Genomic DNA, 72089 nt, shown 5'->3' on the forward strand with positions numbered 1-72089 from the left:
TAAGTGAAAACTCTGAACTCTGGATTTTCCTTTTCAGAATGGGAGGTTTGTCAAACCCAAGAAAGCAGGGTAATTCAAGCCTGTTTCTGAAAGAGAGGTAATTTATACTCAGAGTCAGTTACCAAGGTAACTTACTTTGTGAACCTAACCTGGTTAGGAGCAGGTTTTCTTCTTTAAACCCAGAGTTTCTTTCGGTCTCCTCCCCCTTTTTAAAGCGTAAGCGATGTTTATACCTCATTCATTCATTCACGCTTCAAAATGTATTTTGGAATCCATGCATTTTACTTAAAACATGAAAAATAATCGTTTCCATTTGCATTAAGAAGACTAAATAACTTATATCATTTGTCTCATGTAGAAAATACATCTTGATTTAAGAATCTTAAGATTTTGATTAGAAACAAGACAGTAATACTAACAAAAACCTTTTTTTTTATTTTATTTATTTATTTATTTTTTTTTTTGCAGTGCAGGTGCTTTCACTTATTGCACATATTTTCATCATGCAGATACTGTCAAAGTGACAAATTTATGATTATATTTTATTATATATAGGATCTTTTTTATTTTTTGCCGTATCCCCATACGTATTTATTTAAGCAGTACCATTTTTAATTGGTCGTTTTCTGCATAACATCAGGGACGCAGAGCACATTAGTAGAAAATGTGCCTCACTCTCACACTCTGAGTATTTTTATGTAGTTTCCTGAGCACAAACCCATCAAAAATAGCCACCACCACAGCTGTTAAATGTATTTGGCCATCTTTATTTTCTACAAATACAAAAGCAACATTCTTTTTCTTATTCTTTTTCATGTTGGATTTTAATATCCTTCCAATACTTGGTATTGTTGCCATATCCTCGTCATCTGTTCTTCGTTATTTTGCAAACCTTCTTGCTGTTGGCTGAGTAGAAGTCAAATATTAATTTCATTACTCTAGTCAAGAAATGCAACAGTTTGGATTAGGGAACATTTAATTATGTGAAAAGTGCATTAGACTACCTGGAAAAAGCTGCTGCACATTGAAATAGACACTGAGTGATATTTATTTAATATGTCAAATGTTTGTAAAATCTTGTAGCCTACACCCATGAACCTTTTATGCTTAAAGTTTTACCTGATTGAATTGTTTTAATACTTCATGTTTAGATTTTTTTCTCTTTTGCCTGTGGGATACCATGAAAATTAATAGTAGTTCAATAACTTACTGTTCTGACCTTTGATATTATAACAGTGCTTAGGAATTAAAATTAAGCATTTAGCATACTTTTCATAGCTGTGGTGCTAAACTCAGAGTCAGCATACTCAGAGTGGATTGAACACAATTCAGCTGTTCTGAAACCGAAAACTCAGAGTTTCCAATCTCAGTGTAAGTTAACTCAGAGTTCAAGTTTAAACTCAGAGTTGGTCGAATCTCCTTAATGAAATGTCCCCCAGCTATTTTCAGCTGTACAAAACAGCTCGTTTTGCTGCTTGATATTGCAGATTGGTGTGTCTTACCATATTATTTTAATGTATTATCTTTATTATGAGCACACTGGTTTGTAATGCAAACAGTTTTACCGTTTACTGCACGCTGTTATTCTTCTCTTTATTCCCTACAGCGGATAATGAACCAGAAGTCTCACCCATAGTCTTACATCCACATTGAAGAAAAAGGTGGATAGGCAGGTGAGATTTTTTCTTTCAGGGTTAGAGCTGAACACTGCAGGACTGCAGCTCTCTAGGATCAAATTTGTCTCCCCTGTGTTAACGGCACAGCCATGAATCATGATTTGTCACATCCTATTGCTAGTCTTGCGAGGTGCTATCAGAAACAGACACTTACTCTAAAAAGCATTTTATTGTATATGCAAATTGAATAGTCAGTATTTTTGGTCTGTTTTGCCAGATGATGTGTGTATATTTGCTAAATTTTAATTAATAGGTACATATGCATGTACAATACATGACCCAAGGCTACAATTTTCATTTCATGGGAGTGTTTAGTGCAAACCTATAAATTGATGTTTTTTTTAAATGACCACAGAAAACCTTAATGATTGTCTTTATTATAAACTAAATAAAGCACTTGCAATAGTAAATGATATATCTGATCGTGTGATGTTTTACACCAGTACGCAAAGGAGTAGACTTTTCAGTCAAAAAAGAAATAAATAAAAAAAAAACAATATGAAAGAAAAAGCATTATAGTGTGAAGTCCTATGAGGGATCTGCAATGGTGGCATCTTGAGGAGATACAGGCTGGAGAAAAAGACAATTTTAATAACTTGCATGTTGTCCGAGTAGTATTTATTAAGTGTGTACAGGCAAACATTTAAATATCAATTAGATATTCTTGACCTGGAAAAAGTCCAAAAATCAACATATAGTACTGATAAATGAAAGCTGTAACGAACAAACTGCTCACCGCAGTAATTTTGGCCTCTCTTCTATCTGATAAACTAAAAGGCATATCAGCACTCGCATGCTGGATGAGGAGAGAATCCAACCTGTGGGAGAGCAGAAGCTTTTTCAAATTCATGCACAAGAACTTGCCTTGGTCACATTGATTATTGCTTAACATGGAATAGACAGAATGAATAAAATACAATTAAAGTACATACAGTACAGTACATACAACATACGTTGACAAACTTTGTCTGAAGTTTAGATTAAGAAAATCTTGTCTGAAAGTTCTAATTAAAGTCCTGAACTTTAACAATTATAGGGGCCTTATGTCATCTGAATATTTGAATGATTTGATGAAAGAGTTGTACATTTAAAGCTTTATTAAAATTAAGTCAATCAATCAATCAATAAGCTCTAGGGCAGGGGTCACCAAACTTGTTCCTGGAGGGCCAGTGTCCTGCAGAGTTTACCTCCAACTTTGCTCAACACACCTGCCTGGAAGTTTCAAGTATACCTAGTAAGACCTTGATTAGCTGGTTCAGGTGTGTTTCATTAGGGTTGGAGCTAAACTCTGTAGGGACACCGGCCCTCCAGGACCAAATCTGGTGACCCCTGCTCTAGGGTAAATTACGATGCAAAAATTTGGCCTAGTGTTGTGGACTATGGTAGGAAGAAATAAACAAAACACTTCTCCCAATATACAGACAAAAACGGCTTGTGTGCTTCAAGCAAACATAAGACAGGCTTAGATTACCTCTTCTGCTGTCTATCACAGAATGCCCGAACTGTGTCAGACTCCGACTGCCAGAAATTCTGAAACATGACCAAGTGCGTATGACAGAGAACAGCACTGACTTCTTGTGTTAAATATACTTTGTTCAGGTGAATATAGAAATATTTCAGTTTGCCTTTGAAGGCAATCTATTTAATATGACCATATGCTCATTTTATTGAGAAGCTGAGACAGACCACAGTCTCTTTCTCGATGTTTTTGAGAGACAGACAGTCCTGCTCCAAACATGCCAACTGCTGCACCACTGTGTTCTGGAACTGCTCCAAATGCACCAACCTACATACAGAACAGCATGGATTGTTTTCTGAATCTCAGCTATAATCATGTTGATTAAAAGTGAGCAGTGTTAGTGTTTAGTCATCTTAAATGGTGATATGTTTAGACTAGATTTACATGGTTTATGGATGAAAACAGGACCAAACCAAAGAAGCTGCCGAATGCCAATGCTGTGTTTTGTGCACTGTACCTTTGGTTGTGTACAGTTCCCAAGAGTGAAGTCACATTTCTCTGACAGTCTGTTAAAGATTGCAGGGATCTGGCTTCAATCTTCTTATACCTACTCTGGATCACAAAGAAGAGAATTCCATACTGACAAATCCGATAGTTCACCCAAAATGTCCCTAATGCATGTCCCTCTGTTTTTCTTCTTTTATTAAAAAAAGAGATCATTTTAAACAATGTTTGAGCCACATACAATGGCAGCATTTTTCTACTGGCCAAATAGTGCAGACCATGAAACCAGTTTAGGTGGCTAATCTATTTTAGTTTGTGCCAACTACGGGTTTTCGATACCATTAAAGTGGCTCAACTTTTAGCAGTTTTCATTGCCATAGTATCTTACATTCCATGGCTAACCTGGGGACTTTACCATGAAGCTGGATTAACTGGCTAGCCAGGTAAGGTACAGTTTAGTTTGCACCAATCCTGGGTTTGTGTTACTATGAAAGTGGCTTGGATAAGGATCAGATGTGAGTGTGACATCTGACACACACACACACACACACACACACACACACACAAAAAAAAAAAAAAAAAAAAAAAAAAAAAAAAAGAGTCACTCACCGGTATCTGAAAATGTTATGCTGCCTACAATATCATCCAGCTTGACTGTTTTGGTGGTGGGTCAGTGTTGGTCTGGGGAAGAATATCCATGGAATATCATACAAACTTCCATGCGCTAGCCAGCGGAAACTATACTGCTCTATTACGTTTGTAAAACTGCCAATTCTGGTGTTCTCTGCCAAATGCTGCACAGTGCCAGGCTGTGAGCACAGGTCCCACTACAGAATGTCAGCCCTCATGCTACCCTCATGGAGGGCTGTTTCTGACAGTTTGGTCAGAAGCATGCACACTAATAAGCTGCTGGACGTCTAACCGGAGGGCATATCGTTTTCGGATAGCCATCCAATCAGAAAAACGCATAAAGTGACCAGGTATAAACAGGCCCTGTGTTTCTTTACACCATTGTTAAACAATGTGTGCAGTGCAACAGGGCAGAAAAAAATAACTGCCATGATTGGTGTCCTGGTCTGCAATGAGGTTTAGGTAGTACATTGCCCAGAGCATCACAGTCCCTTGACCAGCTTATCATCCTCTCACAGTGTATTGTGGTGCCTATATATCCCCAAATAAGCTTGATTTTAAAGGATACACTGCTCCAAGATACAGTTCTGTTGCTTGTGTCCCCATTCTAGGGGCTTTCAGCTGTGGACAGGGGTCATCATGGACACTCTGAACAATCTGTACGTACATAGGCCCATCATTAAAACGGTCACCACATAGACCTTCTACCATCGATGAACCTTGAACTCCCTAGACACCGTCACCAAGCTGAGGTTTGTCCCTCCTCAGACCATCATTTGGTTTGATGATTCAACACTGTCTGACCACAACAATCTGGCCCTTGTCAAAGTCACTCAGATCATTATTTTCACCTTCAGCTTTTCCATTTCAAGCAGCTTAGATTTTGTGCCTCTCGAGTCTTACTCCAGACTCTGGAACCATGATTTCAACATAAATTGCACAATTTTACTTTTATCTGAAAAAAGGTCTTTGAACCACTGAGCAACAGTCCAGTTAATTTTCTCCTTAGCCCAGGTAAGATGTGTCTGATGTTGTTTCTGTTTCAGAGTGGTAGCCCTTTTCCTGGAGATGTCTGAGCGTGGTGACTCTTGATGCGCTGACTCCAGCCCACTCCTTGTGAAGTTCTCCCAAGTGTTTGAATTGGCTTTGCTTGACAGTATTCTCAAGCTTGAGTAATATACAGTGGGTACGGAAAGTATTCAGACCCCCTTAAATTTTTCACTCTTTGTTATATTGCAGGCATTTGCTAAAATCATTTAAGTTCATTTTTTTCCCTCATTAATGTATACACAGCACCCCATATTGACAGAAAAACACAGAATTGTTGACATTTTTGCAGATTTATTAAAAAAGAAAAACTGAAATATCACATGGTCCTAAGTATTCAGACCCTTTGCTCAGTATTTAGTAGAAGCACCCTTTTGATCTAATACAGCCATGAGTCTTTTTGGGAAAGATGCAACAAGTTTTTCACACCTGGATTTGGGGATCCTCTCCCATTCCTCCTTGCAGATCCTCTCCAGTTCTGTCAGGTTGGATGGTAAACGTTGGTGGACAGCCATTTTTAGGTCTCTCCAGAGATGCTCAATTGGCTTTAAGTCAGGGCTCTGGCTGGGCCATTCAAGAACAGTCACAGAGTTGTTGTGAAGCCACTCCATTATTTTAGCTGTGTGCTTAGGGTCACTGTCTTGTTGGAAGGTTAACCTTCGGCCCAGTCTGAGGTCCTGAGCACTCTGGAGAAGGTTTTCGTCCAGGATATCCCTGTACTTGGCCGCATTCATCTTTCCCTCGATTGCAACCAGTCGTCCTGTCCCTGCAGCTGAAAAACACCCCCACAGCATGATGCTGCCACCACCATGCTTCACTGTTGGGACTGTATTGGACAGGTGATGAGCAGTGCCTGGTTTTCTCCACACATACCGCTTAGAATTAAGGCCAAAAAGTTCTATCTTGGTCTCATCAGACCAGAGAATCTTATTTCTCACCATCTTGGAGTCCTTCAGGTGTTTTTTAGCAAACTCCATGTGGGCTTTCATGTGTCTTGCACTGAGGAGAGGCTTCCGTCGTGCCACTCTGCCATAAAGCCCCGACTGGTGGAGGGCTGCAGTGATGCTCAGCCACAGTGATCTTTGGGTTCTTCTTTACCTCTCTCACCAAGGCTCTTCTCCCCCGATAGCTCAGTTTGGCCGGGCGGCCAGCTCTAGGAATGGTTCTGGTCGTCCCAAACGTCTTCCATTTAAGGATTATGGAGGTCACTGTGCTCTTAGGAACCTTAAGTGCAGCAGAATTTTTTTTGTAACCTTGGCCAGATCTGTGCCTTGCCACAATTCTGTCTCTGAGCTCTTCAGGCAGTTCCTTTGACCTCATGATTCTCATTTGCTCTGACATGCACTGTGAGCTGTAAGGTCTTATATAGACAGGTGTGTGTGTTTCCTAATCAAGTCCAATCAGTATAATCAAACACAGCTGGACTCAAATGAAGGTGTAGAACCATCTCAAGGATGATCAGAAGAAATGGACAGCACCCGAGTTAAATATATGAGTGTCACAGCAAAGGGTCTGAATACTTAGGACCATGTGATATTTCAGTTTTGCTTTTTTAATAAATCTGCAAAAATGTCAAGAGTTCTGTGTTTTTCTGTCAATATGGGGTGCTGTGTGTACATTAATGAGGGAAAAAAATGAACTTAAATGATTTTAGCAAATGGCTGCAATATAACAAAGAGTGAAAAATTTAAGGGGGTCTGAATACTTTCCGTACCCACTGTATATACACAGGTGCTGGTCATATAATTAGAATATCTTCAAAAAGTTGATTTATTTCACTAATTCCATTCAAGAAGTGAAACTTGTATAATGTATACATTCATTCCACACAGACTGATATATTTTAAGTGTTTATTTCTTTTAATTTTGATGATTATAACTGACAACTAATGAAAACCCCAAATTCAGTATCTCAGAAAATTAGAATATTACTTAAGACCAATACAAAGATAGGATTTTTAGAAATCTTGGCCAACTGAAAAGTATGAACATGAAAAGTATGAGCATGTACAGCACTCAATACTTAGTTGGGGCTCATTTTGCCTGAATTACTGCAGCAATGCGGCGTGGCATGGAGTCGATCAGTCTGTGGCACTGCTCAGGTGTTATGAGAGCCCAGGTTGCTCTGATAGTGGCCTTCAGCTCTTCTGCATTGTTGGGTCTGGCATATCGCATCTTCCTCTTCACAATACCCCATAGATTTTCTATGGGGTTAAGATCAGGCGAGTTTGCTGGCCAATTAAGAACAGGGATACCATGGTCCTTAAACCAGATACTGGTAGCTTTGGCACTGTGTGCAGGTGACAAGTCCTGTTGGAAAATGAAATCTGCATCTCCATAAAGTTGGTCAGCAGCAGGAAGCATGAAGTGCTCTAAAACGTCCTGGTATACAGCTGCGTTGACTTTGGACCTCAGAAAACACAGTGGACCAACACCAGCAGATGACATGGCACCCCAAACCATCACTGACTGTGGAAACTTTACACTGGACCTCAAGCAACATGGATTCTGTGCCTCTCCTCTCTTCCTCCAGACTCTGGGACCCTGATTTCCAAAGGAAATGCAAAATTTACTTTCATCAGAGAACATAACTTTGGACCACTCAGCAGCAGTCCAGTCCTTTTTGTCTTTAGCCCAGGCGAGACGCTTCTGACACTGTCTGTTGTTCAAGAGTGGCTTGACACAAGGAATGCGACAGCTGAAACCCATGTATTGCATACGTCTGTGTGTAGTGGTTCTTGAAGCACTGACTCCAGCTGCAGTCCACTCTTTGTGAATCTCCCCCACATTTTTGAATGGGTTTTGTTTCACAATTCTCTCCAGGGTGCGGTTATCCCTATTGCTTGTACACTTTTTTTCTACCACATCTTTTCCTTCCCGTCGCCTCTCTATTAATGTGCTTGGACACAGAGCTCTGTGAACAGCCAGCCTCTTTTGCAATGACCTTTTGTGTCTTGCCCTCCTTGTGCAAGGTGTCAATGGTCGTCTTTTGGACAACTGTCAAATCAGCAGTCTTCCCCATGATTGTGTAGCCTACAGAACTAGACTGAGAGACCATTTAAAGGCCTTTGCAGGTGTTTTGAGTTAATTAGCTGATTAGAGTGTGGCACCAGGTGTCTTCAATACTGAACCTTTTCACAATATTCTAATTTTCTGAGATACTGAATTTGGGGTTTTCATTAGTTGTCAGTTATAATCATCAAAATTAATTGTGTGGAATGAATGTATACATTATACAAGTTTCACTTCTTGAATGGAATTAGTGAAATAAATCAACTTTTTGAAGATATTCTAATTATATGACCAGCACCTGTATGTATGTGTATACATATACACATAAACTCAATAGATAAAGCTTTTTAAAATGTCTTTGAGTCTTTGTATGGCTATATAAATTTTTTAAAAATCCAAATAGTCTTCAAAGAACATTATTGGAAAGGATTCAAACAATTTTTCATACTTGTGCTATAGTAGTTTATGGTCCATTGATCATGCACTTGTGGAACAGTCCCTAAAATACTTATGGTTTACAGATGGTAAGCAATTAAGGTCACAGTTATAACAACTTTTAAAACATTTAAGAGACATTTCTACTGACTCTGAAAACACAAGAAAATGGATGCCCAATGTCCCTGATCACCTTGTGAATATGCCATAGTCCTACTGCAGGTAGGTATTAGGACTACAGATGTGGTCAGAGGGACAAAATACAATGTCTATAATGTAAATTGCCTAAGACAGTGCTACAAGGAGACAGGAAGAACAGTTGACTGTCTTGCAGTAACAAACCATGTGAACTCATGTGTCCCTCCAAACATGTTCAAAAACTTGCAAATGTCTTGGTGGAAGAGTGCAATTCACTAGAGAAGTGAATAAACAATGCAGTTTCTTCTAATATTCGGGAACAATTTTCACTGAAGCTTTTTAGCACATTACTGATATGGATTACTCTTGTGTTTTGTTCGTTTTTGTGTTTTTGGTAGTTTGACAGCATACATTTACTTTTACTGAATGAAAAACAACTGCTTAGACAAAAAATAAATAAATAAATAATAATAAAACAAAAATAAAATAAAAAAAATGGAATGACACTGCATTGACTTATTTCCCTTTTCTTTTGTTTGTTTGTGTTTGAAGAATAATTTGCCCTATCATGAAACAGTTACACTTTTGATGATCTTAATTTAAAAAAAATAAAACTAAATAAAAAAGGCAGCAGTTAGCTTTTGTACTCACGGTGAAGTGTGCTCTCAACTGAGTCTTAAAGGAGTTAAACATAGCTCTGACACCTGCACCCAACTCTTCCTCAGACTCTTCATCTGCCAGTGCTTCAGTTACTCGCTCTGACACACAGACACACATTTTTTGAATATAATGTTTACAAAAAAGGATGTCCCCCAAGATTTTGACAGTTTCAGCAAGCTTCTGGCTATGATGTTTTTCCCAAAATATTGTTTAAGTAGATAGGTATGCAGCAGAGAGAGAGAGGCAGAGAGCTTCCGTATTTTACACATCTAAAGTGCTTTGGCAATACTGTAACACAAATGTCATGCCAATAAAGCAGCTTGAACTTTAGAGGCAGAGAGAGAGAGAGGGAGAGAGTGAGGCAGAGAGAGAGAGAGAGAGAGAGAGAGAGAGTGAGAGAGAGAGAGAGAGATTCTCATTTGGCATTCATGTCACTCTCTTTGTTGGCAGCAGCACACAATGGCTGCTTTTTGTCCTTCTCTCAAGCAGAAAAAACACAGAGCACAGACTCAAAAAAGTGGAGCTTAGCTAAGCATGACTATCACTATTGATCTGAACAAACCCTGAACTATTAATTATCCTAATCCTGCACTATATCGTAGAATTCCTGTACCTTAAATTGTAGATTATGCACTAACAAGGTCATGGATTTGATTCCCAGGGACTGCATGAATTAACTGAATAAAATGAAATTATAAACGTTTAATATAGTGTAAGTTGCTTTGGATAACCATCTGCCAAATGCGTAACTGTAAATCTGTGATGAACTTGAATCTCGTGTGGCTTTCTGAGCTACTGCTCTTCAGCTCCAAATACTTACATATAAAAAAAACAAAACGATTTTATTTTTATTTAGTTAAACTACAAATGGAAAAAAAGAGAAATAACTAAGAATTTGACCAGACTCAGTGCTCTCATTTGCATTGGAAAGCTCAAGCTGTTGAAGACTGAACACATTTACCTGCAGCATCCTCTAGTGGGCTAGACATGAAAAGTCTTCTGGGTTGAAATGTTGGGTGTCTGGGCAGTTGCGTGTCCCCTTTCAGGTCCACATGCAGCTCTGTGTGGCACATACATGTCCTCAATTAACCACTGATATTGTTACTTATTTTTGTAAATTTTTAAAGGCTTTGATGTAAACACTGTATGCCAAAAAGATTGGGTTGTGGGAGGCGTCTCACCTGATGATTCACCTGCTTCACTTTTCTGGGGAGTTGATGTTTCTTTATCCAAACTGTAGTCCTAAGTCAATATGTATTTATTTTTTATTATAAATATGCATTGTAAGCACACCATATTGAAATCAACTTGTACCTCTTCAACAAAATGATCAAGATCCTCTTGTGGTAAACTTGTTTCAGAAACAGTCTTGTTTTGAAAACCTTGAGACACACACACACACACACACACACACACACATGGTCAGGAGCTTTAAATCAGCATAAGCTATCCTCTGAGATTGGCCTTATGTAACCATACTGACCTGAATCAGCAGTGGACTCTTTAAATAAGGATGATTCCATGTTCAGTGATCTCCCTAGTTTGATTTGAGACTGCCAGTCTTCACTTGCCACTCTTTCTCTTCCTTTAAGTCTTTGTTTGGGTGTTGAATACTAAAAAAAAAAAAAAAAAAAAAAAAAAAAAAAAAAGAACCACATTTTTATACCCTGCATACATTTTTCCCCACTGAAAATCTACTGAAAAGTGACATAGTACCTTAGATAACTCCTCCTCATTACTGCTGGGTGATGAAAGAGGAAGAACTATGAAAGAGTTGAAACAATGGAAAAGAGAAAATAAGGTTGCAGCATATTTGAAAGATTTATGAAGTAATGTAGCCCCGCAAAATGAGTAACTGATAGCCTACCTCTGAGTTTGTCCTTGACTCTGGGCTTTCTCCTGCTGTAGACAGCATGTGGAGTGTCCTTGCGGAGACACCATTCATCTGAATGAGTCACCTTGATTTTCTTCTGCAGTTACCACATTTTACATAATTTACATTATGCATTTAACAGATGCTTTTGTGCAAATCTACTTTAAAATAGAGGTTAGTCAAAAGCCAACAATTTTCAGTGTACAATGCCAGGTTTATCAGAAAGCTAGATTAGGCAAACTAGAGCATTCTGTTCAAAAAAAAAAAAAAAAAAAAGAATTATTATATATATATATATATATATATATATATATATATATATATATATATATATATATATATATATATATATATATATATATATATACACATATAAGCAATAACCTATTGCAGCAGCAATTCAGCAGCAGCAGTGTAGCAGATCTATTCCGCCAAGACCAAATACGTTAACATTATCATTTACATTACCATGCTAAAATCTTCAGAGAGCTATAGCTACTGCCAAAGCATATGGTGATATGGTGCTGTGAGTATTTAAGACATACTGCTGCTGCACAAATAGCATATAAAATAACCACCCAACAAAGCTGGAAGAAGATAACAAAACAGCTAAATATGCATGCTGCTGTAGCAGGAAAGCATACTGCTGCTATACAATAAAGTGCTTGTAATTATCCCTATAAAGGCAAAATAGAGAGAACAAAGCCCCCCAGAATAAGCAGATCTATTGCCAAGACATATGTACTGCTGCTGCTCCAAAGATCCATGAGACCATGCTATCTATGTGAGCCTAAGCCGGCTTTGCCGAATGGCTTAACACTAATGGACTATTGCTATATGCACCTGATCGTTTGATCAGATAGCTTAAACTAGTGACCCGAGTTGTATGTGTTTCCAGATAAATTAACTAGTGGCTTAGCAATGTGAACCTGGGTGCTGTACCCAAATAACTATGTGTGTCCGAGTCAATATCTCTAACTTACCTAGGTAAAAAACGCCCACTATGTGTGTGACATTAATAAACAGGAATCACACTGTAGGCTGATAGATGAAGTAACCCCCAGCAACCACCTGGCACAGGCTCAGGTGGCTTGAGCAAAGAGTTGTATTTTTTAATTTATTTTTTTGAATGGAAATACTTACCTTTAATCTATTAATAAGATAACAAAAGTATTACACCCTGTAGTGGTAGTGTCATGTGCCCAGAAATAATTGGTTAAAAAGCAGCTGCTCACTATTTTGATGGTTTAAAATAATAGTATGCATATTAAGACAACATTTTGCACTGAACTATCAAATCATTAGCTACATGTGTGGCTCACTCAGATAGTCTTCAGTAAGACACTACAGTGACTTTATTTTAATGCAGTGTCTGCTTTGCATGCGACTATGCTGTAATATTATTGCTAACATGACAGTCTCATTTAACTGTACATACTGCTGCTATTTATATTAATTGTGACCAAATAAAATTTGAAACCTAGAAATGCTATTAATGCTATTAATTTTACTCTAATTGAGTGTCTACACCAAACGTGAGCTGTTAATGCTATTCACAATGTTGTAGTATGATTTACTGTGCGAACTGCTGCATTTATATTTTATTAGAATTTGCTAAGCATAATCTGCTGCTGCACGAAATCTGCTGTAAACCTTGTTGAAAAAGCAAAATTAATAAAATGCATTCTGCAATTTAAAGAGTTAAATGTACCATCCGTGCGTTATCACTAAAGCGCTTTCTTCTGCACTGCTACAGTATATTAGTGATAATTTGACTTGCTATGCATGTTGCTGTTAATATTATAATTTCTAACTTTGCATATGAATTTGCTATGCATGGCATGCTATAAATTTGCCAACATTGCGATCTGAAAATCTATGCATACTGCTACTAACAGCTACACAAAAGTACTTAGAATTGCTATAGCGCCATTATTAAACAAATTAAACAAATGCAAACAAATACTTATTTTGGTTTGGAGAGTTCACAATTTGCTGTAAACCTGTTAAATAAGCAAAAGTAGTAAAATGTTTATTCACCTTAAGAGTAGAGCAAATTTCCTAAAAGCAAATTTCTATTTGGCGTTGTTTCAAATGCCGCGCCGTCACTGTTGCTCCTGCAGGGCTCCCCCGCATGCCGCGGATGGTCAAGGCGAGTGCGTTTCATGCTTGGGCGCCGCCCACGCTGAAGCTGCTCACTGAGACTGAATGTCCTCATTGAGAGGATATGCGTCTCCTCTCAGCGCTCGCGGATAGCGTTCTTTTCTGAATGCGACTCCGCCCCTCGTGCCCTCCCACTTTCTTCCTCTCAGGAGCCTGTGAGGAAAAAGCAGCGGGGCAGAGGAGCTCGGCGCCCGGTGCCGAGTGAGCTCACGCCCGCTGCCGAATGAGCTCACGCCCACTGATACCCCGTGTGCCTCATTCTCGCTGCCTAGAGGGGATTCCCTGTACTTTTTTCTCACTCAGACCAGTGTCCCTCTGCTGCTGCAAGTGATCTGGTCTCTTTCGGTGGGAGTGAGTGCGATGTCATGGATGACAGCATGTCTTTGGCGGGTTCTGACGCGGAGGAGCTGTCGGGCTTGTCTCACGACCCCGCCCCCACGCTGTCTGCAGAGTGTAGTGCAACCAGCCCAGGCATGGATGCCGAATTATTCCGCATCCTGTCTAAAGCTGTGGAAGAGCTGGACTTGGAGTGGTTCCCGCCTGAGGAGCCCACTCGCGGCCGCCTGGATGAATGGTTCCTGCCGGGGCGCCGTCAGGCCCCTCGCCATTTTTCCCTGAGATCCATGACGAGATCACCAAGTCATGGCGCGCCCCCTATTCGGCCCGCCTGCGTACCTCCTGTTCCTCCGCCCTCTCCTCTGTTGATGGCGCTGAAGAAAAGGGGTATGAGAAGCTTCCTCCACTGGATGAGTCAGTCCGTGCATCTCTGCCCGCCCACGGCCATCGGATGGAAGGCGAAGGCCACCCACCCGTCTAAGCCGTGTAGGACGACTTCAGCCCTCGCTGGACGAGCCTATTCGTCAGCTGGACAGGCGGTTTCGGCGCTTCATTCTATGGTCTACCAGGCCAAACTCCTCAAAGGCATGGATGAGTCTGGCCCAGACCTTGCAGCGTTCAAGAACCTGCGCAGCGCGACCGACCTGGTGTTACGTGCAACCAAGATGACGGCTCAAGCGATTGGCAGGTACATGGCCTAGTGGTGCTCGAACACTACTTATGGCTGACCCTTACAGCGATCAAGGATGCGGATAAAGTCCCCTTCCTTGATTCTCCGGTTTCCCCTATTAGCCTTTTCGGTCCTGCAGTCGAGGGTTTTGCAGAGCGCTTCACTGCGGAACAGAAGTCATCCCAAGCAATACGACACTTCCTGCCAAAGCGCTTCAGCTTATCTGCTGCTTCCAGTCACCCCAAACCAGCGTGGACTCAGCAGCCCACGAAGCCTGCACCCTCAGCTGCTCAGTCAGCTTCCAAGCCTGAGCCCCGCCATCGATCCCGCTCGGCCAGACGCTACCCATTTCCTAAGCGCCAGGGACTCCGGCCCAAGGTAGTACTGGACCAGGCGCTGCAGGCGTCTTCCTGATCTGCGGGGAAGGAAGAGGAAGAGGCCAAGTATCGCTGGAGCTGGACCAGCCCCCAAGCTACCTCGTTTTTGCCTCCTAGCACCCCGTTCGGTTTCGGGTGCCTATGGCAATGTGTTTGTGATAAACACAGTTGTGAACCCTGGGTCCGTTCAAACAGTGCCCACACAACCATTCGCTGTTATAGCGGAAAAAATAAAACACAAACATTCTCAATAGAGCACATTTCCTCTTCCACCTATTACAAACAGCGAGCCCACGCAGAGTGGTCAGCTGTTCGAAACAATCCATCCCCTTGTCTTACGGGCCGAGGCTTGGCAAGCCATCCCTGGAGTGTCAAGCTGGGTGATGGGGATAATAAGACGAGGTTATACACTTCAATTCACTCGAAGACCCCACCCCCAGCGCCTCTTGGATTGGGCTCAGCTCAATTTGCGTTCACTGAGAGCGACACATGTGCCGGACAGGTTGAACCAGGGAGCAGACATCCTGTCTCGAAGCAATGTCCCCTCAGAAGAGTCGATGCTTCACCCCCAGATGGTTCAGAGAATTTGGGAGATCTTTGGCAAGGCAGAGGTCGACCTCTTCGCCTCAGAAGACAACTCTCATTGCCCAACCTATTTCTCGAAAAACAAGAATGCCTTTATGCTTTTACCCCCGTTGCCCTGATCCCACAGGTCATCAGGCGAGTCAGGGATCAGAAACACAAGGTGCTTTTAGTGGCCCCCTTCTGGAGGAACAAACACTGGTTTGCAGATCTATCTCAGCTGCTCTCAGCAGCACTGTGGCCCATCCCCCTGAGACAGGACCTCCTCTCTCAGGCAAACAGAACAATATGGCACCCTCAGCCTGAGTTGTGGGCTCTACACCTGTGGCCTCTTGATGGGAGCCTGCAAACCTCCCCGAGAGCGTCCTGAATACGATCTCCCAGGCTAGAGCTCTGTCCACAAGATGTCTCTATAGAATTAAATGGTCCGTCTTCTCCGCCTGGTGTGTAGCCCGCGGTGCAGACCCAATTTCCTGTGACATATCTCTGATATTGTCCTTCCTGCAAGAGTTGCTGGAGATGGGCCGCTCTCCCTCCATGCTCAAGGTCTATGTAGCGGCTATAGCGGCCTATCATGCTCCTATAGCCGGCCAGTCGGTAGGCAAGAACAACCTGGTTGTTCGTTTTTTTGAAGAGGTCTATGACACCCCATCATCGTCTCCTCCTGGGATCTGCCTATAGTACTGAGGGCCCCGAGGAGCCCTCCCTTTGAGCAGCTGCAATCCATTGACCTCCGCCCTCTGACATTGAAGACCGCTCTGCTACTAGCACTAGCGTCTGTAAAACGTATGGGTGACTTACAGGCGCTGTCAGTGAACCCCGCCTGTCTGGAATTCGGGCCCAATGACTCCAAAGTCGTCCTAAAGCCAAGGCAGGGCTATGTTCCTAAAGTACTCTCAACTCCGTTCAGAGCCCAGGTGATCACTCTCTTGGCACTTCCTCCTAACCAAGACCAGGACTTTAATCTTCTCTGCCCTGTCAGAACTTTGAAGACATATATTGAGCGCTCCGCTTCATTTAGACAATCGGAGCAACTGTTTGTATGTTTTGGTGACCGTACCAAAGGGCTTTTGGCCACGAAGCAGAGGCTATCCAAATGGATAGTCGAGGCTATTGCATTGGCATACTCATCCTTGGGCCTGCAATGCCCCATGGGAGTAAGGGCCGCCCGGGTCCTCTCTGCTTAAATTGGACTTATTCTAGCCCAGTGCTCCATACCTGTATGCTCTTGGACCTCAGTCTGAATTCCGAGGCTGTACGATTCCCTTGGGACGATCGCCTAGGTGACCAACCTCAATGAGTTTGGCCCTGTTATATCTGCAGGATATGCATTATTATGGCCGCTTAGTCCCTCTGGTGCTAGGGCTAGGAAGGTTTAGTCCCTCTAGCATAGGCACGGCGGGATTGTACTGGTTCCCCATACCGTCTTAAGCAGACGCAGTACGAGTGAAGTAATAACAGGGAACGTACTCGGTTATTAACGTAACCTCAGTTCCCTGAGATACGGGAATGAGCACTGCGTTGCCGGCCGTGCAATGTACCCGCACGACTCAGTCGTCACTTCAGTTTAAGTAACCTGAAGATCCTATGGCGAAATGCCTGCTTATATAGCCAGATACTCCACCCTCTTTTTGGCAAATTCTGGCGGGCTTCATTGCTGTAGGCTTGTGTGGCTCCGCCGCCGAGCCATTGGTTCGTCTTTTTCCTCTGCACGAACCAACAACCGTGCAGTTACACTGCGTTATTGAAAAAGGCTTCAGTCTCGGAGAAAAAGGAGTTTTTCCCCATAGCATCTTAAGCAGACGCAGCACTTGTTCCCGTATCTCAGGAAACCGAGGTTATGTTAGTAACCGAGTACGTTTGCTTACCATCCATGGGTTATCTTATCAGTAAATTTCAAACAACTGTGGTACTCCCTACTAGTGTTGTCACGATACTGGAATTTCTAACTTCGATACGATACCTTGAAAAATATCGATATTTGATACCATTTTCGATACCACGAAAACTGCCACAATATTAAGGGGGTACTTTTTTTTTTTCATTTAAAGATAAATAACAAATCTAGAACATGACAATGAGGTATATTTTACATGAACAATGTTTGAGGTACTACACTGCTACAGCCCTGTTCAGCTTCTTAGCTTCATTTGAGTTTGCTTCATACTTTCTTTGCTGTTCAAATACAGCTGGTAGTGTAGGTTGTGAGCGTGTTGTTTTTGTTGCAGGTCGAGTCTTATCTTCTTTCTGGTGCCAAACTTTAATAAACTTTTGTTTTGTTTTGTTTTTAGACCACACTTTTAAAATGAACTGAACTATCTAACTAATCTTAGAACTTAAGCTAACGGTAATAGATATTTGTCAACATTAGTTAACATGAATAAACAATGAAAAATACTTCCAAAACATTTATTAATCTTAGTTAAAAGTTAATTTAAACGAACATTTACTAATACATGAACTAATTAAAATCCAAAGTTCTATCTGTTAATATTTTTTTTTCATTGGACCAGAGCTAACATGATCGTTGTCTTTTTATTACCTACCGTTATCAAAGATCAAAATATACTGTAACTAATGCATTGCTCATCGTTCATAAATGCTGGTTAATACATTAAAATTATCTGATGAACAGATTTTAATGCCGGACTCGCAGATAATCACCGATCCACGCATCCAAACGTGCGTGCATCACACGCGAAAACAATGCTCAGTTGCTCACTGGATCGACATCAAGACAAATTGCAGAATTTAAGTAATAATTTTTGAATAAATTAAATAAGCACGAGTTGATTTACATTAAATGTAGTAACAGAGCTACAGCAAGCGATTTTAGTGTTATAAATCCGTTTGTCCTTTGAAACTTCCGCGTCTTCATTGAGAGTGCGGGTCATGGTTGCTTAGCAACGGCAGACGCCACAGAAGCGCAAGCTACAGAGCGCTTTGGAAAGAAGGAGAAATTGGTGCGCCAGCGTTTTCCACGCGTTTTTAGGCGCGATATGTGAACGGCCCTTTTAACCAGAGCCAATGAGACGAGACAAACACTGCGGTCAGGTGTGGTGTTTGTCAACGCGCCTTTGGAGAGAAATGAAAGTGACAGCTGGGCTAGTATCGGTATATAGATACTTCGGGAAATTAGTATTGGCACCGTTCAGATATTTCAGTATCGATATTTATCGAAATATCGATATTTTCGACAACACTACTCCCTACTGCCGCAACTAAACGAGCATCATAATTGATTTACTATGCAGACTCCTGCTAATATTATTTCTTACATCGCATCTGAATTTGCTATACATGCTGCCGCTATTAAAATTCACAATGTGATCTGAATAGCTAAGCATACTGTTGCTACAACTGCACAAAAGTAGTAGAATTGCTATAAGCCTCTTATAAAACAAGCAACAACAATCAAATAAAGCCTATTTTGCTTTGAAGAGTTTGCAAAAGTACTGTATCCCTGTTAAATAGCAAATGTGATAAAATGCCTATTTCACTTTAAAGAGCTACTTACCCCATGTAATTTCACTCAAATTCATGCCACTGAATGTACTACATCCAGTCACTGCTATATTGCGAAGATGATAACCTAACTTTCTAAGTATACCGCTGCTAATGTTGTTTACCATTGCATCTGAAATTGCTCTGCATGTTGCTGCTGCTATTAAAATTTGCTAACATGAGACTGAACAGCTATGCATACTGCTACTACAGCTGCACAAGTACTAAGAACTGCTATAAGCTAACAATGAAATAATGCCCATTTCGCTTGGTGAGTTTGCAGAAACTGCTGTAACTGCCATTGAATAGCAAAGTAATAAAGTGTGTATTTTGATTAAACAGTCCACTTACTATCCATGAGTAATTTAATGCGACTAAAGTACTTTCTACTACTGGTGCTAAATTAGCAAAATAAAGCATGCTGCTGCTATAAAATAGCTAAAATTGCTAAATATCTAAATACCTATACATACTGCTGCACAAAATTACTTAATTACTTTAAGCCTCTTTATTAAACAAGCAAACGCAATCAAACAATGCCTATTTCGCTTAAAGAGTTCACAAAATCTACTGTAGCCCTGTTAATAAGTAATAAAATGCCCATTTCACATTAAAGAGTTATTTACCCATACATTATCACTAAAAATTTCATGCAACTGGACTTACTGTTGCCGCTGCCATATTAGCAGCAATAATTTGACCTGCTAGCATGCTGCTAACATTTTTTCAAACATTGCATCTGAATAACTATGCATACTGCTGCTACAGCTGTACAAGTATCTAGAATTGTTATAACACCTTTACAAATAAACAAAATGCAAATAATTTCTATTCGCTTTAAAGAGTATCATCATGATTAGTCATGATTATGTATCATCCATGATTAGTCATTAAAACTTCAGCAACTACTGTCCTCCCACTGCTGCCACTAATAAAACTTTTAACTGCTATGCATACAGCTATTAATAATTTGCTAATAACGCAATCTGAATTTTTATGAATACTGCTGCTGCACTCTGTAAGCCCAGCTGAATAAACATAAGTAAATTCCAGTTTAAAAAGTGCCCTACTAATATGCTACATTGTATATGGGCAACTAAACTGAACTGATTATTAGTAGCATCTTTATATTTTAAACTAATTTGTGATTCATTATCTTTAAACTACCACTAAACATGACTTTCATAATAAACTCTTCACTATCGCTGAACCAAAAGTATGAGCGCAATAGACGTGTGGTCCCCTTTAAAGGGGTCATCGGATGCCCATTTTCCACAAGTTGATATGATTCTTTAGGGTCTTAATGAAAATTCTATAATATACTTTGGTTAAAAATTCTCAATGGTTGTGTAAAACAACACCCTTTTTACCTTGCCAAAATCAGCTCTGCAAAAATCATCTCATTCTGGTCGAGGCTGCTTTAAATGCAAATGAGCTCTGCTCGCCCCGCCCCTCTCTTCTCTCTGTGGAAAGAGGAGCCCATTTACTTTAGCCGCGTTTAGCCGCTAAACTTGCTAACTAGCACTTTATTAGGAAAGGTGATCGCAAAGATTCATAAAGAAATACTTATACCCACTTCTGCTGTGTTGCAGAGTGGTGTGCGTTTGTAGCTCCCTAAAGTTTTATTCTTCTGAGGAAATCTCTATTTTACTATTACTTTGTTGTTTAAAGTGATAAAACATAGCTTTTTTCCCCACCAGATTTCTGTTATTATCCATCAAACTAATCCGATCGCTCGCTTTTAATCTATAACCGCGAGTGCAACGCTGTGCTGTGCGTTAGTATTCCGTTTGCCGGTTAGCCTGCCATTTGCGTTCCCACTCACGTCTCTATTCACGTCTACTACCGCTTTCCTTTTTTCCCCTCGCTCTCGTTGATCGCTCGTTTTTATTCTACAACCGAGTGCAGCGTGTTTGTAGTGTGTTAGCCGGTTAGCCTGCCATTCACTTTTACTTTTTCTCTACGCCTTTTTCTACACAAGTTCATCAGACAACAGTGGTGAGTTGAAATCGTTCTACAACTACGGTGAGTAATGGCTTCTTCTCCTTTCCTGGTAACCTGCATCACCTGTCATATGTATAGTTTATCAATCTCTGTCGGCAGCGAGGGATTCACATGTGATAAATGCAGGGAAATAGTTAGGCTGACAGAGAAGATTTCAGAACTAGAGACACGCATCCAAACTTTAATCGAGGATAGTAAGAATGTGAGAGCATTAGATACGGCTTTGGATGCGACTAGCTTAGGAAGTGCCGTACATTGTTCGGTTCCGGTAACTTCGCCTTTGCAGCAGGGCAACTAGGTGACTGTGAGACGGCATAGTCGCGGGTCAAAACACCGCTCTTCTGTTCCGATCAGAACATCAAACAGGTTCTCCCCACTCAGTGACGCACCCACTGAGAAACCTGATCAAAGTGCTCTAGTTATTGGCGATTCTATTGTACGGAACGTGAAAATAGAGACACCAGCCACCATAGTCCAATGTTTACTGGGAGCCAGAGCGCCTGACATCTTGGCAAATTTAAAAGTGCTGGCTAATGCTAAACGTAAATTCAGTAAGATCGTTTTTCACGTCGGCACAAATGATGTTCGACTTCGCCAGTCGGAGATCACTAAAAATAATGTTAAAGAGGTGTGTGAACTTGCAAGTACGATGTCAGACACTGTAATTTGCTCTGGCCCCCTCCCTGCGTATCGTGGTGACGAGATACATAGCAGACTGTCGTCACTAAATGGCTGGATGTCTAAGTGGTGCCCGCAGAATAACATAGGTTTCATAGACAATTGGACAAGTTTTTGGGGCAGACCTGACCTGTTGAAAAGAGATGGTCTTCATTCCTCCAGGGGTGGTGCTGCTCTTCTATCTAGTAATATGGCACATAGTCTTAGAGTTTGCACTTGACTAACTGGGGCCCAGGTCAGGAAGCAGACAGACTGGCTAATCCGACTGTCTGCTAGCCGCCTCACGTCACCAAAATCAGTTAATTCTCAGCACATAGAGACCCTTTCACCTAGATATCATGCTATAGAGTGTAGCGTTTGGGCCAATCTGACACACAATGGTTCATTTGATTCGCTAAATCAATGATTCATTAAATTAACAAATAATCACAGACCCCCTCGCCCAATCCACAACACTGTCTGCCGGGACGTCTCCAATGGTTACCATGGACACCAGAATACCTCGGCCAGATCAGATAAACTTTACAACCTGCAAGTATGTAGAGAGAATCTCCCACTACTTAAATCTCTCTAAAACAGAAACATACTGCTATAGGAAATGACTACTTTCCCATTCATTCACAGACAAACCTATCTTTGACCTTCCTATCACACATAGCCCAGGTCATTGTGTACAGTATTACTGCATTGTATTTTAATTTTGTCTGTTGTATTTGTATTTGTCTTTCTACTGTTTTATGCATGTATTATGATAGATGACTAGTAGTATAACCCACCTATGTCATGCTTGGACTCTTTGAGTTTGTATTTTAATGATCTAAAAGATGGTGTAAATTAGATGTTGATACCTTTGCAACATGTTAGTGTTTTAAGAAACCTTAATAGTTTTTGCATCAACACCCAATCGAATTACATATGCAAAATACCATGCTCACAGACAAAGAGTCGTAAACTTTCCCTCCAAAGGTGAAATTTACCATTGGTTCATGGACCTCCAGGAGGCACAGCCTCCAGAGAGTTTAAAGGCATCGACCCCTCTCTCTTCCCTCTCTCTTCACTTTCTCACTCGTCTGCAACATCTTCCGATTGCTGCCCGTGTGGAGGAACCCACGGGGAGCCGGAGCCGGCACAGGGCGTGCCCAGCGGGCCCGACAGGCCCAACATACAGAGCTGTGGCTCTCGACCACAAAGAGCCAGACAGTTCGACCTAACCCTGGAATTCATCTTCATGACTCGCCTCAGTCAGTCAGTGGTTCTTGGAGAACCTAAGAAGATGAGCTAGAACTCTTCAGGACTTCCCTAAGCGTGCGCCAGGCCTTGCGGCCTTGTCTTTCCATTCCTCAAAGTTCACAGGACTTCAGCTGGGTCCCTCTCAGCTCTTGGTTCTTCTTCACTTTTCACATGGGAAGAAACTCCCAGTCACCAACGAGTCAGGACATCTTTGGAATTCATCACTCTTCAGACCCGGAAGAACGTGATTGCAATTCCAAAACCACCACTGCTTCAAACCACCAAGACTTTCAGAGACTGCATTTGGACACTTGTTCGACGACCAAGGCAATGCAAGTATCGTACACTTAACTAAACATACAGAGGTTTAGTATAAGCTGTAGACAGCACTGATGGTTTCACAGCAGGTGGTTAACTGACTTTTTTTCATAGCTTCATTTCCTTGTCTCTCTCTCTAACTGCTTCTCACTGACCATTCCCCCATGTATGAGTGATTTCATGTTTGTTTGTTTAGATTAGTTATGTGTTAGTCCTTCGTTAATAAACTATTGTGCACAAATTACATGAGTTTTGATTCTGATTCTGCCTTGCAAATTAATGTCCCTTTACGATTCCGATTCGAGCTACATGCTCTAATGCAATGGTACTTTAAGAAAGTTATTTTCTGTGGCCAAGAAAATATCATTTCTTAGAGTTGATATAAAGATTATACTGAATGTTCGCTGAGCGAACAGATTAGTTGATGGAAAATTGATTCTGCTACAGTTACTACTGGCAGCTGATATAAGTAATTGTAATTAATCATAATTAATTGTAATTATTTATATACATTTCCCTTTGAGCTAAAATTCGCTACAAGAGACTGTGTCTGTTCCCCGAGCTAGACAATACAAAAGACGTCCAAACCAATTTAAGAGTAACAATCTAATCAACGTTCAACAAATTAAAAATTTACATAATACAGAGAAACAAATGATAAAACTTGGCCTTTTGAATATCAGGTCCCTCTCTACAAAAGCGCTTTTTGTAAATGATATGATCATTGATCATAACCTAGATGTGCTATGTTTGACAGAAACCTGGCTAAAATCAGATGATTACATTATCTTCAATGAGTCTACCCCTCATGATTACTGTTATAAACATGAGCCACGTCTAAAAGGTAAAGGGGGAGGTGTTTCTACAATTTATAGCAATATTTTTAGTGTTTCACAGAGAACGGATTTCAAGTATAACTCGTTTGAAGTAATGGTGCTTCATATAACATTATCCAGAGAAACAAGTGTTAATGATAAATCCCCTATGACGTTTGTACTTGCTACTGTATACAGGCCACCAGGGCACCATACAGATTTTCTTAAAGAATTCGCTGATTTTATATCTGAGCTGGTGTTGGCTACAGATAAGGTCTTAATAGTAGGTGACTTTAACATCCATGTTGATATTGAAAATGATGCACTGGCAGCTGCATTTACAGGCATTCTAAATTCTATTGGAGTTAGACAACACGTGTCAGGTCCCACTCATTGTCGAAATCATACTCTAGACTTAATACTGTCACATGGAATTGATGTCAATGCCGTTGAGATTCTGCAGCAAAGTGATGATATCTCTGATCATTATCTAGTCTCGTGTATTCTCCAGATGACTAAAACTGTAAATTCAACTCCTTATTACAAGTATGGTAGAACCATCACTTCTACTACAAAAGATTGCTTTCTAAGTAATCTTCCTGACTTATCTGAATTCCTCAGCATGTCCAATAGCTCAGAAAAACTTGATGATGTAACGGAAACTATTGACTCCCTCTTTTCCAGGACTCTAGATACGGTCGCTCCTCTGCGCCTAAGGAAGATTAAGGAAAATAGTCCGACCCCGTGGTATAACGAGCACACTCGCGCCCTAAAGAGAGCAGCCCGGAAAATGGAGCGCAGCTGGAGGAAAACAAAATTAGAGGTTTTTTGTACTGCTTGATGGGAATGTACCCTATCGTACAGAAAAGCGTTAAAATCGTCCAGATCTGATTACTTTTCGACTCTTTTAGAAGAAAACAAACATAACCCTAGGTATTTATTCAATACAGTGGCTAAGTTAACAAAAAATAAAGAACCAACAGGCACTGACTATGCCCATCAGCATAGCAGTAATGACTTCACTATGTCACTATGCAGCCGTCAATTACAGTGTCGCATCAGATAGTGCGCTATAGATCTCCTGGGGAACAATTCAACTCATTCTCAACTATAGGTCAGGAAGAATTGTATAAATTTGTTAAATCATCTAAACCAACAACTTGTATGCTAGACCCTATTCCATCTAGGCTACTAAAAGACTTGCTTCCAGATCTCATAGATCCTCTGCTAAATATTATTAATTCATCACTGTCATTAGGATATGTCCCCAAAACCTTCAAACTGGCTGCTATTAAGCCTCTAATTAAAAAACCACAACTTGACCTCAACGAATTAACTAATTACAGACCTATCTCGAATCTCCCATTTCTGTCGAAGATATTAGAGAAGGTTGTATCCTCACAGTTATCTTCCTTCCTACAAAAATATGATATCTGTGAGGATTTTCAGTCAGGTTTTAGACCGTACCATAGTACTGAGACTGCTCTTATTAGAGTTACAAATGATCTACTCTTGTCATCCGATCGTGGTTGTATCTCTCTGTTAGTGCTACTGGATCTTAGTGCTGCATTTGATACTGTTGACCACAACATTCTCTTGAATAGACTTGAGAATTATGTTGGCATTAGTGGTAGTGCATTGGCATGGTTCAAATCGTATCTATCTGACCGCCATCAATTCGTGGCAGTAAATAAAGAGGTATCATATCGATCACAAGTGCAGTATGGAGTACCGCAAGGCTCAGTACTAGGGCCATTACTCTTTACGCTTTACATGTTACCCTTGGGTGATATCATCAGGAAATATGGTGTTAGCTTTCACTGCTATGCTGATGATACCCAGCTCTATATTTCTTCGCTGCCCGGCGAAACGTACCAATTTGAAAAACTAATGGATTGTGTAGTTGAGTTAAAAAATTGGATGACAAGTAATTTCTTACTGTTAAATTCTGAAAAAACAGAGGTGTTAATTATTGGGCCTAAAACCTCAGCGTGTAATAACCTACAACACTAACTAATACTTGATGGCTGTTCTGTCAGTTCTTCGTCATCAGTTAGGAACCTAGGTGTGCTATTTGATGGTAATCTTTCCTTTGAAAACCACATCTCTAGTATTTGCAAAACTGCATTTTTCCATCTCAAAAATATATCTAAACTACGACCTATGCTATCAATGTCAAATGCTGAAACATTAATTCATGCATTTATGACCTCACGGTTAGATTAATGTAATGCTTTATTGGGTGGTTGTTCTGCTCGCTTAATAAACAAACTCCAGCTGGTCCAAAATGCAGCAGCTAGAGTTCTTACTAGAACCAAAAAGTATGATTATATTAGCCCGGTTCTGTCTACACTGCACTGGCTCCCTATTAAACATTGTATAGATTTTAAAATCTGGTTAAAAGGGGCCGTTCACATATCGCGCCTAAAAACGCGTGGAAAACGCTGGCGCACCGATTTCTCCTCCTTTCCAAAGCGCTCTGTAGCTTGCGCTTCTGTGGCGTCTGCCATTGCTAAGCAACCATGACCCGCACTCTCAATGAAGACGCGGAAGTTTCAAAGGACAAACGGATTTATAACACTAAAATCGCTTGCTGTAGCTCTGTTACTACATTTAATGTAAATCAACTTGTGCTTATTTAATTTATTCAAAAATTATTACTTAAATTCTGCAATTTGTCGATGTCGATCCAGTGAGCAACTGAGCATTGTTTTCGCGTGTGATGCACGCACGTTTGGATGCGTGGATCGGTGATTATCTGTGAGTCCGGCATTAAAATCTGTTCATCAGATAATTTTAATGTATTAACCAGCATTTATGAACGATGAGCAATGCATTAGTTACAGTATATTTTGATCTTTGATAACGGTAGGTAATAAAAAGTCAACGGATCATGTTAGCTCTGGTCCAATGAAAAAAATATTAACAGATAGAACTTTGGATTTTAATTAGTTCATGTATTAGTAAATGTTAGTTTAAATTAACTTTTAACTAAGATTAATAAATGTTTTGGAAGTATTTTTCATTGTTTATTCATGTTAACTAATGTTAACAAATATCTATTACCATTAGCTTAAGTTCTAAGATTAGTTAGACAGTTCAGTTCAGTTCATTTTAAAAGTGTGGTCTAAAAACAAAATAAAACAAAAAAAAAAAAAGTTTATTAAAGTTTGGCACCAGAAAGAAGACTCAACCTACAACAAAAACAACACGCTCACAACCTACACTACCAGCTGTATTTGAACAGCAAAGAAAGTATGAAGCAAACTCAAATGAAGCTAAGAAGCTGAACAGAGCTGTAGCAGTGTAGTTCCCTTAAAACATTTTTGTTCATGTAAAATATACCTCATTGTCATGTTCTAGATTTGTTATATTTGTTATATATCTTTAAATGAAAAAAAAAAAAGTACCCCCTTAATATTGTGGCAGTTTTCGTGGTATCGAAAATTTTTCAAGGTATCGTATCAAAGTTAGAAATTCCAGTATCGTGACAACACTATCACATTATAGTCCCTCACGTCCGCTGCGTTCTCAAAACTCTGGCAATTTGATAATACCAAGAATATCAAAATCAACCGCGGGCGGGAGATCATTTTCTTATCTAGCGCCCAAACTCTGGAACAATCTACCCTACAATGTTCGGGACGCAGACACACTGTCAGTTTAAATCTAGATTAAAGACCCATCTCTTTAACCTTGCTTACACATAACAAATCAACATATTCTTATAATTCAAATCCGTTAAAGGATTGTTAGGCTGCACTAATTAGGTCAACCGGAACCGGGAACACTTCCCATAACACCCGATGTACTCAGTGCATCGTCAGAAGAATGGCATCTACGCTAATATTAGTCTGTTTCTCTCTTATTCCGAGGTCACATTAACCACCAGATCCAGTCCGTATCCAGATCAGATGGTCACTGCAGTCCCCCGGATCCAGTCCGAACCCAGCCCAGATGGTGGATCAGCACCTAGAGACGACCTCTACAGCCCTGAATGTCAGCGGAGTCCACATCAACTAGATGAGCCCCAGGGACGGATCCACAGTGAAGACCACATCACCTAGACGGCTGTCGGCACAAGACCACGGGAACTTTGGCCAGAGGAGAACTGGCCCCCCGACTGAGCCTGGTTTCTCCCAAGGTTTTTTTCTCCATTTGTCACCGATGGAGTTTTGGTTCCTTGCCGCTGTCGCCTCTGGCTTGCTTAGTTGGGGACACTTTCTCTTAACACAATATTGCATTTTATTTTATTGTTTTTGATTAACTACCTTTACCTAAAAAGTGAGTGTTTACTGTTGCCTTTGGCATTGTTGATGTACTGTTTCCTATTTAATACTGTACAGCCGCCTTGTCACAATTCTGTATTGTTAAAGGCGGTATATAAATAAAGGTGACTTGACTTGACTTGACTGTAAGGGAAGCTGGATCATGAATGATTTGTGCGAAAATAGACGGATGTAGATCGGGAGGCGCATTCCCTTCACAAACAAATGTAATCTACTGCATCTTCAGCTGCTCAGATGTTGGGAGTAAATGACGACCACTATGTTCATTATTACATCCAGCAACACAACACCTCAATCGCTCAATCTGAGATATTCTTGTCTAACTTGCATCTCTGCTTCGGCATCCAAACAAAAGAGGGCGGACTGTTTACCTCAGATCAGCTGTAAACGCATATGTCAATCAACTATCATGGGAGCGGCCTCTGTGGGTGTGACGCAACAATGACAGACATCTGAAAATGGCTGGATTTGAAAAAGGGGATATTATTTTTACAGATTAATTAAAAACATGGATTTTTATCATTATAGGGTAGATTTGTACATACACTGCCAACACACATTATTGTTCAAACAACATAAAAAAGTGAACTTAGCATCCGATGACCCCTTTAAGAGTGAGCGCTCCTTTGAAGTGAATTGCAGTGCGCCACGAGTACACGTATAAGCGGGTTTATTCTTTTCTGTTGCTCATTAAGTTGTTTTGGTTTGATAAGTTGCCTGATGACAATAAGAAGTTTAAGGAAGACAGTTATACGGGTTCATCTTGACTTAAAACTATGAATAAAACTGTAAAACGGTGCTGCAACCGAATTCCACGTAATATGGCGTGCATCTTCTGAAATCAGCATGTTTGCACTTACTATAGATGAGAATGCCTAAGAAAATATTAAAAACATAGGAGGTTTCGGGCAAATAAAGTAATCCCGTTCACTTAACTGTTAAACCTTGGCGTTGTATTCTCACAAACAAACTATAAGCCGCCACCACTGCTGTTATTTGAACGTGACATGCTTAGTTATTCGTTGCTCCTCTCGTGAATAATCTGTGTGTAGTTTTACAACTGCATGTTTTCTAGTTTAGAAATGAAACTGGCGAACGAAAAAGCACTAAAATAAGAAATGAGACCGTTTACTTATTTAGCTGAGTTTCAGAGTAACTCTGAAAGCTTGCTGCTGCAAAAGGCTTGAGTAAATGCCAACCAGCCATTTAAAGGTAAAGGTGCAAAATCATTGGCTGCGTATGTGACATGAACCAATCGCCTTGTGCCAAGTTAAGGCTGTAAATGTCATCAGTTACGTTAACAACCCGTCAGCCTGCGCCATCTAGAGTTTCATGAAAGAATTAGACATTTTATACATATTATTACACTGACCAAAATTATAAACGCAACACTTTTGTTTTTGCCCCATTTTTCATGAGCTGAACTCAAAGATCTAAGACTTTTTCTATGTACACAAAAGGCCCATTTCTTTCAAATATTGTTCACAAATCTGTCTAAATTGGTGTTAGTAAGCACTTCTCCTTTGCCGAGATAATCCATCCACCTCACAGGTGTGGCATATCAAGATGCTGATTAGACAGCATGATTATTGCACAGGTGTGCCTTAGGCTGGCCACAATAAAAGGCCACTCTAAAATGTGCAGTTTGATCACACAGCACCATGCCACAGATGTTGCAAGTTTTGAGGGAGCGTGTGATTGGCATGCTGACTGCAAGAATGTCCACCAGAGCTGTTGCCCATGAATTGAATGTTCATTTCTCTACCATAAGCCGTCTCCAAAGGCGTTTTAGAGAATTTAGCAGTACATCCAACCGGCCTCACAACCGTAGACCACGTGTAACCACGCCAGCCCAGGACCTTCACATCCCGCATTTCACCTCCAAGATCGTCTGAGACCAGCCACCCGGACAGCTGCTGCAACAATTGGTTTGCATAACCAAAGACTTTCTGCACAAACTGACAGAAACCGTCTCAGGGAAGCTCATCTGCATGCTCGTTATCCTCATCGGGGTCTCGACCTGACTGCAGTTCGTCGTCGTAACTTGAGTGGGCAAATGCTCAGGCATATGTTACGGACAACAAACACAGGTGCATTTTATTGACGACATTTTGAATGCACAGAGATACCGTGATGAGATCCTGAGGCCCATTTATGTGTTATTTATCCACAACCATCACCTCATGTTGCAGCATGATAATGCACAGCCCCATGTTGCAAGGATCTGTACACAATTCCTGGAAGCTAAAAACATCCCAGTTCTTGCATGGCCAGCATACCCACCGGACACGTGTAAGGCACACCTGTGCAATAATCATGCTGTCTAATCAGCATCTTGATATGCCACACCTGTGATGTGGATGGATTATCTCGGCGAAGAAGTGCTCAGTAACACAGATTTAGACAGATTTGTGAACAATATTTGAGAGAAATAGGCCTTTTGTGTACATAGAAAAAGGTTTTAGATCTTGGAGTTCAGCTCATGAAAAATGGGGGCAAAGACAAAAGTGTTGCATTTATAATTTTGGTATACACACAATTTATGCAAATAATAGGGCCTTTACATATTCTAGCTAACCTTAGCAGAAGTTTTACCCAGAGTATCAGGGAGCGATTTGGTAGACCTGAGGGAAAAAAACAAACAAACAAACAAAAAAAACTTGTTTTAGGGAAACTACTGTAAATGCACATCAGTACATTTTGAGATACAGTGATCCTCCTGCATTTCATACTGATTTTAAAATTAGATGAACATTGTCAGACTAGACAGACCTTAAATGTCACTTACCCATTAGAAGATGATGTCTGACAAAACAATACAGTCTTGGCACGTGCAACCTAAACCAAAAACGCAATCTTAAAATTTATCTTAAGCTTCAAAAATGAGAAAATGAAGAGAATTTCAAAAGTAACAAGGTTACATGTTAACTAATGGCACGATCCATTAGGGTAGTTTCTTATTTTCAGCAGTCATTTGAATGGCACTTTATGTACATTAGGCCAGATCAAATTAAACAATAAATTAAGAAATTAACAAATCGTGAGCCCCAAAACATTCGTAAGGAAAATTAATATTGAATTGGTACTAGTGTTTAAGCGGACAGTGGACCTGACATGTGTCTTTGCATACCACTGACCTGGTACCTCCACAAAGCAGTCATGAAAGTTTTAGTCTTTGGATTCCTGTCATGTGACTTCCCTGACCAGTCTGTGTCAAAAGTGTGACTCTGACATTGAGACACCTCAAGGATCACCTGGGGCAGCCATATACACACCTACACATTTACCAGATAACTACAATTCTTCAAAAAGTGGCTCTTTGACATTTTTCCTGTAATTCAGCATGCAAAATGTGCTCTAAAGTATTTACTACAAAATGACAGCTCTTGGGTGTTTTTTCGGGGGGGAATATCAAAGGGCAGAAAATTGTGCCACCTGCTTTGGCACAGTATAAAAATTGGATATTTTGAAAATAACATTACTGAATTAACAAATATGTTTTTAATTAAACAAAACATTAAAACTTCAGAGAACAAACCATGAAGTCCAATGGCACATTAGTAAAGTACCAGAAAACACACACCCACGCAGGGGTGTAATGCTTTTTATACTGTGCAAACTATAGGTTATGTCCCCTTACCCTAACCCTAAACTTTGTGGATTTTTAGACTTTCAAAAACAAACAAAACAAACAAGAAAAACAAACACACACACAACATTCTGTATGACTTAAAAGCTTGTTTCCTCATGGGGACCAACACAAATGTCCTCAACATATACATATACACATACATACGCATATATATACACGTGTGTGTATATAATATAATATAATATAAATAAATATATATATATATATATATATATATATATATATATAACACACACACGTATATACATACATACATATATATATATATATATATATATATGTATATGTGTGTGTGTGTGTGTGTATACTTGTTCTTGCTACATTGTGGAGACCAAATGTCCCCATAAGGATAGTAAAACCTGAAATTTCAGGTCCTGTGTGTGTGTGTGTGTGTGTGTGTGTGTGTGTGTGTGTGTGTGTGTGTGTGTGTGTGTGTGTGTGTGTGTGTGTGTGTGTGTGTGTGTGCTACATGTGTGTGTGACCAAATGTGTGTATACTTGTAAAACATTGAGACCAAATGTCCCCATAAGGATAGTAAAACCTGAAATTTGTGTGTGTGTGTGTGTGTGTGTGTGTGTGTGTGTGTGTGTGTGTGTGTGTGTGTGTATAGATATATATCACATACTATTATTACTATTCTTGTGGGGATATTTTGTCCCCATAATGAAGTGAATACGCAGGTACACTCACACATACACACAGAAGCATACCTCTGAATCTGAATGATCCTTAAATTGAAAGATGTCTTGGCCTGTGGTTCCTCTGACTCTTCACTCACCAAAGAAACAAAAGTAAATAACTACTGTGTTTTCCATTAGAAAGTACATGTACTAAAGTAAATAGTCCTACTTTGATCTTGAATATCTGCTTGGTCCACTCAAAGGGGAATGCTGAAAAATGACTGGCAGTTGGTAAAACTGGGTTCCCATATAACTTATGTAATTTGCTATCTGGATAATCTAGTTACCTGATGGATGACTTTGGTTTCTGCAGCAGATGGACTAGGGGAGGAGAAAAAAAACAAACAAAAAAAAAAAAACGCACATGAAAGAATCAGATACTAATCTGTCTTACAAAGTCAAATGCAGAAATCAAGATGCCTTCTGCTCTCTGGGATTTACGGAAACTTTACACAGTTAGGCAAACATGCCTGGTAAATTTCTGCAGCACTGATGTTTGTTCATGCTGGGTTCCTGTATAAAATGAGATTTCATACTGATAAGTCTGGAACAATGTACTGTAAATGAACTTTAACAAAGTATATCTGCAGAGAGTGTAAGGTTCGTGCCTTCCATCTTGGTCAAGCAATCCCCTGACCGCAAAGCATCCTAGTAAAAAAGAACATCTAATTTATAACCACTGGTATGTATGCAAGGTATATTTACATATTTGACCATGACTCTTTAAAAACAGGAAAACAGTACATGCCAACACCTTTAAGACTGAGGAAGACTGCGGTTTCTCTGGAAACACTCTTGTCAGGGCTGTTTGGATGTTGTACTCGGCACTAAAGATGATTTTGACAATTTTGCCAGTGATCTCTCCATGAGAGAGTGGGGTACTCATGTGAACTTCCAATATCTTCTGATCATCACACTCTAAAACAATAAGAGGAAATAGTCATTTGAAGAAATAAGATTAATGATCTGTGGGATTTAAAAGCAATTCCACATCACAATTAGACTACTTCAGGTTTGTGTTTAGTTTTAATACTAAAAAGGAAAGCCACAATAAAAATTTATTTTTATGAAGAAAAGCTAGAGGTCAGGGCCATTGGTGATTAATCCCACCTTTAAGATCATACATGCTGACAGCATCTTTAGGCAGGTGAATTAACTCCCACAATGTGTTCTACCACAAATGGAAGCTCAGTTTAGTTACATGGCTGATTTATGAAAAAAAAAGTTTTGTGCATTAAAACATTTTGGACACACCTTTGGGTCATTTACAAAGAAACTAATGGTTGATGTTCCAATGTTGAAATCCACCCAAAACTCCTTTAGAAATTCATCTTCAGGTTTGAACAGCTAAAAATGATCATACATGGTTGGTGAAAGAAATTGCAGTACACATGTATTTATTATTATTATTATTATTATTATTATTATTATTAATAATAATAATAATAATAATAAAAAAAAAAAAAAATATATATATATATATATATATATATATATATAATATATATATATAATAAAGGAAGAAAGAAACCGATATTGTAGAGGAATGGTTCATGCCTACCTCAGCTGAATTAAGAAAAGCCTGAATGCAAGGGAATGAGAAGACTCTAGGACAGAGGGACAAGATCATGCAAACATGTCACAACTTTGCAAATAATGATGACTGGATAAAGCCAGCATTATTTAAAAAAAAAAAAAAAAAAAAAAAAAAAAAAAAAAAAAGTAGTAAATATATAAATAACTTAAATATACCTTCTTGAGTTGCCAAAATAAGTATTGAGTTCATTGAGAAATGTCCTACAGTCCTTAAAAAAAAAAAAAAAAACAACACAAAACAAAACAAACAAACAAACAAACAAACAAACAAAAAACTCCAATACCTGCAATGAAGTACTTTTTACAATCAAAACATGTTTGATGATTCTAGTAGAGTGAAATCAGCTAAAATGGGCCAAATAAGGCTGTAGTGTCACATCTCTTTACATTTTTACAGTCAGTCACCATAACTGGTCTTGCATTGTTGCTTCAACACAAGTTGACATGTAAAAATTTTGAATCGTGTGGGTTTTTTTTAAGGTAGGCAGGGCAAAGTGTTACATGAAGCTTGTCAGAGAAATTATAAGATAAATAAGCCCGACGTAGTAAATTTCATTTATCACTAATAAAGGTACTAAAGCAATTATAAGTAATCTTACCAACAAAGCAAAGGTTTATGAAACATGCTCTTTCGAATGAAAAAAATAAAAAGAAAAAAAAAAAAAAAAAGTTAAAAAAAAAAAGTTAAAAACTGTGAAAAAGGTAATTTTAGGCAATGGCTGGTTAAGCTAAAATGGGCCAGATACACACACACACACACTCTTTTACATAGAAATTAATGGTGAAAATAGGTTTTATAGGCCTAAATGCATCCATATAAAATACAGTCTAAAAAAATAAATAAAAATAAAAATGTGCAAACAGCATGGCAGGAGGATGAGCAAAAATAAATTAATTAAATTAAAATAAAATAAAAAAGGAAGAGAGGAGAGAAGAGAAAGAAAGGTGCAATGTTAAGATCTGCAGTAGCTAGTTTCTTTTGAGAAACATTTGACAAGCATCCACGCATACATGCACACAAATGACACCAATGCACAGAAACAGACCTATACAACATGATCACTTCATTTTTAATTGCATCGTTTAATTAAATATTCGCTCAACTTCAAAGTTAATGAAATACATTTATGGTGTTTTTGCTATGGCACACTAAAAACAATAGTGTCAATTTAGTGTTAAAAACAAAATGATTTCAGCCGAAATTACATGTGTTGTTCTATTTTTATATTGGCCCATTTTACCTGAATGTGGTGCCGTGGCTCAAAAAGGTACCCGCCGACACTTGTTTTTAACAAATTCTCATAATTTGAAAACAATTATACTTTCACATAATTCACCAAAACGTGGCCCGTTTTAGCTGACGTAACCCTATTTTGAGCAGTGAAAAATAAATGCCTAAACATACGGTTTCAAAATCTTTGTCACGAACTGAAGAAAAGGCTGAAGCAAAGCTTCTGAAACGAAACCATTTGCCAGCAAAGTCTTCTCTTAGTTTCCTTGGCGTCATCCTGCAGAGTGCTTCAGAGATAGCCACCTGCATTTCATAATCTGGTGACAGTGTCCAATATCACAACATAATCAAGGTACTAAACACAAATTTCCTCATTTATTCTTCACAAAAACTGATTGCTTACCACCAATGTCTGTCAGCGCTTTTGCCAAGTCCTCTCTGTAAGAAACGATAACGCACAAGTGTTTACAACGAAATTTGCCCTTTTCCTATTGGAACTTGGTCTGTTGTAGAGAAATCTGTTGTCCACTAGAGCGCAGCCTTGCTTGCAATGGGATGGGGGCATCGCCCGTTTGAAATGTAAATGCGTGCGTGACCACAGTACTCTATAATATCAATTAATGTATGCTGAATGAAAGCTTACAAGAGCCCGACATGGTCTTCTGACTGGCAGAGTTTCTTCCTTATATCTTTGGGACTGCTGTCCAGCATAGAGTTTATGGTTCTGATGGCCTAAGTACAAATAATGTCAAATTATGTTACATCCTGAAAGATTCAGCTAGACATTTTTTTACCAATAGCTTCATGAAAATCACCTCTAGACGCAGACAGAAAGGCACTTCATAATCCAAAACAACAGCCCCAAAACGCAGCAAAAAAATATCCAGGATCTTATTGCTGCCTTCGAACCATACAGAATTATTATTATTATTATTAAACTAAACAAAATGTGTGTATTTATATATATATATATATATATATATTTTTTTTTTTTTAAATGGGTCACCTGCAATGGTGATCTGACACAGTCCCTGTAAAATAAAAAAAAAAAAAATAAATAAAAAAGGTAGCAGCTAATTTATAACTTGAATTAATGAAAGAATGAATAAATGAATGAATGAATGAATGAATGCTCTGTAGCGAAAATGTATTACATAAAATTTTATTACCATGGCAACCTCGTAGAAAACTTCGATGAGATTCATGGCGTCCCTAGGTGGTTTGTGCTGTTCTTTAAGTTGCTCTGATGAAATCTCAAACCAATTCAACATTTAAAAAGCGAGTAAATTATAGATTAACATAATGACCAGAAAAATTTTATTTATTTATTTTAATCAGAATTAGATAAATATGCTTATCTTCACAACCAAGCCGTGATGAACAAGTTTCTGGATGCTCTCTTCATCTTTGCTAATCAGATGTTCAATTGCCCGTAATATTAAGGCAACATTCTTATGCTCGTTTTTATGCAGCTCCTGACGAAAAGTAATATATGGGTAAGAAATGTCCACTTCTGCAGTGCAGTGATCTTACTCAAAACTGCAAAACATGTTTAATGTTTTTTTTTTTTTTTTTTTTAACATGTTTAACATGAATAATTGTAACATTTTTAATCATAATCCTTTAAAAGGAACAATAAACCGTTGTTATTGCATAAAAATCCAGAGAAAAAAAAAATAATAACAATAATAACCTGCCTTAATAACAACTTCGTCCAGTCGATCGCCCAAGGATACGGAATATTTTTCTTCAGTGAGAACCATAATAGCCATGCTAAGGTTATTTTGGACAAAGGCATCATGAAGTCTACTCGTAAGCTATATAATTAATAGAAGCACTGGATGAACGTCTGGGATACTAAAAACAAAAACAACTCAAAAGGGTCCATTGTACTTCAACTTAAAGTAAAATTAGTGCAAGTAAGCTAAGGCACAATCAATCAAATGTATCAGTTCGCACAACCCTATAGATTTTTAACATAAATCAACAGTGATAAAATAAACCTCCATTGGAGAACTCACACTCATGATGCACAGACTGGCCAGCTCCTCCTCAGAGTGCAGACTCTATAATTAAACACAGGTGGCTTTTAATTAGGCATTTTCTTACGCCCATGACGCTTTGCGTGAAATATGAAAGTGAGTTCCGTTAAACTGTAAACAATCAGGGTTTGCTTTATGAAGCATTTTCAAAAAAAAAAAAAAAAAAAAAAAAAACAACAAAAATTAGATTGGTACAATGAGATTGGTACATTAGCCTACTCTACGCACCTTTCGACCATCGAATATTAAAAGAAAATGTAAAAGTCTTAAACCATTAACAAATTACTACAACAGACCTTGAATAACCAACAGCTCGATTATTTCCACAGCAATATTACAGACGTGTTAAATATCACTGTCGTAAGGGCATGTCTGTATTACTAACATACGTAGCTCAAAAATGTTCACTGAACATTGAGTGATAATATTTCAAAGTGAATTCCGTCATTTTGTTAGATAACAAATACTGTATTTACCTCTGTAAACACTAATAGGGGTTAGAAGTAAAAAAAAAGAGGAGACAATTGCATTTTAAAGTGAAAACAAATCTTGAAAGAGACGTGAGGATTTGTGAGAAAAACAAGATATTCTTAATGCATTCCAGTGAATTATTCATGGGATATATCGTAAATTAAATGACGTTGTCTTTTTTTCCTCCATATTATTAAAGCGAAATACAAAGATCAACAGCAGCAACAACAACAGCAACAACAACAACAATTGGGAGGAAAGATGCAGCGGACTGAAAAGAGCTCCTACCGCAGACATTCATGTCACATGAAATGATTATGAAATGATTTATGAAATATTTATGAAAACAAGACTCAGAAAGTGTTAACTCCTAATTACCAACTATTTATTTATGACAGTATTATGCCCGATATTTACTTAAACGTATACAGAGTGTTTGTTCTGTGCTGGATTTAAGAAGGTCTGAGAAAGAATACTAGCATTAAAACTTTGGAGTATGGGGGCTGTCTTTCTGAGATGTCATAGATATTAAGTAGCACGTTGCTGGATCTGTGAAAACAGTGTAGTCACTGTTGCTATAGGTTGTAGAGACATCACTGTCGTTTTTGCATAGAGGTTACAAAAATATACCAACATGTAGTGTCAAAAGTGTTTAACGTTAGATATTTAAACATTTTGTACCTACCTGTATACACAAACTTATGTACATAATTATACATATCCTAAATTATAGTTTTACATACTAATATACTGAAAAGGCTATCAGATTGGATTCACAGTATAAATTCTTGCGTTTTCACAGATTTAACCGTGAGTCAAGCCTACCAGCTAGAGTTAGTAAAGAAAAAATCGTTAAGTGAACGTTAATTAATTAAAGAATAAAAGAATCCCGGTATACAATCACATAAAGTGAAGATGCTTCTAGGAAACAACCCGAGGTTGTAAGACAATTCACAAGATTCGAAATAGCTATGATGCTTTTGTGAAACAGGTTATCGAGACAAAGTGACATGAATAGATATTCACGAGTGGATCAGTGAAGTGTCCTGACCAACCCTTTTCAGCAAATCATTGACCAACTGTATGGTAACATAATAATAATATTCATGAGCCAAGCACCAAAGGATAGGCGTACGTAAATTTCCGTAATTTGCACTGTGTATGGAATTGTAGAAGTAGCTAAAACGCCAACTTGACTTTGAAATACAATACTAGAACATCAAAGTAAGATCAAATTATTATTAGCAAAGAAATAAAATGTAAATTGTTAAACAACAACAACAACAACAACAACATCAAACGAGTACTGAGTTACTATTTCTATATAAAAAAACGTGTGTGTAAAAACGTGTGTGTATTTCTCTACATATAAATGTGTGTATGTGTGTATATATGTAGGCTAGTTTTTTTTATTTATCATGCACACAACGTTTGCTTTCATGGTTACATGCGTCTACAAAAAGAATGAACTGCAAAAGCCAGTGGGTTTATTGAAAATACAAAAACATTGCACACCACAATTCCAGACACCTTCATGAAATCAGAAGTTAATGGTGGTAAAGTAAAAAAAAATAAAGTGAGAATAATCCTCTGTCTGCATTTTGTGTGTGTGTGTGTGCACGCATCTACAAAGTTTTACATTTGCCAGCCGTATTGCTCCTTTGCATTACACTGCATTTATATACTTGCATTGGTCATTTAGTGAACAAAACAGCAATGACAAGTGATCAGTGCACTGTTGCTCTGTTCTCCCTAGAATGACAAAGTATAAAGCAAATCAAAAGAAGCAAGGCAATAATACAAAGGAAAGAATGAACTAATGCGTATCGGGTAATCGCACAAACTTTAATTGAACGTAAAACAGCTTGTCTTTATATGTATGAATGAATGAGTATTATTATTGTCTTAAGAAAAAAACATTCTTGTTGGTGAAAAAATAAGAAAATTCGTAACATTATAACTTTATTGCAGATCCCTTTATTGCACAAAATGCAGATTCCAACTAAAAAGGATCTGTGCATTTATACTTGCACTATTAATATATTTTAAACAAAACTGAACAACCACAACAAATGATTAAAAAGCACGGTTAGCCTACATTTGGATCGTGCAGCCCAAAAGGTACATTTAACCAAATTAAAAACACTAATGTAGCTTACGGTACGCCTATCATTTTGCATATGGTATCCGGTATTCTTGTATAGCCTGTCATTTTTAAGACGTCAGACTTGAGGAGATTCGCTTTCTTTTTGAGATACGAGTTCAATTTAGTAATAGTTTAATTATATATTTTGGAATATTGGAAATGAGATTATTGATGTTCTTATAGTGGAGTGACTCCAGTTGATAGATAATAGGTGATCTAATTACAAAGGTCTTGCAGTTAAGTCTTTATTGTTGTTGTTATTATTATTATTATTATTATTATTATTATTAGATCCCTTATGTTACAAACAATCCATTCATTTAAATTCATTTCGTTTCCTAAGTGGATGGATTAGCCTACATGAAAATCACTTATATTTGCAATTTTCAATTAATGACATCAGTGATCGCCAATAGATACATAGAAAAGGTGCGTGTTTATGAGCTGCGTTGTGTTTGTTGTGTTAACGACCGGGTACGTGTTGTGTCAGCAGTGCGGCTTTTCGTTTACACACAACAACTAATGACCTGCAGTAGATCACATTACCTCACCAACTGGACCAGTCCTGTTCTGTGACCATCAGCCTCGGCTCAGTCCCAGTGAAAATCGCTCGCATTAATTTCGCTGACTACGCGTGAAATACCACACCGTCGGGTTCACTTTTAAAAGAGGCTGTCATTTTCCCCTTAAAACTGTAAACGCAAAGATAAAATCTGGAATGTGTAAGGAAAATTGATTTAACACAAACTGTGCCATTTCCACCCTGTAGTCAAATATCGAGCTTTCGTTGGTTTTGTCGCGAAAGGACTTGCCGTTAGTGAGGTGAAACGCAAGGATCATTTAAAGTGAAAGAACTCGGTGTTTAAGGTAGTGTCTGTGTCTCTCTCTCTTTGTGTGTGTGTGTGTGTGTGTGTGCGCGCGCGCGTGTGTGTGAGTTAGCAAGCCCAGCCTCCTTCTTTACATAGACACAGCAGCGTTTACCTGAGACCATTACCTGTGTGAAGCGCACCTGGACGGGTTCACACAAACGTGGATTTTACAAGAGAAAATAAAGACGCTTTCGGGAAGTAAAGATCTAAAGAACGTGATTTAGAAATGTATGATCCATTTTGTAAACTGATCTAGATTCCGAGCAGCATTTTGTCTTCAAACTGATTTTTAAGTCTTATGATTGCTATGATCCGGAGTTGACTCACATCATGTCCAAATCCTCAGATCAGTTTGACAGCTCAGACTGCGTGTGTTCATTCGGGATGAAGTTGACCTGGGATATAAACGACCCCAAGCTTCCACAGGTAAAGAACATTTTTATGCATTTGTAGACGGAACAGAATATTTCAATTTCTTTTGGAATACATATCCTATTTTTTAAGTATTTGATTTGCACTTTTATAGTATCCTACATGCCGGTCCAAATTTCTGAATTACATTAGATGTCCTCTCGCAAAATAAACATCTGAATACGTTAATAATGAACACATTATTGTTATTTTCCAGGACACGAAGCAGTATGATGCGTTCCAGGAGTGGACAGATGGATATGTACGTTATATCTACAGCAGCGAAGATAAGAACGCACAAAGACACCTGAGCGGATGGGCCATGAGGAACACTAACAATCATAACTGTCAGATCCTGAAGAAGTCCTGTCTTGGTGTGGTGGTGTGTTCACGAAACTGCTCTCTCCCAGACGGGTCCAAACTACAGCTGAGACCGGCCATCTGTGACAAAGCACGACAGAAACAGCAAAGTATGTTCAGGAACTTTTTTCCAAACAGCCAGAATCTACCAAACGAGTTAGTCGTGTTAGAAACTAATCTGATAAGAAAGAACAAACGTATTTCACACTACAGGCTTGTTGTAGCGCGTAATTTGAAATACCATATATGTGAATAGCAAGGAATCACATTTTTATCAAGAATATATTTTCTGTATATTGGATATATGGTTACTTGGAGATAACAGAAGTTCGTGATGTTACATTTTAGGTTTTACAGATCAGCATGTCCCGTTTTAGGTATCATCCGATACCTAGAACGACCCAGTTGTTTCCTTTAAAGAACCAGTACATAGACGTTTTTAAATAAACATCTGCTGTACCACTGGAACTTAAATAGGTTCTTTTGTGGCATTAGGCTGAACTCTATGAGGAACTTTTATTTCTAAGACTGTAGTCTTTAGCGCAGTGACCTCTGTTAGTCAGCCTTGATAGATTTTGTAGCGAGAATGTTCAATAGACCGACAGACCCCGACAGACTCTGTTCTGTCAGTTTAGAGTCTGACCCTCTCACTCGTGACCTTGACTGTTTGACTCAGACGAAACACTTAACCTCTTGTTTGCAATGACTTGTGAATCATAATGTTAATTGATAAAACTAGGGTTAAGAATTTCATTAAAATCTAAAATTAAAATCGGTAATTGTTGGTATATTTGTAAAATGCTCAGTAAAAAACAATTTATTCATAATGTATCTTTGCAGAAAAGCTTTGTCCAAACTGTAACTCTGCTCTCGAGTTGATTCCGTGCCGAGGTCACAGTGGCTATCCAGTAACCAATTTTTGGAGAGTAGATGGGAAGGCAATCTTTTTCCAGGTGAGTTTAACTGATAATTGTTAAATTTGCAGATTACATTGTAGAAATATTTTGACAAATAACTGAACAACGACATCTGTTTTAACTTATTCAAAAATCTAAAATTCATTCATCCATCCAGTCATCCACAGCCCTTTATTCTTTGCCGGGATGCGAGAGGCCGATGCCTAAAGTCAAAAATATAATTTAATATCACTGAATAAACTTGAATAATCAGAGTACACTTAATCATTTTTTGAAGAATCAGAGCAGGCAGAAATAAACATCAGGTAGACATAAGTAAACAACTCCTTTTACAGTGTTAAACACTTTAGAAAACCATCAGCTTTAATTGCACAGATTGATGTCTCTGTACAACAAAACTGTGAATAATTATGCAGTTAAATATTTAAATAGTTAAGATTTATAAATATACATTTAAGATTTCCTTTATTCCCAATTTGCTCTACAATGTCTGTTTTTAGGCTAAAGGAGTACATGACCATCCCAGACCAGAGAGTAAGTCTGAAACAGAGGCAAGAAGGAGTGCAGTGAAGAGAAGGATGTCTTCACCTCACTTTTCACAGAAGAGAAGACTGGTGGAGCCAGAGGTAATACACACACATATTCATAACAACTGTGACACTTAAAGTTACACAAATACACAAAATCACAGGTAAAAGATATACTTAGAGAACAATACAGTATTATTATTTAGCATTTAGAAAACAATTTTAAGACACACAACTATTCCTTCTATGGAGCCTTTATTTTATTATGAATTAGATAGGTATTCTTTAAGGCATTAATAATGTCAATATTTGAGACTTATATTACATTATAACCAGTGTTGGGGGTAACGCATTACAAGTAATGCGAGTTATGTATTCAGATTACTTTTTTCAAGTAATTAGTAAAGTAACACATTACTTTTTAATTTACAAGAAAATACCTGAGTTCATTTTTTTAAAAATAAGTAACGCCAGTTACTTTGTTTTCCCATTTATTGACGGACAGATCTCCTGCCCCCATGTTCAGAGAAATCGGGAGTAAGTGCAGAGGCATTGTGTGCCCCATGTATGGTTACTATAGTTCTAGACTAAACGTGAACATGCATTTATTCATCGTACTTGCACAAAAACAAATTCAGTATTCCTCCAAATGAATAAAGAGCAGTGAAATGCCAACTCAGAATATGATGCAAATCTGCAATAATTAAACGGTAAATAACACTAATATCCTTTGTGTATTTAATCCCATTTTATTAACCAATGACTTTGCTGCTGAGCTTCATTCTGCTGTACAGTTCTGTATTTACTTTCCTCCAGCCTGACACTTATTTATTTCACTTCTTGGCATTGAAAGGGCCTTTACATTTACCAAAAATATAACTTTGTATATTAAAAACAAACAAATAAGCAAGCCCAGCCCAGATTTGAAAAGTAATGCAAAAGTAACATAATACATTACTTTCCATAAAAAGTAAATATGTAATGTAATTAATTGCCTTTTTAGAAAGTAACACAATATTCTAATGCATTACTCTTAAAAGTAACTTTCCCCAACACTGATTATAACTATGGGAACTGTAATCTAGTATAACTTAAGAGGCTATAGCATGGTGTTCTTTGTTTGTTATAAATTACCTTACTCTTAGAAGTTATAGCAGAAAATAGATACGTATTGTTATGTATCATAACTGTTGTAATGATTGTTCATGAGATTAAAAACTATATTATTATTTAATTAAAAACAAATAAATACAGTATTGAGTCAAAAACCCTGCAGTTCTTTATATATAGGGCCATTTGCAGAAAACTTACCTTTGCTTTTCTGTTGTCACCAGCCTGGACGTTACCACGACATGGCCTTCCCAAATATCCACCAGCTCACCATGGAGGGCCCAGAGCGCTTCAGCATCATTGCAGAGTCCAATTTTCCAATACAGACCCAACACTATCCTCCTTTCCAGAACACAGAGCCCTACAAGTTCCCTTATGACACACACACAACAGCGGCCATGGCGGACGCTCCCAGCTCACTGCAGAAGCCTGCCAACCACCGTCTGTATATGACCCGCCCTCCTTGTGGGTATGACTTTGCAGTCCCAGGATATCTTGGCTCAGGGCCTTATCCAACAGCACTGTATAAGGATCCTTCTAGCCCACAAACTGAGACAGAACCCAATAAGTCAGGGAGCAGTCTGAGTGGTGTGCCTCATGGCACAAGTCCATTAGGCAGCCATGAGCGGAGCTACACAGAAACTACAGGAAAGCATCATGGCTGGAAGCAAATTCTTAGTAAAGGTGCCTATGGGGAGAGAGGAGACTACTCTCAACTCCCAACCAACACCAACCACCACTACTACAACAGTGACTACCCATGTAGGTACACGGGACCTGCCCCTGCCACCCCGGCAGCACTGCAGACTATAATAACCACAACCACAAAAGTGTCCTACCAACCATGCCCTAAGCCATCTGTTGTCAAATATGGAGAGAACATCTATGATGTGAAAGGCCTGTCTAACTGTAACTCAATCTTGGAAGATGCCTCTTCTAACTCCTACTCAGACCTGAAGATTCCAGAGGATTCGGGAGTGATCAAATCTGCCCTCTCATACCAGGACACGCTCCCAGCTAAAATCGAGAGGTCTGAAAACTTTGAGGGCTATCGCTACAGCAGTTACAGCTCAAACAGTTACCCTGAACGAATGTCGCATCCTTTTAGGTACGACAGTGGGGAATACTGAGGGACTGCAGAAACAAACAGGGTAAAAAACAAGACAAAACAAATCAAAACAAAAAACAGAGCAAGTACATAGAAAAATGTTATTTATATTCAGTATTTGAGCTGTTTTAATGTCTTGAGTTTTAAAGTGATTGTAGATAGCGGATGGATTTTGTGTACATTTTTTGATTTGTATTGATTAAACGACTGACTTCAGTGTTGAGTACATTTCCATATATTCAAATAACGTGTTTAAAGCCATGATTGGTAATTAGCTGTTGTCTTTGAAATAAATAAAAACATGTCAAATGAGTATTTAGGCAGGGTTTTTTTTTTGTTTTGTTTTTTGACGGTCATTAAATTGGTCTCTCCAACAAAACTAAGGGCATGCACAGCATGATATTCTAGAACAAACATATTTTCACCTACAACAGGAAAAAGACACTAATTGTGTTAGTCACATTTATCTTTTTTACAAGGAAACTTAAAGAATCATCAGAAAAATCATATGTCATCACATTTGGGATTGAAAACAGGAAAAGTCTAATACCTTTTTAGCTTTGACTCAGATCATTTCTCAAAAATACCAGTGTTTGTTCAGCATGTTCATATAGGAAGTCTAAAACATGACATAATAACATATAATCATGGGCTTTGTGACTGAAAGCTTTTAAGACATCTGAGAGAAAGCGAACACATTCTTCATAAGCCGTCTGAATCCAGCGAAGAATATTCCACTGTCAGAAGGGATCAAGAATAATCACAAACAATTAATTGGCTGCTTTGAATGAGAGAGGTGCACTGACAGGCTACAGACCTCCAACCACTCTACTTGACAGAGAAAAAGAGATACAATTAAACAGGCAGATAAAATATCTGACAGTCCAGCAACAAGAGAACACAGTAACATAAAGGCAAGGAGACTGTTAACAGGCGATAAGAGCAGGCCTGAGAAGCTGTAATACCTGCTGGTGACAGAATCTCTCCTCACAGCCACTTTGTAACAGACAAACATACCGGAATGAACTAACACACACTTAAGCTATGTTTTCAAATGTTCTATTTAGCCTACACAAATGCTGTATTTATTAGTGTAATATCAGCCACCAGTCATGATTTGGTTTGTGAATAATTGTGTTTGTTGGATTAAGTGTGTGTCTGCTTGGAAAAACAAAAACAAAATTCCTGTTATGCTATACCCTTAGAACATTAATATTCTTGCAGTATAAAGTAGAGAGTATTTCTTCACAAGGCTAGATCAATCAGACTTTGATAAATAATGTCTCAGATTATTTACACAATATAAACAAATTAAACTTAAAACATAATTTGTAATTTTATTATAATTTCTAATACCTATTGATGTTTGTGCTGTTGTTTTACCAGCAAAGTTTCTCTCTTTCTGCAGGATGATGTCATTAAGGAGTTATAAAAGACCAACAAATATAGAATATTGAAACTGACACATGCACACACACACATACGGTTGGTGTATTTGAGATATATGTCATAAATGATCCTATAAGTGACAAAATGATCTGCCCTCTTTGTCACAAATAGGCAAGCCATTAAAAAAAAAAATCAATGAAAATATGGTTGATGTTACTCTATATCTCTGTCACCCCTATATTTCTGCAGTAGCCTGTAGCCATCATAATCTGCTGCTAACTTCAAGCGGTGATGTTTACAAACAGAGAATGAGAGATAGGCCAGACTCAAAGACAGCTGCATGATAATCTCTGGAACCATAGAGCACTTCAAAGACACATTCATGAGTGGCACCACATCCCTGAGTGATCAGAGACACACTGAGCTTTGGACTTCACTGCAAATGACCCTATATCATCTTGATGCTTTTGAGATATAGGCTGCAAGTCTAAATGTTTAAAACTTAAGAGTCAAAATCAGACTAGAGTTGGACTTCTAGAGCACTGACTCTAAAAGAGATATTGCATACCTAGTGGTTTTGAATGCAGCTCAACTGCAAAAGTATCATGCTGGCAATGCTGAATGGTTTGGTTTTGTTTCTCACACACATACTGATTAAATGTTTACCTAAAACGTGAATGCATTTACATTCGTTGTTAATTACAGGAAAATACTACTTATTTGACTTTTTATTTATTTATTAAGAAAAAAAACACAAGTTCAAGTTTCAAGTTTACTTTATTTATATAGCACATTTAAAACAGCCACAAGACTGACCAAAGTGCTTTACAATTAGAATCATCATAAAATTAGGAATACAAAAACTACAGCCAAAGAATAAAACACAAATAAGAAATACAAATTTGTTCTTCAATGTAATAACTTAAAAGTAATAATACCACTTATTACTCATGCTTTTCTTTTAGAGTTTAGACCGTACATTTAAATGACACATTACACTATTTAAAAAACATTCTATATTACTTTCACATCAGTTGGATTAATATCCCGCTAATTTACCATGAACTCTGACAGACAACAGTCTCTCTCTCTCTCTCTCTCTCTAAAGCATTAACAGAAGAGAGCGCAGGTGGTGTGTGCTATGACAGTCTGAGTAATGACCTCTTACTGTCTCTATTGTTCCTTTATATCAGCCATTAGGTCTCATGCTCCTCATACTCTCCACCTGCAGTCTGGTGCTCACGAACTCATGAGAGCATGCATCAACTCTTTTTGTTCTTTGTGTCTCAACCTCTTCGCCTCGATCAAGTCAGCGACTGGAGTGCTACTATGTGCTGTAAAGCCCTTTGAAAGCACATGCATGCCTCTTTGACCCATTGAAGTGAGGAGTTTTAAAATCTTTTCACAAGTTTCTAAAACAAGAGTGCATTTAGAAGCATTTGCCAAATACCCAGTATGTAAAAGGAAAGATTTGTTTTGAAGATCTTAAAAGTTCTCTATTGAAACTCTCTCTGATAAATCTCTAAAAAGTTTTAACATCTCCTCCATATAACCAAATATTGTTCAGCTCTTTAAAACTATACAAATCATTTTACTCTTAGTACTATTTGCATTCCAGTTAGCAACCAAGGATTATTATGATTTTCACATTATAAGAATTAATTTGTTTCTCCAAGTTCACAAATGCACATAATTTTGAGAACATTTTTAATGTTATGTGAATATGCCTGAATTCCCCATTTTGAGGATCACATGAATAGGACAAACAGGATGTGTTACATTTCTCACACCGTACATCTGATCTGACACACCGGTTTCAGAGGAAGCTGTCTTACTGATGGATACTGTTGTTTTGTCCTTATCCATGAACCATAGCAAGAATGCTAGCAAATGGAATGCCGGCCCAAAGAAACTGTTTGATTGCTATGAGCGACTGCATAACAACAGGTTAGTCTTTATTCCATAGTACAAGATATTGGCTACTGATTGGTACTGGAATGTGTGTGATTGGAAGATGAGGAACTTAACATAAATCAAGTGTAACCGCAGCAAAGGTCAAAGAATGCCTATGTCCATATGACTGAGGCCCCTGTAACTACAAAGTCTTAAAACCTTTACTCTCAGAGCAGTACAGTTAAATTATCAAACACAATACCACACTCAGATGTACTAGGTTTTTAAGAGACAAAGTCAAAGTGAACTATTTATATATATATATATATATATATAGAGGGAGAGAGAGAGACAGAGAGAAAGAGGGAGAGAGAGAGAGAGAGAGAGGCCACTCTCAGGAAATAGATCCATTTGTGATAATGCTGTGCTGTGCTTGTCTAGTTATTAAAATCTTAAACTAACTCTAAAGCACTATATTATTTCAAACCTGTCACTGTACGTTTGGAAGGCTGTAGCATACTGACTTCAGTGACTTCTTTAACTAAGTATGCTACTAATTTATTAATCTTAACACCACTACAGGTGTCAATTTAAAACTAGGACTGTTGCAATGAATAGCCATTAGGCGGCAATTTATTTTGATTAGTTAGCTCAAGCATGTTGCCAAATAACATTTACCTTCAACATATTCAATATATAATGTTTACCTTCAACATATATATATATATTTTTTTTTTCAGAGGACTTTTTCAGAGAAATTTTTGCTTCACTTGATATGAAACATTAAAATATAAAAGTGTGATTATTTTTTCATTTTATTTGATTTAGATGAGTGTTTCATCAAATACAATGGGATTTTTGGTAATCAAGATCTGGCAGACCAATGAGAACGTGGAACAATAATGATTCATAGCAATATAGGCGCCAACCACTGTTGTGGCTCCGTTCATTAAAATCCCACCGTAACTGGCACAGATTACACAGATGTGCAGAAGATTTCAGTCGTTTGGCAATAAATAAGTTACGAACAGTTACATACATATTTCTAATATTTTATTCAATTGTAATCTTTAGCCTATATTTACACCTCAAATGGGAATTTATGGGAATAATAGTTAGCCTGTCCCTGAATTCATATATAATTGCTGCCTAGTTACCTTTAAAAACCTACCAGTTTTTAGAGAGATTTGATTTTTGACACATACCTTTATTAAATTAGTATATGATGATAAAGTGTTCAAGAAAATGCATCACAACAATAATCACAGCAAAAAACTAAAAAATAAATCTCTTTCCATCACAGTAAAAAAAAAACATTATAACACCAGTGTAATAGAAAAATTCTAAAGTGTGCTTCTCTTTATAGCTAATATCTAAATTCCGCTTAGATCCTAGACCTAATAAAAGCCTTAAAAAGCAGTGCTACTAGGCTACTATCTTGACCATGTGACTCCTTATCTTTTTTTTTCATGAATATCGCCATTTTTACTTGGCCAACCAAGTGAAGTTGTTGTTTTATACAATATTTTAACTAAGCCTTTGTACATTACTTTTACTCTTATTTCATCCAAGATAAAATCACACAAACCCATGTTCCATGTTTTGTGGGGACATTCCATATAATGGGTTTTATACTGTACAAACCATATATTCTGTCACCCTACACCTATCCTACACCTAAACCTAGCCCTCACAGGAGACTGTGCACACTTTTACTTTCTCAAAAAAAAAAAACTCATTCTGCATGATTTATAAGTCTGTTTCCTCACAGGGACCTAAAAAATGTACAGTATTGGTCCCTATAATGTGATAAATGCCAGGTACACACACACACCCAACCACATACATATACTGCACACTCTAAATGCTTAGAAAAAGGGTTTCTCATGTCAGGAAGCAAATTTCTTTGCTTATGCCTTTTAAGAAGTGACAATTCCTCTGCTGTCAGTATTTTTTTTTCCATAATTCCTAGCAAAGATGCTTTGCCTTTTAATTCAGGTCCAGCCATTTTAACAATGTGACCTAGCAGACTTGGTGTCACACAGTCTCTGGGAGAGTTTTGGCTCTTGATCTATTACGATCTTTTTTTTTTTTTTTGAGCAGATATATACAGGTATTGAAAACAATCTTAGTACTCATTGCATTTATTATTAAGGAAACATTTTCTTTTATTTTTATTTTTTTCTTTTTTTCTGAGCCATTTTGTTATTCTGTTTTTTACCCTCTGGCATCCAGAAGAGGGCAGTCTGGGAAATATCATCTTGTCCAAGCTATCTCTATCATGTTCTCATGATGATGGTGTCCATACTTTCTTGTTTGAGGAAGTAATTGTTGACTAGATATTGTTTTTGGTGAGAAGATTTGCAAAATTTTCTGGAGATTCTTTGTGTAGAAGATTGACAGTTTGGTAAGGTCACTGTCATTTTCCAGCATTTAGAGCCGTAAAGTAGGGTCGAAAGGATGCAGCTCTGATACAGTCTCAGTTTAGTGTTGGTGGTATACTGTGAGGACCTCCAGACATTGTTCAATATTCTGAAGGTGTTTCTGGCCTTGGTGAAACAATTATTCATGTCACTGCCTGCTCCTCAGGAAAACGAGTCCATCTGATACCTCTTGTTTGGTCTTTGGTTGTCTGTTGCATGACCCAGTCGATGGTCATGTTGAAGAGCAATGCTGATATACGCATCCTTGTCTGACTCCCATCTTTACCTTTAAAACCTGTTTCCTACTTTGCATATGAAGTTTGTGTAGCAACTCTTTAATAAGAAGGATGATCTAGAATTACATATGCATGGAGTATATGCCATAGACTGATTCCTGGAGTCCCCAAAGTTGATGTAAATTGGTTTCTTCCACTCTGTACCACTGTTTAATGTTGCGCAGGGATATCTGGTCAATACGTCCCCTTCCTTTCCTGAATCCTATCTGTCCTTTTCTAAGTTATTTACTGCATCTGAGGTTCTGTGAATGATAATCTTTGCAAGAATTTTGCTTGGAATTGACAAGAGGGGGTACCCCACCAGTTGTTACAATTATTTAGTTATTTAATTATTTAATTTATTTATGCCTTTTTAGAAATCTTCACAATATTCCATTTGAGCTGACCAAATTCATGGCCGTTTGAACTACGGGGACGTCAAGTCAAGGCAAGTGAACTTTATTTATACAGCTCTGAAAAGACAATAGTACACAGTCATTGTTCAATTGAAATCAGTTAATGAAAAATGGAGGTTGCACCATCAGATGGTGGGCATAGTATGGCAGATATATGGGCCAGCAGAGGTAGACCTATTTGTGACAGCAGAGAACTCAAACTGCCCGCTGTTCTATTCATTGGAGGCAGTGGTGGAATGTAACGAAGTATTTGTACTTCGTTACTGTACTTAAGTAAATTTTTACGTATCTATACTTTACTTAAGTAAAAAAAATAATGCATACTTATACTTTTACTCAAGTAGATTTTTCAGCAATTATCTGTACTTTGTACTCCACTACATTATTAAAATGCGTGTCGTTACATCCTTCCGAATCTTGCATAAAAACATTTTGGTCGACTGACGTTTTGGCGTTGCTGGCCAATGCACATTGAAACAGATCGGAGATCTGATTGGTCAAAGAACTCACGCCGAAAATAGTGAGCGCGCGTTTTGAAACAACACAAGCGGAACTGATGTAAATCGAAGAAAAGGACACCAAATATCAAACATGGACGAAGAGCCAACAACGTCGACTGAGCTTGAGCCTGTGCCCTGCAGCTCTGATTCTGAGAGACACCCCTGGCCTTATTTAAGCAAGTTATTTGAATTGAAAGGTTCAAAGAATGACTCCTGGCGTTTTCAATGTGTCAAGTGCCTACCTCAACGCAAAGAACTGTTGGCGTTTAAAAACTCCCCTTCAAATTTGAAGAAACATATAGAGGTAAGATATGCAATGCTAGTTATTAATATTTAAGTTACTAACTTGCTATGACTTGGTGCTATGACTGTTATAGAAAAACGGATGTCAACATAACAAAAATATCACACCAGTATAATATTTGTTTGACGTAAGTTAGTGGTACCCTAACAGGGCAACTTCATTAGCTGGTTATTAGCACAGCAGGGACGATAGCTTGCTAGTACGTTACATTTTTGGAGATTAACTACTGCTATATCTGTACATTCGTAGTTGGCTAAAATAGCTGTTTGTTTTGCCTCGATGAAAAAATGTTCAAACTTTTTATACGGTCCCTAGCTTCTTTACCATTCAACATTGGGTATTTAGTGGACATTCGCAAGTAAGCATGCAGTTAAAACTATATCTAGGTTTGATTCGATTGTGAACAATTTTGCACTATGACAGTTATTTTTTGTCAATATCATGACATTTTTTAGAATTTGCAAACATATATATATTTAGCAATTTAGCGCAAAAGTATATGCGAATATCAAACCAATTTTACCCCAGTGTGATAGTATAGTAAAAATAAAATAAATTGTATGTCATAATTGGTTTAGCTTAATTATTATTTAATGAGTAATAATAAGTAAATAACCAGATTTTTACAGTGTGTCAGTATTGCAGAGAGCTTGCACAACTACCCTTTCCAGTACACAATAGAAATTGTTTGTAATTATTACAATTGAACAGCTCAGACATTGAGACAACCGATTGTGTACTTTTACTTAAAAAAATACTTTAAAGTAAATTTAAAAGTATGTACTTAGGACTTTTACTTAAGTAAGATGTTGATGTAGTAATTATACTTTTACTTAAGTATATATTTTGCAGGGTAGTTGTACTTTTACTTAAGTACTAAACTTAAGTACTTCCTCCACCACTGATTGGAGGAATACCCAACTTTAGGAGTGGACGTGCTGACCCACCGCTGGCTGAATATGTGTTCCCACCTGTGAAAATCTTGCATCAGGTTCTATGCAAGATCAGGCAGAAAGAAGAGTCAGTGCTGCTAGTTGTGCAGCCCCGGTTCTCAGACCTGCTTGAGATGCTGGTGTGTCCCCCTGCCCCATCCTGCCCAGTAGAGACCTTCGCTCACAGGCGAGGGGGTCAATCTGGCATCTTAAACAAGATCTGTCGAGCCTCCATGTCTGACTGTTCAGATGTATTACATAATAAATAAATAAATAAATAAAGTTTATGTGGTTTGTTTTAAAATGTTTTGTACACTTTCTGTCTATGGTGGTTTGTCCCTAAGATATAAAATATAAAAATATACATTTTTGAAAGATCAGCAACAACCTTTTCTAATGAAATGATTCTCATTAAATTAGATTAAATAATAATAATAATAATAATAATAATGAAAGAGAGAATTTTATAGCATATAAATAGCATTAATTGCATGCTTTTCCGTAGAATGACCCTTATCATCTTGAAGGGCAGGTCTCCAGTTCTTGCAGGTGTAGCCAAAGTCAGTCTAAATACTGGCTGAAGTGTAACAGGGTATGTAAACAATACCCTCAGTTCCAAATGACTAAACTAATCCCTAATCCCCACCAATGTTTCAGATTCTGTGTTTACCAAATGTACCTGACGCCCCATTCCAAAAATATCAGTATTCATCCTTAATGCCATCTACAGAAGTGTGCAGCATTTTAGATAACAACAGAAAAAAAAAAAAAAAAGAAAAAAACTGTACAATCTACTTGACAAATTTAACAATGTTAAAACAAATTTCTTTAGGGACCTATATTGACTACTACTACTAGTACTACTAATAATAATAATAACCTTTCTTTTTTTCTAGAGCAGCATGGCTCAAAAAGGTCTTGGGTTTGAGTCCTGCTGAACCAGAAACCTTTTCTATTGGGGGGTTTGCATGTACTCCCAGTGTTAAGTGCCAGTTTCTTTTTAGTGGCTCAAAGTGGCTTAGAATACAACAAACATAGCTTAGAATTAAAGAATTAATGAATCTAATAAATCTAATGCTCTTGAATGATTATATGAAGAAATGTCTTTCCATATTTGAGCATCAGGTACACATGATCTGCTCTATTTTACTTGTTTAGCAAAGGTAGTCATCAGATGGTATCACAAGTTTCATTATGATCCATAATTACAGTGGAAATGAGGCATGAATCAGAGCAGCAGACACACACACACTGAAGCATATTTCATCCCATCAGTCACACTGAAGTGACTCATTTGTACAGGTTTTGACACCTAAAACTGTCTTGTACATCTTTTAGAAAAGTTGTTCATATCTACATAACTGGCTCTCAGTGAACCAGAAACACTTCCTCTGCTGACAATACCTGCCGCAAAGTGGGCCAGGGGTTGGAGGGGGTTGGCATTCATGATGAAGTATGTCATTGTATATTGGTGTATTGCATATTGGTGGCTGTTTTTTAGTGAGAAATGTAACTACGTTCAGGACAACAACACCATCATGACAAAAGTCTCTTAAAGAGCCACCACACATTATTTTGCTTCAAATATTAGTCCAGCTTATACAACTAAATATGTGTCTAAAATTACACCCAGAACACTGGCAGAGCTTCTGTCTGTAGTTACTTCTGCCTAGATGCCCTTGACCCAGGTCAAGCTACTGTTGAGTGCTTTCAAAATTGTGCCTTTTGATATTTATACGAAGAGTTTACAGTAGCTACACTGACATGTCAGACAGGTGAATCGCCTGCATAAGGCGAAGCTCAGACTTCCTAACAGATGTGTTTTGGTGCTGTGGTAACAGAGCACATGATATACAGAAATATGCATATCATGCTGTTACAAATAAAAAAAATAGTTTTAAACATAATATAAGATTAAGTTTAATTCATCATGACTTTAAATGTCACATGGTAGTTAATGAAACAGGAACTAAACTTCTGCACATATAAGGTAGCAGACAGCAGTATATGTAAACAACAAAACCCACTATTGCAATTGTATACTATGTGATCTTCTTGGACATCATTTACTAGATACTATACACTCCCATTAAATATAAACTCATAGACAGATCTGGTTGGTTCTATACCATTTCAGAGCCAATCTGATGGATTAGTTAAAGGCGTAGTTCACCCAAAAATAAAACGTCTTTCATTTACAAAATCATTTATTCACCCTTAAGTTGTTCCAAACCTGTGTGAGTTTCTTTCGTCTGCTGAACACAGAAGTAAATATTTTGAAAAATGCAGGTGACCAAACACTTAACAGTAGCCCTTGACTTCTATGGTATTATTTTTCCTTATTATGGAAGTCACTGGCTACCGTCAACTGTCTGGTTACCCCCATTCTTCAAAATATCTTTTTCTGAAGCCTGTGTGAACTTTTCAGCACTCCAGCTCTTTCAGTGCATACACAGTGATTACTTGTACACGACCTCTGAGAGAAATGAACCTTACAGAGTCAGCAGGTTACCAACATTACTTTGGTAAAATGAGAAGCCAAGCAGGTGTGTGTCTCAAACACTTCCCTCTCCCCTAAAGTTTAGAGTTTTTTTCTGTTACTTTTCCCTTTCCTCTCATCACTCTTACTGTTCTTTAATCCATATATATAGTAGCTTCCTGGTTCATGAAGAGAGCATAGCACATTAGCCGTGTTTTGTCTCAGTAACAAAACATTGTGCAAATAGATTTTTGTACAGCAAAAAAAAAAAAAAAAAAAAAAAGTGTACTTTACTCACTTTTGCTTGATTTTTGGTGCAGGAACCATAGTGAAATGTTTCTTTGTCATGTATAGCTGATATTTACACTGGTCAAAAGTTTGGAATAGTTCAGTTTATTTATTTATTTATTTATTTTTGGTATATACTGTTTTTTTCCAGCAGCACTATTCCAGTCTTCAGTGTCACATGATCCTTCAGAAATCATTATAATATTCTGATAATTCAGCTTTGTCATTACAGGAATACATTACGTTTTAAAACCTCTCTACAAAAATAAATAAATAAAAATATATTTAAAAAAAACAGTAACAGTTTTTAGATTCATTTTTAGATTAAAATATTTTATATTTTAAAATTTCATGTATTTTTAATCAAATAAATGCAGCTTGGGTGGGCATACTAAGCTTATTTTAAAAATCTTAATTATTTCAACCTTTTGACCAGTAGTGTACATGAATATTATATTTTTCCTAAGGGCTGACCAATGCAGAGAAAACAGCTGCACTTCTGTACTTTACCTAACAGCACCACAAATCATATTCACATATATGCCACAGTGGCAATAGTTTATTGAGAATGTCAAGGTTTAGGAAAGCTTTTATCTACCACAGATGCAACAAACTTAAAGCATGCATGCAATTTACAAAGCAGGATACTACCGCAGTAAAATATTATGTTGAGTGTGACATCCTTCTATTTGCCTTGTTAGAAAAAAATAAACATGTAGTATATGCTGTGTTTAAAGAATAAAATGTTGCATCTTTCTGACTGGTGTTTCTAATATTCTAACGTTATTGTCTGTGCATTCTTGTTTACGTAGTGTTGGATAATCTAACAAGGTTTTTTTTTTTTCACAGTTTCCTTACCCTTATGAAAAGAAGTCCACTTTAGCATACTTTTATTTTTATAAAGTGTACTTATTGTGGAAATAATATACATTAAAAAATACACTTAAGTAAGAATTAAATGTAATGTTTTCAAAAACCTAAATGTATATTTTTTTGACAAACTTAATTGGGACTTTAATAGTTTTATTAAAATAAAAGTCAAGTTACTTTAATGTATTTGCACGAAAAAATAATAAGGATTTATGCTGATATTGTCCAAAACCACACTTTGCCAGGGGTGTTTCCAAACTTTTGGAGGGCAGTGTACATTTTATGTTACATTGACATAAATACTTCACAACATGTTACATTTCAGAGTTTTTTAAACTAGTAAATTTCATTATCAGGAAATAACTGTTTATCATCTTATTTTACAATTTTTTAAGTATACTTCTTGTAATTAAATGTATGTTTAAGTTACACTTAACTACACATTATTACAAAATGCATTTTTTTTTTTTTTAAAGCTATGTTTTCTTAAAGAAAAGGGCCGCTTTTTAACAATATAAGCACATGGTCTGAAGTGCATGGCGCGGGGCACTTAGGGCATGTCCGAATCCACTTTTGCTAGTTTAACAATGGAAAAAATGGTCGGTGCTCCAGGTACATAATCCAAAAGGGTTGTACCTATTCTCCTAATGAGTCATGAGTGTTTTGGGTGTAACATGCAATAAACCAATCAGTCTCATCTCCCATTCCCTTTAAAAGCCAGTTGTGCTTGTACCATGGTGGATTCGCTATTTACATGGCAGAATTTGCAAGTTCAAAGACTTAACTCTTTGAACTCCTCTAGAGAGGAAACGGATCTGATGTGCGCGAGGTTAAAGCATGCAGACCATCTACGAGACAAGCTTTCTTCATGTGCACAATAATAATCTTTTACATTGTAATTCTTTCATTTTTAATATTTGGCATGTTTGTGTGCTGTGCGTGTCTTTGTGTGTAATAAGCATACGTGCGTTATGTACCCACCTATAGGTGTAGCGCTTTAGTGTTAGAAATATGCTTTAGACCAGGTTTTAGCTGGTCAGTGGCACAATCGTTTTCAGTTGCTTAAAAATAGCAACGCGCCAACAATGTACACACTTCATTTTCAGACCAGCACGCCCATGAGCGAACAGATGGGCGCAAGTGCATTTGCTAGTTAAACAATGTGGCACTGGACGTGAAAATAATTACTGTGCCGGGCTGAAACTAGCAAAAAACACTAGCGTCGCACCTGGCGTTGCATTGTGTCAGATGTATGATAGGCCCCATAGTCATGAAAGTGTACACTTAAGTGGTCTTTAATTTAAGTAATATTTTAAGATTTTAAGTATACTAAGTGTACATTTAATACAATTAAGCATGCTTCTTTTTAATACTGTGGATTCATAAACAACCATTGCCTCCAGCTTTTGTCTTGGCATTTCAGCTGTGGCAGGGGTAGTTGCAGAGGCGTGATGCAATTTGGTGCGGTCTTAGGGATGAACACAGTGGCCACAGAAAATGCATGGAGGAACACTAGCGAGAAGTTCCAAGAAAGCAAATTGTTTGGAAACAATGGATGGCAAATTCTGGAGCCATCTATTTCAATTCTAACGGTGCATTTTCAGTGGTTTTGCTGGTTCTGTTTGATGCTGATTACCACTTTCTAGTGGTTGACATGGGTAGCTATATGATCAGTAGTGATGGGGGCATCTTCTCAAAGCACTTGGGTAACCGCTCAGAGATGGATCTTTGAATGTTATTCCACCAAGGAAGAGGAAGAGTTGTTCCCACACCATCAAAACTAGGGGTGTCCCATCGACCATGATTCTCCTGGGTGTGTCCCCTCAGGTTCTGCAGAGCTCTCGAGACTTCAGTGGCAGAGACGGCCCTGTCCTGTTTGAGGAGATTGCTCCAGCACCTCAGCCAATTGAGGCTTCGGGTCAACTGGGAAATGAGCAAACTCTCCCCTGTGCAGAGGATTTCCTTTCTCTGTGTAGAGTTGGACTATTGGAGCATCGCACCAACGAGCATGTCCAATCAGTGCTGAACTGCCTGAGTTCCTTCAGAGGCAAAACAGTGGTACCACTGAAACAGTTTCAGAGGCTTCTGGGGCATACGGCACGGATGCACTGCCACACAGTCGGCCCCTGGGCCTAAGCAAGTATGCCTTTCCCCCAGTGAGCCTTCTCGCACAGAAACTGTGCAAGGTCAGGGGAGGACAAGGAACAGGTCTTACTGGTTGCACCTTACTGGCTGACCCAGACCTGGTTACTTCTTCCTGGGCTTTGGCACACAGCACCTCTCTGGCAGACATTTGCAGCACTGCGGGCTGGGCAACACACAATACCTTCGCTAGGTTTTACAACTTTTGCGTAGAACTGGTTTCTTCCTGTGCACCGGGTAATAGGTTATTGGTGGGAAGAACTGGCTCTGTGTTACGCTTGCTGCGCCATTCCCCCTCACAAGGGGATGTGTGTGCCTATTCTTCTCCCAGTGGCATTCCCCGGGCTGGCAATCCCATATGTGTTTTTTTTCCACTGTGAGGTTTCCCTTATCACATTTTTTTTTTCATATCAGTCAATTTTGATAATTGTCACAGTAAATGTCAAATTTTTATTTTCAAATAAAAAAAAGTTTGTATTGCCTGACAATATTAATAATAATATAACTTTTTTTTGTCTATTAGAAATACACATTTGATAGTAGTTCAGTTGAGTACATGAGTTAGGATGCAGATGTAGATTTATGTTCATGACCAAAATCAGTAATAGCTATAAAAATTGTAGCAACCTCATTTTTATATGGTGAAATTTAATTATTATGACCATTTTTTTAATTAACCATTGCTTTTCCATAGTAGCATACACTTAGATCATGATAATTGCAGTTAAAACCACAAATATAGCACCTCAGTACCGTATAAAATGTGAAATGGTTTCTAAGTATTTGCAAACAGTAGTCTAAATACATTTAATATAAACGTATAAATGCTATAGCTTAATCACAAAAATTAAAAAAATACTGTAAATATATTCCATTACTCCTCCTTCAATACATTTAATACATCCACATTAATAATATAATACAATTTGACACAAATATACCCACATTTCTGACACAACACCACTGTGCAGTTGGTACTACTAAAGTAAAGCTATGATTAATGATTTAAACGGAGTCATTGATTTTTTTCACGGAATTCAAGCACTTCCCACTGGATATCACAGTGCTGTTTAGGCCACGTTCATACAGCAGCAGAATACGGTTGTCAATACCATATTTGATTCCTTAATACACAGTACGGTTATTTACAGGTGTGACAACCGTATTATATAACCGAACTCACGCCCGTACATTTTCAGGACTCACAACGGCATTTTTGGAACACACGCGCTGTGTGAACGGAACAGGACTGGACAACTAATTGTCTGTCATGTCATTCAGTGCGAGAAAGCCGCTCTGATGTGCGTCTTACCATGTGCTGCATGCTTTTAATGTGTGGTTTCGGTAACTTACAGTGAAGGAGAAATGAGCTGTCATCTGAAAATTTTATTTTCACCGGAGCCGCTCCCACCCGTCAGTTGTGTGTTCTGCGCATGGCTCAATGCTCCGATCTCCACTCAAATTCAAAAGCTGCTGTCGGTTAATGATGATTTGATGGATGAACTCGATTGGACTATTGTCGTGTCAGAAAGTGGTAATACTTTAAGTTTTACGGACATCGCCATCTTAGATATTGCTCTGGTCTCTGTTGCTATGGTTACTTGTAAGGAATGCAGTCTTGACTTCCGTTGCACGTTCATACAGACATCATTCGAAAAGCGACTGTAAGCTGCTGTGTGAACGGGACATTTTGAGACTCACACCTGTAAGTAAATGCAGTTCTCAATCCCTAAAATTGACAGTGTGAACGTGGCCTTAGTGACTGAGACTTATTAGCGAGAGAACGCATCTGCTCTAGTAAGTTCACGTGTGCCGGCGTTTGAACTTTGATCCGAGTGGATAAACGGTCCGAGTGACTCTCTTTAAATGACTAGCACTCTTTCATTCTGCCTTTGCCGCATATACATTATATCGAACATTTATCATACTCTTGTTATCGTTTATCAAGGAAATTTATATTGTGTTATAATTATAGTCATCAATTTATGGCTCAGCCCTACCCATAGTCCGTCTATGTCTATATTGGCGTTTCCACATGTCACTGACTAGTAGTGACCGACAGATAGGAACATCTCAGTTATGTACATAACCCTCATTCTCTGATGGAGGGACACAGTCTCGGCTCCTCAGCATAAACCTGCCTTATATACCTGTATGTACAGGGAATGGCTTGGCATGCAAATTTCACTCGCCAGTTTTCTCTTAAGTGATTCGGGCTCCCAAGTAAGATCCCTCCATCAGAGAACAAGGGTTACGTACGTAATCAAGACGTTGTTTGTTGTATCTCTAAGGTTGTTTTATTATTTTTATTATTATTTTTTTTTGCTTTGGTTGCTGCTTCATGGAGATGAAAGAGGAGTGTCTTGGCATGACACCCTAATCAACCACCACAGGATCTCTGAATACCTGCTTGAATATCACATCTATAGGGAGTCTCAGCACTTCTGACTTCTGTTGTTGACAATGCATTTTCAATTACCTGAGCCTTAGACAGTAGGCTTTTGGAGTATGCAGCACTCAACAACATCTGGGGGTCAGTCTGAGGTCGATCCTTCTAAAGGATTCAGGTCATGCCACCAGTGTTACTTGCTTGCTATGGTCACATTGTGTTGTATAGATAAAGACGAGAATCGGTTTGCTGGTTCACAGGGTCTTTATTAGAAGAATCTGCATCAGATGGAAAGAAATGCAGTTAATAAACAATGAATATCAGTTTGCCTGCTCCTCTCTCCACTCAGACCTGCAGATTGCATAGCGTTCACAGAAATGAAAGGATATTTTTCACAACAAAAATGTAAAAAAAGAATGCATAATATTCAAAATAAATGGGTAGACTACTTACAAACTAACTTTTTAGTTATATAATCTATTAGATTACAAATATTAGATAATGTTATTACAAATAATTAGATAATGTATTCTGACTACTTTATCAACTACAAAAACCTTCCAAATCACCAAAGATATCATAAATATGATGCATACAGAACTCATAAAAAATAAATCATATATATATATATATATTGAGTGAAGTTAAACATTAAAATTTATACCTGCTATATAGGCAGCTCTACAGAAGACAATAATGTTTTCATTTAGCTCTATTCAGTTCAAGTTTTCATCGATAATTTTACTAAATTTCGTACTGTTTTTTAAAGCCAAAAAACAACAGCAATTTTGTGAGAAACCACTTGTGAGAAAGCAGGCTCTGCTGGGTGGCCAGTTCTCCGCTGGCCTAAATAAATGAACAGACGTTTTTTTCAATATTGCAAGCACAATAAACATCCTTTTACTAAAGGTTTATTTGGGTGGCAATGCTCAAAATATAGATTTGAACATAATTTCCATTTTTCCATTTTGTCATGTCATGGTTTTAATGACTTATTATTATCCTACTAAAAAGTGTTAAGTAGTATTAAAAAAATTATAGGTGCATCCCAAGTTTTGACTGGTAGTGCACATTCTTAGCTTTGGTTGTGCAACATTGCAAAAGTTTGGATACCTTTGTATTATTATTTTAGATTCATAGAAGAAATACAATACATTTTAGGCTTCAGAATCAACCATAGATCTTGGGGACATGTACACACAGGAGAAATTGTAATACTTCCCAGTAATGTTGAGTTTAATGCTGCGTAGGTGCTGAAAGAGGCTTTGAGCGAGGAGACTGTAAGTCGCACAGACAGAGACACATAAAGAACACGTGTATGAGTGTGTGTTTTAATATGAGTCTCTGAACTTTGGGTGAAACAACAATCAATGCCCACTTAGGAAGTGCCGTGCTTGCAAAGACCCATATTAAGAGGGATATGACAACAGTACAAGTAATCCCTATATCAGCAGCAGTCATGAACTCATGGAGTAATACAGAAACACCATTCTTATGGCTCTAGTGTGTAGAACTCATTAACTGGAGTCTGTGAAACACTGGTGGTCTGTCAATTCAGTCAGTCCTATGTCTTTAAATGATGATACAACCATATACACAGGTCTATTACTATTAGCTCTTAACTAGATATTGATGAACAGAACTGTATATTTCAAATATGTTTTCTGAGTTATTTCATTAAATTAATGAATTATTTCAAATGCAAAGTTTACACTAATTTTTCTTTTTTTAACAATATATTGTGTTTATGCTGATATTGGGCTTTTTTCCCCCTGTTATTTTATCCAGTATTTTATAAATTGGGTGACATATGTAGTAATGACTCAAGTATTACCAAATCCATGAGAGGGAATTACAAATTATTTGAAACTGTAATCTAAAGTGAAAGCATGACTGAAGTCATTGTAAGCTTTTGAGATATGTGTAGGGTTTTGGTAATGACTCAAGTGTTACTACATCCTTCTAAAGGAATTATTAATTACTTGGAACAGTATTCAAAAGTGAAGATCATGGTAGCCCACTAGTATTGACTCAAGTGTTACCAAATCCATTGGAAGGAATCACTATCCAGAACCTTACAAAAACCTCCAACATTAGGGAGTTATCATGATCTTCACAAATAATTAGTTAATTTCTTTAGAATGACATAATACCACTTGAGTCAATACTATCCAATTCTTTACAAAACCGTCAAAAGCTTACAATGACTTGAGTCATTGATAGAGAGTTTTCATTGCCTTCCTTTCACTTTAGTGATCCAAATAATTAGTAATTTTCTCTGGAGAATTTGGTAATACTGGAGTCAATACTAATGGGTTACCATGATATTACTTTAGAATAAATTATACATTATGTACTATTCATATTAATTATGAAAAAAAGTATGAAAATATTAGCTAATAGTTACTAGAGTGCTAATAATGCATTACTCATGTGTTCATGTGTAGTTATTCAAGTCAAGCCAAGTCAAGTCCAGTCAGTTTTATTTATGTAGAACTTTTAACAATATGGATTTTGTCAAAGCAGCTTTACATTATTAAAGGATAAGTCCACTTTCGGAACAAAGATTTACAGATAATGTACTCACCCAATGTGGTTGATCCCAAATGCTGTTGTAAACGATCCCAGCCGGGGAAGAAGGGTCTTCTCTAGCGAAACGATCGGTTAGTTTCATAAAAATAATACGATTTATATACTTTTTAATGTCAAACGCTCATCTTGTCTTACTCTGCCTGTTTTTTTCCGGTTCATGACAATTAGGGTATGTCGAAAAACTCCCATCTCCTGTTCTTTCACAACTTCAAAATCATTCTATATCACTGTTTTTACCTTTTTTGTTAAGGGTGTTTGATCTTCTTTGCATGTTCACCTGCAAAGACTGAATCGGTACTTCTGCAGCCATGTAGGATGATTTTGAAATGATTTTTGAAGTTGAGGGAGAAAATATGATGAGAGTTTTTTGACATACCCTAACTGTCTTGAGCCAGAATACACAGAGTTCAGGCAGAGCAAGAAGATGAGCATTTGAGATTAAAAACTATTTAAACAGTATATATATATTTTTTAATGAAAATAACCAATCATTTCGCTAGATAAGACCCTTCTTCCTCGCCTGGAATTGTTTACAACCGCATTTGGGATCGTTTGAAGCTGCATTTAAACTGAATTTTGGAAGTTCAAACTTGGAGCACCATAGCTGTCCATTATATGGAGAAAAATGCTGAAATGTTTTCCTCAAAAAACATAATTTCTTTACGACTGAAAAAAGAAAGACATGGACATCTTGGATGACAAGGGGGTTAATACATTCTGTGTAAATTTCTTTTCTGGAAGTGGACTTCTCCTTTAAGTAGGAAAATAGTGTGTAATAATGCAAAATGACAACAAATAAAGTTGAGTAAACACTCAATTTTCAGTTTAAGTCAGTTCATCATTGATTCAGTGATGTCAACATCCAGCTCTGTTCAGTTCAAACAGTATCTGTGTAATCAAGCTGACAGTATCACTGAAAAATATGTCCACAACTAAGACACCTCATGTTAGCATATAAGACATACTGCTGCTGGACACATAACATCCACGAAATTACCAGTAGCAGATTTATACAGTTGGAGCTAAGGAAGGCAGGGGTTTCTGAAAGAAGGCTGCAAACTGCTACAGTGAACACTGGTCGAGTATTTAAATACTGAGGAGCAAGCTCATTGGCTGCTGATGCAAAACAAACCAATCAGCTGCACTGTGTAGATTATAATGTGATTACTTAATGACAGAACTTTGTATTTATTTGAAGAGGGACATACTAGAAATCAGTGCGCAAATCAGAATGATTTTAATCCATCTGACCAATTACAGCTAAGGATCTTTATTGCACAAAATTGCATGTTAGGCTTTTTTTTTATTATTATTATTAAATAGAATAGTCTTCTCATGGGGAAGATACTTTAATGTGTGTGTTACATAAGTGCAGAGGGGGTATTATTTATCACATTGCATCACATTAAAGGGTCATGTAACCCCCGTTTCAGCACTGGTTAGTTCTCACCGCAGTTTTGAAAAATGGTGCAAAAGTGTGCGTGGTTCGCTGCGGAACGGAGGGGGAAGAGGGGAGAGAGTGAACTTCAGGTTCAAACTGTTTAGACAGTTTCATTTCTCTCCCACTGAGTTAACCACATACAAATGCTCAGGCATTTGCACTCTGCATCGAAAACATATATATGAACGCACTGTTGCACCTCTATTAACATTTAAGGCTTATTTTGTGGCGTTTATAATCCTTTAGATGGGCTGTCGTCAAGGAGCTGTAAAACCTGCTATTACACTCACTAACGTTATATGAATGAATCGCGTTTGTGTCGAACTCTTACAAAGCAATCTCTCTCGATCCATGAACGTTTCTCTCAGTTAATATACGCAATCTTACAGCCTGAAGCGTCTGTCATAGCAAATCAACACAGGCTGTCATGAATAATTAGGCTAAGCGTCTTCTCATAGGATAAGAACACGCCGCCTCATGAATAATTATGAGACACCAGCGCGTCATTGATGTACTACAGACCGTTCCCACGTCACAAACTGTGACATTAGCACAATGTAGATTTTAAACCCGGAAGATGAAAATAGCGCAAAAATGCTCAAAATTAACCAGTTTTCTCCTACAATTAAAATTAAAAAATGCTAACATTGTCATCTATGATGTGCAACACAAACACCTCTGGTAAAATCTCAGAAAAAGTAGCCCAGGGTTTCATGAACCTTTAAGACATATGTAAGGGAGTGGTAAATGATTAATGATGAATAAAAATGAAAAGATAAGAGCAACAACAGTTACTGTAATACAGACAACAATTGATTAATGCTAGGAAGACTGTATCTGACGTTTGTATCTGACTGTAATCGGCCTTATTATATATTGCATGTGACAGTATTCACATCAAAATATAATAACCGACAGAAAGGCGTCTCCTAATGTCACCCATGCATAAGTGTAGCTGATAGCTGAAAAGCAACCACTGTGAAATCTTCATGCATGCATTCTTACTCTGCCCAAGAAAAGTTTGCATGACCTTGTCTTTGAACCACACACATTCTGCTTTTAATCTCCATATCTGAACCAAACATGACCTTGTATAGCACATTACTTCAGGTGACGTTTAGGCTGAAGTCATCAAAGAGCTATTATGAGAAACTCAAGAGTTTTTGATAAAGAGTTCTGATAAGTTTTCCAGTAGGATTCAAAACCAACCAGAATGACTCAACCTGTTTTTACCTTTGAACGGTATCTGTATTATCTTTGAAAACCAGCTAGATCACTGTTTGTAGAACTGATATAAATAAATGAGCAATATGCTGTAGTCTGTCCTAACCAGGTGTTATGACACGATTACAGTGGCAAGCGATTAGTCTGTTCACACTGATTGTTTGGTTTGGACAAAAAATCTGATACCTCTTATTGCTTGTCAATTTATAGCATCTGGTAAGGAGGACACAATGTTGACAACTGGAAAATACAATTTACTATTAACAAGTTCAGTAAGTTACCCCTAACTTAGTGGTATTTTGTATGTTTTTGTATGTGATTTGGTGTATTGGGTGGGGCAAAAAAAAAAAAAAAAGACAGCAAAGAGTTGGTTACATGTTATTTTAAGATGTCCGTCTTACAGTGTAATTACACAAATGAGTACTGAGTAACATTAATTAACAACATGTACTGTACTCACTAAAGTTAAGGTTTGGTTTAGTGTTAGCTGCTTGTAACTTTGTACTTTATTTTACAGTCTTACCGTGTACAGTGTTACCAGTAAGTAAATACATGCAAAAAAGGACACTGTTAAATAAAGTGTTACGCAGTATTTAATTGGATTTGCTTTAATCTAGTCTGTCAAGTTAAAACAGATAATTATTTCAGTAAGACATGTCTGTTGTTTAATCTATTTGTATTGCTGTTTTTGAAAATATTAGATTGAACGTTTTTCATGATACAGCTATGCTGCACAGAAACTGTTTGAATTTTCTAACAGACCTTTGGAGACCTGTGGGTGAACTCTGAGATTGAAAGCAGGGATAAAAATCAAGGGATGGTATCCACCAGACATGTGACATACAAGACAATTCCATCAAATATGTAAACTAGACAGAAGTTCTGCTATGCTGACAGAGTGAGCTTGTTTACTCTTTGGTGGACTGCACAATGCCAATTCTGACATGCTTTAGTGCTGGCATATTAATCATTCTTGGTTACTTGCACTGTGTATAACGTTTGTCATCAGCATCTTGAACAACAGAAGAAACTGGCTGCATTCCAGACAGACACCAAGCCAACCTGAAAATTGTGTCAAAACATCCCACCAGTCTCTTTGTAACCCAATCCCAGATGAACGGATAGAACACAATACTTAGAACATCTGTTGAGGTGTACAATGTGAAATTACAAGCACATCTTTACAAACATGAGCAAAATGGCTGCCATTGCATTTTAAGCCTTCCTAGTTTATGTGTTTGGTCCTTGTATACAGTTACATTCTTTGCAATCTCCAGACATCACTGATTCACAAAACATGCTCTCTTGTTTAGATGATGTGGAAATGCTGATACTTTATCAAAGCTACCTGCATGAACAGGAGTTTTCTTGGCTGCATATTGGCATGTAGCCCATAAGCGTCAGTAATGTCTACGTGCAGATCAGAGATCTTGAGTGTGAACTGGCAATGGTTTTCGGCCTTGTCGGGAAGATTAAAGACATTTCAGTGAGTCTAACCTGAACAGTTCGGCATCAGCGACTCATGCATTCATAGTAAACATTTGTGAGCATATCACTTCATGCACATACCCTTCCAGTGTGCAATGATTACTGAACCGAGTGTCGGCTGGGAACGGTGTTAAATTGGTTCAAGAAAAAAAAAAAAAAAAAAAAACAACTCAAGATGATCTATAGATAGACAATAAATGATATATATTTTTTTAATTATGTGAATAACATTTTTATAATAATTATAAGATTATTTTTTTTTAATAATTATGAGAAGAATATCCTAAAGATATTTTATGGATTTTTAGTTTACAAAACAAAACGATAAAAACCTTTCTAAAAATTGTGTGCAATACAGGGTCTGAAAGTCATTGTTTTGTTGTTGTTGTTGTTGTTGTTGTTTTTTCAGCAAATGATTACTAAAAAGAAAAAAATGTGGGACATAACATTAGGTTTTTGGAGGTTACAACGAGAATATTTTTGGCTTCTTTCCTGGCTGAGCTTAAATATAGCTCTGTATCAAGTGTACCAACAAAGAGGCATTATTGACAGTGTAATTTTGCCACTGCGTGATTTTGTTATTATGCAGGTAACTGCCATCATGAATGAAGAGGTAGCACCACAAGGCTGTGTTTTGAGCCCATATGCTTGAAGCTTACATGTGTTTCTCCAAAGGATGTATGATGTGGTGGTGGTAACACAGTGGTTAGTAATGTCGGTACAATGATTGTTCAGTGGCAGATAGAGGTGACATGGGATTGTGCCCTTGACACGCTACACAATAAGACAAACAGTATCTTAAGTATCTTATGCTCATCATGAGCTTTTTTTTATTTCCTGTAATAATTTTTATTATAAATATTACAATAAGATCTATGAGGCTGTACAGTAGTTGTTTTACTGGTAAGGGGTGGTCTTGATTTCCTCTCATGTTTAAATTCCCCTTAACCCTGGCAAAGTGAATGTAATCCATGTTTGCTGCTTTTACAACATGACTGCAACAACATTACGGCTGTCATTTATATTGCTATATGTTTTTATTGAATTTTATTATAGACATGTTTTGTAATGTTCAGTTCTTTGTTTTGTGTGTGTGTGTGTGTGTGTGTGTGTGTGTTTTAAATTATGAAAATTATGTTTGCTGATTGTCACCATTATTCAGTTTGGATGCTAAGTGTTGATATCTGTGTGTATTTACCTGTGTGTAATACAACAACCACTAAGCATACTGCATTACACCATTAAAAGAAAATAAATAAAGATTGTAAGTACTGCAGCATTCTGCTATATTACATTTTAAATTAAATTCATTAAATTTATTTAAAAGCATATGAGATCCACGTTCCCAGCCAAAGGGTTACTAATCACCATTATTATCATTGTTAAAACAAAATTCAATTATCAACTATAATGAAGCATGGATGTGTTTTTGTTTTTGTTTTTGTTTTTCTTCATAACACAAAGCTGTCCCAACATCTCTGTCATGATAATTAAGCAAGACTTCTCAAAAAAGCTCAGTTTTGAGCTTGCTTGATAGTCCATTGAGATAAGACTGAAGAAGACACCTTTCCGTGAGAATCCTTATCTCAGCAGGAAGAGAAAGCCAAAAATGTACTGTCTTCTTAAAGAGGCATGAATCTGCTGGCTAAGCCTCCACCTTCCTGATAGTCATCTTATAGTCAGGATATTGTGCATCTCCACTGATAAGCAATCTGCCAGCTGCCTGGATTCCATCAGGTTATTTGCCTTTTCTCTCCCTCTCCCTCACTCTACCTCCTTCTCCTGTTTTTTTGCCCTTCTGTTTTTGATCATCACCAAGTGGCATTACTAGCAAAACAGCCATTAGCTAGAAGCCACATCTGAGGCACAGCAGAGGCAGGATGGGTTTCCCTCTTTCTTTCTTTCCATTATTGGAGTTTCTGAGAAAAAAAAATGTGGATGTTTGGAAATGTGATCACATTACACTGATATAGTGATTTATTTCTTGTGTGTAAAGAGAGATTCACTGATTAGCTTTTCACACCTTTCATCAGATGAGAGAGAAGGTGATCAAACAATTGCTTGTGCAATAGATCAGTCCTGACATAATTGGACTCTACAAAGATGGGAGGCTCATCTGGTTTTCTTATAAGTCCTGGAGACATAAGGGCCATTAGGAAAAGAACAGATGAGAGGCACTGCACACTGAGTAACTGCTTTCAGCAATACTATTAATACTGAACCAGAGCAGTCAATGATACTACACTAAACTATTTAATGTAAAAGTCTGTTTTTTAAGAATGTAGTTTGTATGTAGTTAAAAGACTTTTGTTCCAGTTATTGTTTCTTTTATTCTGTAATTTAAAAGCACATACATTATTATTTATATGGTTCATACTTAGGGCTAGAGCTAAGTATTGAACTATCAAGTATTAATTTTGGGAACATTTCTATCATGACAACTCTCTAAGGTTTGGAATGGTAATGTACATGACAGTGTTTGGTATTGGCGGAATAGAGCTGCTACAGATCCCCCTGTAGCAGATCTGTACAGGTGGAGCTGGGGAAGGTGGAGGGTTTCTGAAGTGCGCTGGAACTGCCACAGCAAGCACTAGCCAAGTATTTAAATGTTAAGCAGCAAGCTCTTTAGCTGCTAACACAAAAAGAACCAGTCAGCTGCGTCATGTGATGATGATCATTATGTCAGATTCAGTTAGACCTATTAGACTGTGCCATCTAGAGTTTCATGACAGAACTTTGGATTTGTGCTATGGGCATGAAAGATACTTTAAACAGTGTGGCTTGTTGAAGAGGGGTCTATTTCTAAGCAAATTAAGTTTGTGCCTGGCAGACAGTAAAACAGGCACCAGAAAAAGCCTGAAGTAGTTAAACCACTCAGAACTCATCATCGACCACAGCAACACCTTGGCAACCAGCCACTCTGCTTAGCATTGTTCAGCATGTAGGCAACACTTACGTTTCCTTCAGAAAACTGCAAAAATCTTCTTATTTTTATATACTGTTCTCACTGACAAAGAACAGATTAAAACACACTATGTGAAGCATGTACATGTGTTTATTGATTACATTTTATCTGCCTTGTTGTTCTCTTCATTTTTCCAAATGCTATCGGAAGCTCATTCTCATGACCATGGTTTCTTGCGTGGGCTCTTGCACATGTCAGTCTCTGTTTGAATAGAGAGATCTCTGATTGCCAGAGATACGGGCCCCCGATTTCAGCCTCTAGTCCTTTGATGAGTACACTGTGAGGCTGTACTTCTGTAGCTGATAAGAATTTCATTTCATATTATTGTCTTCTGCACTGATGAAAGTGGACTGTACTGTGATGCTGCTGAACAGATATAGTGTTTTTTGTTTTTTTTTTATAGATGAATCGTTTAGATTATGTTACTTTTTCTCTTTTAATTTTAGATTATTGCTAAACTTCACAAGAAATAAAATTTTCCCACCTCAGCATCAGAGCCATTCTAGAGACATTAAAAACCACAGAGAGTGGGCAACGTGCTTATTCCAATCTGAGTAAT

General features: G+C 37.9%; 2 protein-coding genes across 4 annotated transcripts; one reads left to right on the plus strand and one right to left on the minus strand.

Annotated features, from left to right (window-relative positions):
- Positions 1-1974: 1974 nt before the first annotated feature.
- On the minus strand, positions 1975-40899 carry sycp2l (synaptonemal complex protein 2-like). Its single transcript, XM_051098067.1, has 34 exons — positions 40765-40899; positions 37581-37625; positions 37257-37376; positions 36916-37034; positions 36729-36828; positions 36566-36590; positions 36375-36460; positions 36203-36291; positions 35963-35997; positions 35734-35876; positions 34485-34537; positions 34294-34339; positions 33987-34079; positions 33843-33903; positions 33487-33650; positions 33341-33380; positions 33203-33245; positions 33020-33053; positions 32902-32942; positions 32763-32820; positions 31189-31238; positions 30979-31024; positions 11429-11531; positions 11278-11324; positions 11045-11174; positions 10876-10943; positions 10743-10803; positions 10523-10621; positions 9553-9659; positions 3653-3747; positions 3363-3462; positions 3148-3206; positions 2413-2494; positions 1975-2246 (listed from the first exon to the last, which is right to left on the minus strand). Exons 2-34 carry the CDS (start codon positions 37584-37586, stop codon positions 2205-2207), a joined length of 2445 nt encoding a protein of 814 aa, XP_050954024.1. The 5' UTR covers positions 37587-37625; positions 40765-40899; the 3' UTR covers positions 1975-2204.
- Positions 40900-40953: 54 nt separating this feature from the next.
- gcm2 (glial cells missing transcription factor 2) lies at positions 40954-45833 on the plus strand. Of its 3 annotated transcripts, none has more exons than XM_051098072.1 (6): positions 40954-41085; positions 41434-41513; positions 41716-41968; positions 42699-42811; positions 43276-43401; positions 44637-45833. In XM_051098072.1, the coding sequence occupies exons 2-6, from the start codon at positions 41472-41474 to the stop codon at positions 45540-45542; spliced, it is 1440 nt and encodes a 479-aa protein (XP_050954029.1). In that variant the 5' UTR covers positions 40954-41085; positions 41434-41471; the 3' UTR covers positions 45543-45833. The 3 variants fall into 3 exon arrangements, with proteins under 3 accessions (XP_050954029.1, XP_050954028.1, XP_050954027.1); XM_051098071.1 differs by lacking the exon at positions 40954-41085 and adding an exon at positions 41095-41315; XM_051098070.1 differs by lacking the exon at positions 40954-41085 and having other exon boundaries at positions 41095-41513.
- Positions 45834-72089: the final 26256 nt, after the last annotated feature.

This window comes from Labeo rohita, chromosome 24 (assembly GCF_022985175.1).
Source record: "Labeo rohita strain BAU-BD-2019 chromosome 24, IGBB_LRoh.1.0, whole genome shotgun sequence".
Taxonomy (NCBI): Eukaryota; Metazoa; Chordata; class Actinopteri; order Cypriniformes; family Cyprinidae; genus Labeo; species Labeo rohita.

What these genes read in the sequence shown, in the direction of transcription:
- sycp2l (XM_051098067.1), bottom strand. An exon ending in ATGAGGAGGAGTTATCTAAG is followed by an intron (nt 11,175 to 11,277) that starts GTACTATGTCAC and finishes TTTTTTTTTTAG; the next exon opens with TATTCAACACCCAAACAAAG. An exon ending in AGAGTCCACTGCTGATTCAG is followed by an intron (nt 10,944 to 11,044) that starts GTCAGTATGGTT and finishes GTGTGTCTCAAG; the next exon opens with GTTTTCAAAACAAGACTGTT.
- gcm2 (XM_051098070.1), top strand. Translation starts at nt 41,418, where the DNA reads ATGTCCAAATCCTCAGATCAGTTTGACAGCTCAGACTGCGTGTGTTCA. An exon ending in AGCACGACAGAAACAGCAAA is followed by an intron (nt 41,969 to 42,698) that starts GTATGTTCAGGA and finishes GTATCTTTGCAG; the next exon opens with AAAAGCTTTGTCCAAACTGT. An exon ending in GAAGACTGGTGGAGCCAGAG is followed by an intron (nt 43,402 to 44,636) that starts GTAATACACACA and finishes TGTTGTCACCAG; the next exon opens with CCTGGACGTTACCACGACAT.